Source organism: Miniopterus schreibersii, assembly GCF_964146895.1.
Source record: "Miniopterus schreibersii genome assembly, chromosome: 13".
Lineage (NCBI taxonomy): Eukaryota > Metazoa > Chordata > Mammalia > Chiroptera > Miniopteridae > Miniopterus > Miniopterus schreibersii.
Window position 1 is genome coordinate 7,940,839 of NC_138113.1, and position 72,089 is coordinate 8,012,927.

Sequence of the window (72,089 nt, forward strand, 5' to 3'; positions counted from 1 at the left end):
GACAGTGGGCTGGTCACCCGAGAAGCCTGCCCAACCCATTAGTGCCTGCAGATGACCAGGCACCTGGACATAACCCAGCCCTGCTCCCTGCTCCCACTTTGTAGCCCTTTGGAGAGCCAGCCCTTCTCAGTGTCTTGGTGGACACATTTTCCTCCCAGTTCCTTCTCATTTGGGTGGGTTTTGGGTTCACATGGGCACCCCTAATCTTGGTCTGTACCTGTAGCTGGGGTTATCTGCTCTGGATTCAGCACATGCGGAGGGAGCAGAGAATAGGGGCAGGAGGGAGGTCTGGTGAGTGACTGAGCCAAGTCACCCTGAGGGACAGTGAAGTCACAGGCACAGCAGGAGCCGGTTGTCCCTGCTGGCAGAGCGGGTGCCGAGGGGGCAGTGAAGGGGGACTGTAGACTAAGGAATACCTGAAGCGTCTGCTGTTACGATTTATTTATGTGCTATATCCAGATGTCACCAATAACTATGCAGTCCTTTAAGTCTTCTGGTGGCAAAACTGATGGTTCCAGGAGGCTCATGTTCTGAAGGAGGTATAGTGAACAAAGACCATGCTGTGTGCCCCCTCCCCAGCCTTTGGGCTCCACACTTCTTATTCACGTACAATATTGTTGTTTTTAACACAAAGCCCCTGTGAGCAGCTAAACTCCCCTCAGGGGGCGGTTGCTTTGCACCCACAGTGTATGAATATCCTAAAAGGGGGATATCACAGAGGCCTCAGCCCAAGGCTGGCCGAGCCTACACCACTGAACTCTGGAGGTGCTGGAAAAATGAATTGCTCCAAAATGCCATTTCTCTGAGAATTAAAAAAAAATTTATTTTTAATTTTACTTTTCACTTACAGTTTCCATTCAGTATTATTTAGTCTTAGTTTCACTTTAGGGAGAAAGGGTGAGGACACTCCGTCCCAAAGAAACCAGACAGAGGTGGCTAATTCCAATTTACCAGCGGGAGTCCGGGCTCCCTTGGCCAGGTGACAGATAAAGTCCCTGTCCTAGAGTCAGCGGCGAGAGAAAACATGATTTTTACCATCTGGGAATCAAAAATGAGTCTGATAACTTGGATGCAGGGAAAACCCGTGGGGTGTTTGGATGGCCCCGAGCTGACTGTCGTCATCGTGAAAGGAGAAAGCCTGAGACTGGGGTCAGCTTCTCTTTCCCTGGTTTCCTCTGAAAGCCTGTGGGTGCTGGGCCTCCACACCCCTTCTCTGCCAGGGTCAAGCGCACCATCCCCACAGAGCAACAGGTTGAACTATTGAGTTGACTTGAGCAGACTCACAAAAGTACTCAAAGGATTAATGCATAGATTTTTTTTCTTAAATTACAAAATCCACTCAGACCCTTTTTCAAAAGCCGTGTGAAAATATAGTTTTATTTGTGACCACAGAAATCACCCTTCATCCCTTCCCTTTAAGTGGAACATCTCTCAGTTCTCTGTCCTCAAAATGTTTTATGTTTCAGAAGAATACAGACCAGTTTTCATAGAGACATCAAGTAGAAGGAAGAGTCAGGAAACCCTCCCATATAAGTTACTCATTGAACAGAGAACATACCAGTCCGGAGAGGTCAGCTTTACGTAAAGGAAACCAGTGTGAGTATCAGACTCAAGAAGAGTCTAATTGAGTCCTAGCTGGGTTTCCTGTGAGATTTGGAACCTTGGGCTAGTGACTTCACCAGCCTAGGCCTCTGTTTTGTCATCTCTAAAACAGGATTAAAAATATCTACCTTCCTCATAGGCATTTTTGAGAGAATTAAATGAAATAATTATGTAAATAATTGCATTGATAGCATGATGTCCTGCTAATAAAAGATCCTCAATAAATGGTAACTGTTACCACTTATTACGTGTGTGTTGGCGTGAAAGGGCATTTGTAGGGTACCTGTTTGAGCTGGCTGACCATAGGGTGTATGGAAACAGGTTAATAGGACAGAGAGAGGAAATCAGGGCTGAGGAAGGGATGGGGCATTTGGGAGGGCTGTGAATGGCTGTGCCGGGCGTCCGTTTCTCTAGTGATTCCTGACGTTTCTGGGTATTTGAAATCACTGTTCTCTTGGGGAGAAAGGAGGCCTTGCCACAGCAGGCAGATGAATGACTAGCAGACACATTCTGGTGTCACAAAGATTAATCTCAGCCAGTGGCCGTGACTTATCAGCTCATGAATGCAAAGTCCCATGGGGTGAACCGTCACTCTGAGTAATCACAGAGCTCTGGGTACCCATTAGAAAGCAGCCTGACTGGGGAATTTCAAGGAATTAGATAATGTGGAATATACCAGTGATGGCCCCCAGAAGTGAAACTGTGTTCTGTTTATCTGCAGGTGACCAGAAGGGTCCTGGCCAGCCTAGGGAACTGTGGAATCTATTAAAGGCCCCTCAGAAGCCCAATGTTCTGAGTTTAGTGTAATTTACACATTGAAATAAGTGTTCAGTACATAATTTGGTGAATACAAATGAATGAATCTGTGTCATTCATGTACCCCATCGCTACCAGGATATTTATGCACAGTGACCATGACGCTAAATACAAGAATATACAATTTGATACAAATCACTTCCAGCTATGCTGTTCAACAAAACTCATTTGGCAAATAGGGGCCAATATTGACAATGGTTAATTAGTCTATCTCTTTTCTGCCTACGAAAGCATTATAATTGCAAATGATGCCCCGAAGGTGGAAATCTCGTAAACTTCAAGAATTGTAGATGGAACTATGCCCAGTGTGGTCTGTACATGCCAATGACACACACACACACACACACACACAGACACACACACAAGAAATGTTAAGGAAAAAATAGGGCATTTAGGTGAATGGCACAGGTGGGAGATGGTGGAATGGGCCAGTGTCAACCAAATGGAGAGATTGCCGATGGGCGATGAACTGCCTGTGGGGAGGCAAAGAGAAACTTCCCTCTGCCGTCGTTCTGCTAGCCGAGAGGTAAGGTCAGAATGTTGAGCAGCAGTTCCCTCGGGGGAAAGAGGTCGGCAGTCGGCCCTGTTCTATGGGTATGAAGCACCACTTCCTTGGCGAGGCAGAGCTCATCCATCTACCTTTCCAGGGCTGGCAGGCTCCAGCCCCACCTACTTTCAGGAGCCTTTCCCTGGGTCCTGCCAGTTAGACCGCTTGGCTTCTGACCCCCATCTCCTATCAGTTTCTATACAGGCCAATGGATCCCAAAGGGCCTTCGTGCAAACTGTCTATTGTTGCCCTGAACTTATATTTCTCTTTGGTAATATGATTCAATTTTTCACCTGTTTACATATTACCTTGCCAACTAGAGAGAGAAGCTCGGAGGGCAGGACCTGTGTGCAGTTTTCACCGTCGAATCCCTCTCCCCTCTCTCTCACCAACTATTGGTCCAGGTGAGGCCGATAGTAGCTAAGGGGTAAATACTGTGATTTTATACACTTTGTTTTTATTCTTTGATGCTGCTGCATATGTTTATAGCTTAATGTAGATTGTATGGTGAACGTGAATCAGCATGACAGGAGGCAAGGTCTATAAACTAGGACCATGGGACAGTCTCTAAGACTCTGAGTGTGAGGAGTGGACAGCACCAGATGACCTCGTAGGCCATTGTAGCTCTGGCTACTTTGATTCTATGAGGACTTGGCAATTTTTAAAAAATGCATAAATTAAATGGGGCTCAAGCCTCATGGCAATTAGGGCCTGAGGATTCAGAATCATTAAGCGGGATGGGTTTCCTGGGCGGTGACCTACCTCTGCAAAGACTCACGCTCACACTGCCTGAGAAATAGAGCGCTTCGCTCGTTTAAAACAGATTTCCAAGTAAGAAGAGGGAAGCCCTCCTGGGGGTGCGAGGAACTCTCAGGAAGTTCTTTCTCGTGTCTGGCTTCAGCCTTCATCCTTGCCTTGACCTGAGATGGGTCCCTCTTAGCTTTTCCTTTGACAGGCTTTTTGCTTGTTGACTTTTGTCAGTTACTCTTGACCCATTTTGGTTTTTAGTTTTCTTTTTGTTCTTGTAAGACTAAGAACCAGACAGCACTACCCTCAAAAGGCTGAGACCAGTGATCAAGATAAAGAGAGAGCTGGCCAGATCAGCAGGGCCCGCCATTCCCACAACCGCTGATTCTCTTTAAGGATTTAGGGAGCCCCTGAGCCCTCTGCCCTCTGAGAGCTTACTGATAAGGAGAATGGCATGAATACATATCACAGCTAGCAATGAGTGTACAGGAAGTGCCCGGGGTGGTGTCTACACAGCTAGACTGCAGTGGTCTCACGTGATCTCTGGGGTCCCGGAGGAGGTGAGACATGAGCAGGATCTTGGTTGATGGGCAGGATTTGGGGAACTGGGTTGGTGGCACCACTGAAGAGCAATGGCAGGAAGCTGAGACTGTGTTTGACATGTCTGACAGCCTGTAACCCAGCCAGCCAGCCAAGTCTGTGGACATGGAAAAGGTGAAGAAATGTGGAATAAGAGAACTGGGAGGGAGCATGGTTTGCTGTGCCTGGGCTGGTGACCCAGCTTTCTGGGTCACTCAGTCTTTGATTTAACTATGGGCTACTATATAAACTGCACATTGTATATTCAGCATTAAATTTAGTACACTTGGCATTAAAACTCTAGGTTGTATAGAAGGCCATGCATATTGGGCTGAGCTCTGTTGGTCCAGAGCTGTGAAGGGAAATGAAGGAGGAACAGAGTGTCAGATGTAGAGAGGAACTGAGAGACTGACTGTAGATATTATTCTCATTTTATAGAGAAACTGAGGTCCTGTCGGCCTGAGGGTTTTTTATCCCATGAAAATAAGTGGAGATAGGGCAAGAACTTGAGTCTCCTAGTTTATAATCTAGACTATTCATTCTACTCTAATTGCATTAAATCTGTGTTGACGACATAAAATTGCTTGGAGATTGCTCTCTGAAGATGAATCTTTGATAGTGGCTATCCTTACAAGTTGCTAGTCATTAAAAGTGAAAAACTTAATTTATTTTTTGTGGGTTTGTGTTCAGAATAAATATTGCTATGTAACTGATTATATAGAATCACAGATACTCAAGGTCTCAAAGTTGCCATTAGGGTCATTAAATCCCACTCGTCTTCCAATATGAGGGTCCCATCCACCTGTGAGGACCTGGCCACCCATTAGCAGGCTGCCTAACCGGTAGAATTTTGTGAAATTAGATAATGCTCTAGTCAGCATAGCGATTAAGAGTCCCTAAAAGGAAAACTTCTCTAGTCTGTCAATCTACAGATGGCCAGATGGGTCATATCTCAGGTTTTTTCTACTTCTGTCCCCCATCCAGGTCACAGACCATCCATTAGAGGAAGAGCTGGGAAGGAATTTGGGGATGGAAATTTCTCTGACACTGTCTTCACCTCTATTCTGAAGTAAAAAACAAATAGTTGCCATTCTGTGTGTTGTCTTTTCACTTTCTTGATGGTGTTCTTTGAAGTACAAAAGTTTATAATGATGAAGTCCACTTTATCTATTTTTTCTTTTGTTCCTCATTTTTTTGTGTCCTATCTAAGAAACATTGCTTAAAATAAAAGTCAAGAGCATTTATTCTTATATTTTCTTCCAGGAGGTTTATAGTTTTAGGCCTTGTTTATGTCTGTGCTCCATTAATTTTCGTGCATGGAAGACTCCTTTTGAGCCCTGCTTTTAGACATGTCTAGGTTCCATGATCCTGTACATAGTCCCGAGTAACCTCTTTGGCCTCCCAGCTAATAGGGCGTGACCTCTTCCCGGTGAGCATGACATCAGTCCTCTTGCTCAATGAGCAGGTGAGTCCCTTATCAGGTGCTTTCCAACCAGTGACCAGTCACCTGGGGCTGAGAGCCACAGTCATGGACGGGGCAGGCCCTGAGCCCTGGTCTCTTCAGAAGGAAAAGATGTTCTTGGTCTTTGAAGCTGCTTTTGGATTCCATCACCCTCTAATAACCATTCTTCTTCTTTCCTTTGGAAAAGTATCCAGTAGTTGAGAAACTAAGCCTTCCTGTACCCAAAACAGCTCAATACGTTTTCCAAGAAAACATACCAAGCCAGTAATCAATAAATCAAGTAAGTGAGGTGACATCAAACGCCTTAGAATGATTGCTTTGGGGTGAGGTGAAGGACAGGAGTTGGGAGTAGTGATGTGGGCTCGAGGTGGGGAGTAAACGAACAATTAAAACGATAGTGAGACGGGGCCTTCACTCTTCACATGGGAACTGTGTGCTGGGTGCTGGGGAGGGGAGCAGTCATCCCCTCGAGTGGCAGGGGAACAACAGTCACGCCATTATAAATATTTATTAAAATCCCAGTATTAATTAAGCACCAAAAATGCACCAATCATCGTGATAGCTAACTTTCATAAATTATCTCATTTACTATTCAAAGGACAAAACCTGCAAAATAGATATTTTAATCCCAGTCCCCACAAATAAGGAAGGCAGTGCTAAATTCTGGATAACTCGCCCGATTCCACCGTCTTCACTATGCAAGTGTAGGTGCCTGGAAGGCTGAGTGAGAGGATCAGCTAACCCCATGGGCTTGCGTCTCTGACTCTGGGTGTCCGCGCACAAGCCGCCCTCTCCCTGGGGAAAGGAGTTCGTGCTTTATTAACGGGAGCTGCAACTGCACACTGCTTCAGGTTTGTTAGGGCTCTGGCACTCGTTGACTTCTCTCGGTCCTTCCAGTAACCGGTGAGTGTCATGTTCTGTAGCACAGGGGAGACGCCTGAGGCCCCCTGGAGTTGAGTGACTCTCAGGATCCCTGGCGCAGTAGCTAACAGAGCTCGAGCTCGGGCTCGGGCGGTCCGGCTTCATGTTCCAGGTGGTTTGTGTTCTGCTCTCCTGACTCTCAGTGAGAGCGAGAGGAAATCCAGATCTCTGAATTTGGCACTTTCCAGAGAAAGAAGGCATGGGAGCTCTGAGCCTCAGCTGGCCCCCAGAGAGGACACTCAGAGAGACAGCGTGAAAATACCACCGAAGCGCCACCGCCAGGGGAGGAGGTGGGTGGCTAAGTGGCATTCGCTAGCGTGTGCCTTTGATGACACCCAGACTTCTGGGCAGATGCGATCAGGGGCAAGGCGCAGGTGTGCTGAGACCACGTGGTTGCTGCTCTTGAGATGAAGCCTTAATGGGACCGCTGGCTCCTGCTCTTCTCTCCTTCCAAAGGCCTGCGTGCGCCCCGGCAGGCGGGCGGGAGGCTGGCTCAGGCACCGCAGCTCTTCTCCGTCAGTATCCTGCTCGTGGTGGGCTTTGCACGGGTGACCCGACTGCACCGACCCACTGATCGCACCCACAGAGCCCCTCCAGGCATGAGCCAGCCTGAGATGCGCTGTCCCCTCCTGCCAGGGCGGGTCTGGGACTGGGGTCCCTGGGCGGAGCACCGGCCGCCAGCCTTCTCCCTCGCTCCTGACGCACGGCCCAGCTCACGGCCATTTATGTGACTTAATTGGGACAAGGCCAATATAAACTGGTAAATCGAGGCAATTAATTCGAATCAATCTGTCCTTCCTGACTCTGAGACCTTTCCTACCTGACTGTTTTAGCTGATCATGGTGATGGATGTCTGAATTATCCAGAGAATTGCTCCATTCTCACCTCGTTAGGTGCTGGAGGGCGCTGAGCCATTGCTGCCTTACTGCCGGAGAAGCCGGAGGCTCCCCGGGAGGAGGGCGGCAGAGAGGTGGGGGGCTCGGCTAACTCCAGCGCCTTCGCCCAGCCCACCCATGACGGGACCCCCATCTGTAGGGCAGAGCGGCCACGCTCCCCTTCCGCCCCTCTGGAAAGTTCTTCCCTCCCTAAAATTCTTCCAGGGAGAAAGGATTTTGCGTGTGGCTTCTGCACCCCCCCAGCTCTCCCTCCCCCCGGTGCTCTCCCTCTCTGGCCGTCACCAAAGCTCAGCCCGAGTCCCCGCGTTCTCCCTTAAGGCTGCCTGCCCTGTTCTTTCCCCCGCTTCACGTTTTTCTTTATCATCTTCACCATTTTGGTACCAAAGTGCTGCTGAAATGGTTTAATTTTGAGTTACGTTACGGGCCACGATACAGGCCCCGTGGAATGCGCACGATGATCCCCAGCACAGCCTGTGTCTTAGTGTCCTCGGCTGTCGTACAGAGTCCCACCGGCTGTGTGGCGGAAACAACGGACATTTATTTTCTCACAATTCTAGAGGGCGGGGGGTGGCTCCCTTCCGAGGCCCTCTCCTTGGCTCACAGATGTCTGTCTTCTCCTTTGTGTCGTGGCCTGGTCTCTCCTCTGTGCCTGTCTGTGTGTCCTAATCTCTTCTTAGAAGGACTGCTTTTCTTCCAAACCGTCTCCACCATTCCATGGGAAGACCATCCTTTGCATGAGAGCACAGAGTTAACAGGAATGCCGCCTGGATTCACAGTCGGATTTGAAAGGGACATTGGAATTCTAAGAGAGTAGCTTTCTTTTTATCCGAAATGCATTTTGAAAGATTAACAAAGATAACTTCTATTGCATATTCTTTGCAGTTCATTTTAAAAAAAATCCTGTTTGCACGCACACACGCACACGCACGCACACACAACCACATTCACAAACCTCAAACATTTAGTGAACAAAGAAGGAAAAAATTCACATGATCTCGGTGCCATCGATGGTTTTTAGCGATTTCTATGCTCTATCTGGTCAGACAACATGGAGAATGTTCTTTGTTTGTGTCATAAGAAATTCGTGCTGGCTCTCCATACAACTGTTCTGCTCCGAGCAACAGCACAGAGTCCACTTTTAACACTTTTTAAATTCCTTTTTACGATTCAGCAGTAAGATATAATTGTCCCTCTGGTAAAATTCTTTGGGATTCAGAAAAATGAAGTAGTTTAGAATTGGAAATATAAATGTTCAGGTACGTGGACCACCAGCTCCCTTCTTTAGCAAAGAGCCCATCAACTCACGCCGATGAAACAAAGGTGTGGAGGGAACAATATATTTCTTATACCTCAGCTACCTGAAAAGTGTCTCTGGTCCAATTCTAATCCTCTTTCCATCATCATCTACATATATATTGGAAATGCAGCAACATAAGCTAAACGGATATTTTTAAATTGTCGTGTTAAATTTTTACTGGTCGTAACGCTGCCCGATATTATTTTCTATTATTTGAGCAGCCAACCAGAGCTTATTCTATTCAACTGTATACATCTTTCCAAAACAACGTTACATAACTAAAGTTACACGGTAGAGTTAACTATGAACTTGCCCTACCCTTTAACATTTCAGCGAACAGTTATGATAGAGGCAGCTGCTGACTTAGAATATTGGAACAAATGAGCAGAGGACAACTTACATTTCTGCATCCTCAAGTTTCCACTTGTCAGACCACTGCTTGTAAAAGTGAATGAATTAATTTTGCTAGTATTAAGTACCCGTAAGAAACTCATTACACTAAATAATTAGTTATTTCATACAAAGAGAAAGAAGTAATCTCAATTTAGGTATGGAATCAGTCTTTCCCCCCTAGCTTTATTGAGTTATAACTGACAAATAAAATTGTAAGATATTGAAAGTGTGCAATGTGAAAATTTGCTGTATGTGCGCATTGTAAAAGGACCCCCATCTAGTTGACACAGCCTTCACCTCATGTATTTACCTTTATCTGTCAGAACACTTACACTCTCCTTTCTTAGCAAATTTCAATACAGTGTCATCCACTATAGTCACCACATTATACATTAGCTCCTCAGAAATAACTATAAAAGGGTAGTAACAGAGAGTTTATACCCTTTTACTAATCTCTTCCTAAATCACCCTCCCCCTGCCTCTGGAAATTACTGTTCTATTCTCTGTTTCTATGCGTTCAATTTTTTAAAAGGAAGATTTCACATATAAGTGACACTATGAAGAATTTGCCTGGCTTATTTCACTTAGCATATGATGCCCTCTGGGTTCAGCCACGTTGTCACAAGGGACAGGGCTTCTTTCCATTTAAGGCTGACTAATATTCTATTCTATTTGTACGTCACATCGGTGTCTATTTATCCGTCTGTGGACACTGGGGTTGTTTCCGTCCCTTGTTTACCGTGAATAAAGCTGCGGCGACCACGGCAGTGCAGGAATCTCTCCGAGATACTGATTTCATTTCCTTTGGGCACCTACCTGGAAGTGGGGTTGCTGGGTCACGGGCCTGGAAATGGGGTGCTGGGTCACGGGGCGGCTCTGCTTGCAGCTTCTGGAGGAGAGACCTTCCCGTGCAATTTCCCAGGGCGGCTGCACCGACTCACACTCCCGCCACCGGCATACGGGGGCCTCCTTTCTTCATGTCTTTGTCGGCACTTACCTCTTGTCTTTTTGATTATGAGGTGACAGCTCATTGCGGTTTTAGTTTCTACTTTTTTTCATTTACGGCTTGCACCCTGCAGTATTTTGTATTAGTTTCAGGTGCTCGGCATGGGGAGTCAATGTTCTTTAAAGAAGGAAAGCTGCAAGCTGTGACAGTAGGTCACAGTGGAAGCTTTTGATAAAAACACCTGGATTTAGATCACACAATTGTGTAAAAGTTATTTAGTAATTTAGAGGACAATCTTCGCAGGTGAAGTTTCCCCCAGATCCTCAGCAGTAAAGAAAAACATAAAGAAAAAAATGCCTCTCCCGCAACAAAAGCCAAGAGAAATTACTCAATTTCAAAGAACACGTTTTAGCTTTGCTTAGACGCATTCGATTTTTAAAAATTAGAATGTATATACACGATGCAATCAAATAACAATTAGCCAAATGGGACTCTGAATTTCATCAAGCCAACTCAAAAAGAAACTGGATATATTACCTCTGACGTAGTCCTTTCTCCCTAAATTGTCAGCAGCAGCAATCATAGGGATGGAGTCCAGGGGGCCCAATCCACACTCTTCACACTGGCGACAGACATGGGACTGGCTGCATTTCACAGCAAGCTGATGACCAGCGATTTACTTGGTTTTGAATGTGCTACTAACTGGGGCAGAAGCGGGATCCTTGCGTGAGCGTGATATCGTGCAGTGACTGTATTTTCAGGGAATGAGGGTCAGCCCTTAGATTTGGTGGAAGTGTTTCTAATTGACCTTCTCCAGCATATATATGCCCAGTGAGACAATGGTACTCTGGTCACTAGAATCTGCTGACCACTTATTAAGAAGATAATTAAGCTGGGCAGTAAACCAGATAGAAGCCAGCTTCTGTTACTTAAAACTCTTTTCCCTCATTTTAAATCCAGGGTTATAGGGCTACTCCTCTTAATATGAGAATATATAAAAATTACAGTTGAGAAAAATGAATCATTCTTAAAATTTGGGGACCCCAGAGTCCGTCCCTTTGATGATCTGAGATGAGCTAGTGCCCTCTTACTATAAAACTCTACAAATGTCCAGCAAGTTTTGCAGAGAACTTCAAGGAGGTTGTCAAGCCCCTGAAACCCACCTATGACCCCACAATTCCTTCGTTAAGGTGCTTCCTGTGACAACTGGAGGGTCAGGCTCGTACCTATTCATCTCTGTGTCTCTACATTTCCTAGGTTAATGGGTGGCCTGTAGTAAGTTTTTCGGTCCTGTGGGAATAACTAATTTACCAGGGCTTGGTGCTGGTGCTCTCATGCACAGGAGCCCCGGGGCACCTGTACGAAACCGTGCAGAAACTCGGCGCTCCAGTGTCTGCCATCTCCAGGAGACGAGCGTCCTCCGCCACTGTCCCCAGCCTGTGCACCCAGAAGGACTCCACGAGGTGGGCGAGGCGGGGCCACGCTGCACGGGCTGGGTGTGGGCGGCAGTCCAGGGCCCGCCACAGCAGCGCCCACTGACCACACCGGGCAGGTCGCGAGTCAGGCCGCTGCTGTCAGGAGGCCCCATTTGGCCGTCTTTTGCCCATGGTATTAGAATATTAGAATATCATTGCCCTTCGTGAAATAATACAGCTAACTGCTCCTGTGTCACCAGGAAGTCCCTGGAGGAGCCAGAGGAGCAGCGCACTGAGCCACAGGCCCAGAACCAATTGTCTTGACAGCAAAAGTGTGCGGGAAAGAATGGAAAGAGTATACAGGAAATGGCTTCCACTGAGGTTCCTGCTCCAGCCTTGGAATCAGGTCTTCCTCGGGGTGAGGCGATTATTGGGCTGTGTGTGTGTGTGTGTGAGAGACAGGAGGCAGGGACAGAGAAGGAGGGCCCATCCCTGCTTCTAGGGACGTTACCAGGCCAGGCTTCCTGAAGTACGTGTGACCTGTGATGTGACATTAGCTCCGATGCGGAGCCTTCAGCATTGTCCCGCAGGACCCCTCCCCACCCTGTCGCCTCAGCGACGCCTTAATAGTGGAGTCACAGCAAGTCACGCAGGCGGGATGTGTCACTGAAGGCTCCTGAGTGCAGGGGTCCAGTTTCCGTGAGGGCCCCGGCAGCAAAGGTCCGCGTCGAGCACAGCACATCAGGAACAAGTGTGGCACGTCTCAGGTTGCAGACCGACTGGCCTGCTCCCCGTGTCCTGCCCTTTGCTGCCTTTTATTTACCATATGTAGTAACTGGCCGGGGTCAAGGCTGAGAGCAGATAAGCCAAGGGAGAGAAAATCCAGGCTCTCCGAACTTCTGGAAAGTGGCCCCTACTAAGAAATTCTTTCCCCATCACAGTACAGGACACACACACATATGTATAATAGAGACAAAGTTCCCTGAAACAAAAGTACCCGTATCGCATGTGATATACTCTGACATCTATTCTGTTCCATTTCATTACCAAAAAAATTATGGCCACTCCCCCATTAAATTAACTTCGTGAGCTGCCAGTGGGTGATTGTTTGCAAAGCACTGGCTTTTCTTATTGGGTGATATTGAACCTGACGAGGAATTCTACTGTTTTCAATTCTTCTTTAAAAACCGTAAAAATATTTTTTATCCATACATAATTTACATAGCACCTAAAACAAAGCCTCACAACAGTTCTGAACTGAGTGTTTCAGCTAGTAAGCAGTGACACTGGGAGCTATGACCAGTCTTCAGATTCCAAATCAAGGGCTTTTCCCACTGTGTCAGGCTGCGCCCATCACATTTGAGCCTGTCTAGCCTCCCCAGCTTGGCTGTCAGTGCCGCAAGGACCAGCAATGCAATACCTGAGGCCATGCTCGGTGCCCAGGAGGTGCTCAGTGACCCCCTGAGAAGCAGGATGGTATCATAATCTTGGTCAAAAGCCATGTCCTGGTTTTGACATTTTTCCTTATGACATCTTTGTGCTAAGACCTTATGTAATACTTAGTAATCATGCCTTTTATGAGGTATAATTACACTTCATGTGTGATATCAGATCTGTGATGTTCTATGAGCCATCATTGGATGGGTTGTCACTGGAAACATTTCCTAAGCTTGTAGGGCTTCTTCAGGGGACAGTTAGGCGGGCCTGAAAGAGGGACACTGGCACCTACCTGAGTGTGGGCTTTCCCCAGGGCTCAGAGAGAGAGAGAGAGGGAGTGAGTTCCAGAAAGGTCAATGAAAGCTCCAGACAGGAAGGATTTCGTTTCTGCTTATTTTTTTCCAAATAGCTGGTTTTCCTAAGGCTATAACTTGTAGATCTGGACTTTTCCAGGCTCTGACTCAGTGATCACTAGTAAGCTATCAAGAATATGTCCCAATCTCTGCTATCTTGGTCCTCTCTAGCTAAATCCAATGTCCTTGAGGAAACACAAACATCCATCTGTCCAAAGGTAGATACATGTGTGCCTGGGGAGGTGGGGTAAGGACAGTTAAGACTAAACAGGCACTGACTAATCTATTGAATGAATAGATGAGCGTATGGGTGAAAAAGTCTGTGTGAATATACACTATATATACGTATTTTTACCTGTGTTCATAGGAGGCTCTTTTCCTAGATGACCTAGGAGGGGAAAGGTGACAGTAACATGGTCCTGTGGGTACTTGGAATGGAAAGGACAGGGGGAGAGGGGAGCTGAGGGGAGAAGTGGGAAGGTCAGGCTGGGAAAGGAGAGCAAGAGGGGAACGTGGCTGGAAGGGCAGAAAGAAGGCCCAGCAACTCTGAATGTCGGTCACGATCTTTGTTAGTTCTACAAATATCTTTATTGTACCTGCTTCCATGTGATATACTGTAGGACTCAACGTACATGTTTCAGATGATGCGAAGTCCCCTGTTTACTAATTCTTCCGGAACCGGTTGTAAAGTGTGTTCAGCCCTCTCAGTATGTTCCTAGGTAAGGAATGGGAGGAAGCAGAGTCCCGTGGCTGCCTGAATCCAGTGCCTGGGCACGAATTAACACAGGAGGCCTTCCCTAATATGAAATCAAACAGAACCCCGTCCGTAGGAGGAACACAGGCGATGTTGCAACGTGACAGGATGTGACAGGACTCACCTTTCAATCTCGTGTTTGATAAGATTTTGGGAAGAGAGCAGCATTCTGTCCAAAAGTCAGGTCAGAAGCCTCTCTACGCATTGATTGCCCAATCCAGGACTTGCCCTATCGAGTGAAGCCATTAGCAAATACCTCTTTGCTCTCCGGGGATTTGTGTTCTCTCACAACGTCTTTCTGCATTGTCACTTTGTATTGAGACAAGAGTTTAATTTTTCAGACTATTTGGAGACAGAAGAGGTCTGAGGGCAGAGCAGAAGGCGGGTGCTACCTTCGTGTGTGGGAGACGCATCCAGAGGACGAGCACGGCTGCTGGATCTGCCACTGGTTCTGCCACCAGCTACGTAAGATACATAACCGTTCTGTGCCACGTATGTGAAAAGGGGATAACATAGTTTCATCTCGTAGGAATAAATGAGTTAATACAGGTGATGCATTTCAGACAGTGCGGGAACATAGCAGGCATTCAGTAAGTCCTAGGTATTAATTAATAGGATGTAAGGAAATAATTATTTTTAAAAAGATTTTTAATTGCTTTTTAGAGAGAGAGGAAGGGAGAGAGAGAAACATCAATGTGAAATTGGCTTCTTCCTGCACATGCCCCCTACTGGGTGCGGATCAAGCCCACAACCTGGGCATGTGCCCTGACCAGGACTCGAACAGTCAGCCTTTGGGTGCACGGGACAATGCCCAACCCACTGAGCCACACCGGCCGGGGCAAGAAAAGAAACATTTATCTGCTAAATTCATGCACCCAGCACCGAGTTAAGCTCTCTATGAAGGTACAAGAAAGGAGAACACAGTCCTTGTCCTTCAAGGATTTCAGTTGCAAGAAGAGCAGTAAGATAGACAGAAATCAGATGACACAATAGTACAATCATTTACACAATGAGGAAAGCATTAGAGAGCTTAGGCGTCTTTCGCTATATAGCCAATCGAAAGTCCAGCAAAAGAGTGTGATAAGCTTAGTAAGTTTATGAATGATTAAAATAGACGAAGCCATGCAGGTCTGCTGCGAATTGTGCCTTGGGTGATGTTTGCTGTCACTGTAGGTGACAGAGGCTTCACATTTCCGTAGTGTCTTTTATGTCTCCGTTGTTGTCTTCAGGATTTTGTAAGAACTCCTCCTTCGAGTCGGTCTTTTTTTAAAAAATATATCTTTATTGATTTCAGAGGGAGGAAGGGAGAGGGAGAGAGAGAGAAACATCAATGATGAGAGTCACTGATTGGCTGCAGCCGGCAACCCGGGCATGTGCCCTGACCGGGAATCGAACCCCGATCTCCTGGATCCTAGGTCGATGCTCAACCGCTGAGCCATATCGGCCAGGCTAGAGTCAGCCTTGAAGTTCAGCTGTAACCCACTGTTGTGTTAGAGCCCTGTTGGTGTGGTGGGGAGGTGGCAGGGAGGGGATGTGTTCTACAATTTTACGGTAAAACCTCAGTGTTTTAGTGAGCCTGGGTCCCTGGGATGTGACCTTCACAAGTGGCTCTTAGTGCCCTTCCCCCTTAGGTAAGACCAGCAAGGCAGAGGGGCCTAGGGGCAGGGCCAGGTGCATGTCCCAGGTGGGGCAAGCCTCCGGGAAATCTGTCCCCCCGAGAGCAGGGCTTGGCTACGCGGGATGCTGTGGACTTCCTCCTGCTTTATGCCGCAGACTATATTCAGACTTGAATCTAGATTTCCAACAGAACTTTGGAAGAAAACACACGTCTTTTTCATAATTATTTTTAATTTGATATAAATGCATATATTCATTTTTTAATAACCAAAGTGTTATTTACAGTGAAATGAGTGGATCTTAGATGCACAGTTTGGTGAGTTCTGACAAATGCATAATTAATTACCCTTATTAAGCTATAGAATATTTCCATCACTCCAGAAAGTTCCCTGGTGGCTCCATATGAGTCAAGTGGTAGGATATAGTCTCAGAAGAATGAATGGTTATAAGGAATATTACTTGTATCTCTTTCTTTGTTTTCCCTGCTAAAAAATTCTATGTTTTCTTCTACTGCCTATATGATTTCATTGTTTAAAACATTTACTTATTGGGTCTGTCTGTAATGTATTTTCACATAAAGAGTAGGGAAAGGTCCAGCTTTAATATTTTTTGCTAACACCATTTATGGAAAAATCCATCGATTTGAAATGCTGCTCTTATTATTTACAAAATCCTCATGTGTATTGGTCTCTTACCAGACTATTCATTCTCTTTCATTGATCTATTTCTCTATTCACACACTAATTTAAACTGTTTAGTTTCCCTACAGCAGAGAGAGTGCTAAAATCAATGGCTCTGGAACCAGGCTACCTTGATTCGTGTCCACTAGGTGTGTGACTTTGGGCTGGTCACTAAAGCATCTTTATTCATCAGTCTCCTCATCTCCAAAATGAGAAGATGACAAACCAGAATTGGTTTTCCTCCCAAATCTAAACCTGGAGACAGACAGCAGGAGGAAAGGGGTTGAAGGGTCTTAGAGCCACACCCGGAAAGCAGCACGAAATCCACGAGGATTCTTGGGGGAAGGAGGAGGTGCTAGGTTCTGGCACAGGCAGGTCACATTGATCTGAAAGGGGGGGTGTCAAGGGCGGCATTTAGGAGCGAGCTGGAGGGGTGGTAGTCTGGTCTGACCCAGTTTCATGGCTGACGTCCTGGGGTGGTGCGTCTGGGATGAGTAGCCTCCAACAGGACGGGGCAATATCGAGGTTGCACGGATGGGCAGGGACCGCGCCAGTGTTGACATTTGAACCCACCGGCCATTTGTATGTCTTCTTCGGAAAAAATGTCTGTTTAGTTCCCTATCCATCTTAAAATCAGATTGTTTGTTCTTTTGTTATGTACTTGCTCTTTATGTGTTTTGGACACTAGCCCTTAACAAATACATGGTTTGCAAGTATTTTCTCCCATTCCGTAGGTTGTCCTTTGATTTTGTCAGTCGGTTCCTTTGCTCTGCAAAAGCTCTTTAGTTTTAAGTAGTCCCACACGCTTAGTTCTGCTTCTGTTCCCTTTGCTTTTGGTGTCAATCCTAAAGACTGTTACCAAGGTTGATGTCAAGGAGCTTACCCTCATGTTTTCTTCTAGGATTTTTACCGTTTCAGGTCTTAAACTTAAATCTTTAATCCATTTTGAGTTGATTTTTATGTAGGATGTAAGATAGGAATACAGTTTTATTCTTTTGCATGTGGCTGTTCAATTTCCCCAACACCATTTATTGAAGATACTTTTTCCCCTATTGTATATTGTTGGCTCCTTTGTTGTAAATTAATTGACCTTATATGTATGTGTTTTTTTTCTGCGCTCTCGATTCTGTTCCACTGATCTATGTGCCTGATTTTCATGCCACAGTTGTTGATAACCGTAGCTTTGTAATATAGTTTGAAATAGGGAAGTATGATGCTGAACCTGGTCTCTTTGATTACAAAATCTGTGTTCTTCCTACTATGTAATTTTTATCCATTCAGGAGATTTCTTCAACAATGATGACAATGACACTTTTCTTCTTATCCTTCAATTTAGAAACATTTTAGACTTTAATTTTTTGAGTAATAATGATTATAACAATAATCATAATCTAAAAAATCTAAAAATAGTTCCTCAAAAATATTGAATGTTGAGAGAGGGACACATTTCGTTGCTTAGCATTTTCACTATTCTGGATAAATGTGCTTTGCTCACAAGTCAGTCAAAATTTTGGTAACTTAATTACAACTTTCTGGGGTATGTGTGTGTGTGTGTGTGTGTGTGTGTGTGTGTGTGGTGGGCAGTGGGCGACATTTCTCTGATGGAACACATTCCTCAAAGACAGCAGAAAATTTTGTACTGTCTAGTCTTTTAAGCATTGCTTAGTTGAAGTATTTTCGTTTTAAAGCATGAGCAATAAGTTAGGCTAGTTTAACTTTAAAAGGAGAACTTTATGGAAGAATATAGGGTATTGTATGGGTTCCAGGGAAAGTTAAACAAGTAGCCCTTGGGAACTCTGGGGTCTCATTGGCAAGATTTAACAGCCTTTGGGTTTACCATTCTACCATCAATGGAATTCAACTACAAATTTCCAATCTCTCTATTTCTCAGGTTCTCAAGAGGGAGAAAAAGATAAGACTAGTGTGGATCAGGCATTTACAGCTGAACTCTACTTACGGAGAGAAAGAGGGATGTGGTCTGCACTGTATCTACTCCTGACCTACCTCCAGATGGTCATTTTAGTCACAGACGCCAGAGCTGTTAGAGATCATCTGATGCAACTTTATTTTTCAGATGAAACATGAGAAAAGTCATGTCACAGTGTCAGTAGCAGTCACGTCAATCAAGATTCCAAGCCATAGTCCCACTTCTGTCCCTTTTCCTCCCATTTCCTTGGATATCACTTTTGTCTTGGCTGTTATTACCTCAGATCCAACACAAAGAGACTCCTAACTGGCCTTAAGGATCTCCTCAGCCTGACTGATCCTCAATCACCACAAGAGATCTCCTCCAAACAGTTATGATTGTGCCATTCTTGTAATTCAACCCAGAATCTGCAATGGTTACCCACTGGCTATAAGCCAGGTTCCCCCTTATGAATTCTAGTTTGTGCACCTGGGAAGGGTTTACAAGACATTGGAGGGATTTGTGCCACCTTATTTTTCTGAAAATAAGATTAAAGTTTTAATTAAACAACAAATCATCTGAGGCCCCACCCAAGCTAAAGTTTTCAAGACCCTATACCCATTTGGCTTCAAGTTATCTTCCAAGCCTCATACTCTCCAATCCATTGATATAAACCTATTTTAATTCCTTCATATATGTATATGTTTTTGACATTAGAAATACATTTTTATATCACTTTGGAAAAGATAAACTTCAATATTTAAGATCTCAGGAGCAATGACACTTTTTCCTCTCTTCCAACAAATTTATTAATGCAGCTCTTCATGTCTCATAAATTGTCAATGGTTTCATGATTTGTTGAAAACATTTATATGCAAATATTCCACTAAAATATAAAATCTACAGACACAAAGAAGTTTATTCAGCCACATATATAATCTTAGGATAAAATCCTCTGCACACAAACAAATGAATAAGACAATAATATAATAAAAAAAGCACTTATATTTGGGGAGTTTGATTATATCTGCCCCTAGAAATAAAATTTCATTAGAACCACCTTTTCTCCATTTTCTTTTATTTTAAAGACCTTTCATACAGTACATTGCTTTGCTGTTGGGGAGTTTTATCACTAAACCTTTTTTTTTTTTTTTTTTTACAATCTTAATTACTTTATTATTTCTTTTTCAGAAAGATCTGAAATCCTGGAATAAAACCAATCATTGCCAAGCTGTACAAAAATGTAAATTAAATTATAACCTCTCCTGGATTCCCCTGAATGGTAGCACCCTAGATAGCTGCTTTCCTTGCAGCCACTTTCGTTCGCTTTGTCATTCCAGAGGAAATCTATCTATGAAGACACGCTCTCAGAGACTAATGAACATAACTCAACATTTTCCTTATGATTAAAGGTTATCCCTAACCTTTCCCTTCTTTCAAAACCATTTATGAAGTAGACATTGAGCAAATTGCTGCAAATGCGACTATACTGGGTAGGGCCTAAGTACAAGGACACACGCTCCGGGCACATTTGGATGGTGGTAAACAGGGGGTTGAGCTCATCTGGCCTGGAGACAAAGGGTGTTGCAAGTACATTGCAACTGATGTGTCTTCATTTAAAAAAAATTTTTTTTGCTCAACGCACACCCTTCAAACTAATGCTGGAATCTCCCACTTATGTACTTCTTTATTCATTGCCAGATGTTCATTCTCTTTAAATCCTTAAAGACAAACCAAAGCAAGCCTGGAAAATAACAGGCGGGTAGTGTCCTCCTGTCTCGTAGGTGAAGAGCTCCAGGCCCCGTGAGGCTAAGTCATTGCCGGGGCCCCGAAATATGTGGCTGGTTGAAGGGCGGCTACATTTGTCTTCTGGCTCCTAGTGCAGGCTCCTTTCAATATCTTACCTAATTTTTTCATCACACAGGGGAGAACTTAGTATTTCTGAGTAGGAAAGGAAAGATAGTGAAAAGACATGCATCTGCAATGAACCCTCTCAGCTGCCTTCAAAAAATAAGGCGATGGGATTGAGAAGTGCTAATTGGTAGCTATAAAACAGGCATGGGGTGGAAAGTAAAGCATAGGGGAAATAGTCAACAATATTGTAATAACTATGTACGGTGCCAGGTGGGCGCTTGAGTTATCAGTGAGTTAGTATAAAGTTGTATAATATTCCCTTATAATTTTCTTTTGCCCTTCACATATATCTATCTATGACCATTCACTCATTATTAATGTTTTTGTGTGTATGTGTGACTTCTCTTTTTAAATTAACCTTGCCAAACGCTTAATTTTATTCAGTTAACCACAGCAGCACAAAAGGTGGGGGAGGGTTTGAGGGGTTGATAAATGTAATCTATTCAGTAAATATTTACTGTGCACTCTATGTCCTGCAATGACCTAGGATTAAATGCTATTGATAGGTAGGGTGGTCATATGACCCAATTTATGCCTATTTTTAGGTGTTATAATTAACAGCACTTCTGTTTACTCTCAAAGGTGCCCTAAATTATAAATGACATGATCAACCCCCTGATAGGTCAAATAAAATTAAAGTTGAATTGTACAAGTGGTGGCCTTAACAAAATAAATTTTGATGGAGTGTTGAAGATGGAAGCATGGTTGGAAGGGTTTAAAAAATATGGGGAGCAACTGGGGACAGTGAGAATAATGATTGCTTTGAAGAGTTTTGCTATAAAAAAGAGAAGAAATGAGGTAGGAGGCAGAGGAAATGGAGTTATTTGTTGGCTGTTTTACCCATGTCTGCTTCTTGTCTTTTTATTTCTTCTTTCTACTTTCTATGGGCTTAAGTTCTTTCTTAGTCTCTTAGGCCCATGTGTGATGCGTCTGAAGCCGTATCTCTCTCTCCATGAACAAAGCAGAGCTTCTGCTATTGCCTTCATTTTCATTAATTTCTGTTTGCTCTGGATCGTAGCAAAGGCAAGCTTACACATTAAGGAAAGATCCCGGGAAAGGAGAGCTGCTTTTCTCCCATCTTTCTTAAGGTTTCAAAGAAAATAAACGACTTAATACGTAGCAGGAAGGATTTAGGTTAGACATTAACCGCGTGGCTGATGTTAGTGAGACACTGGAAAAGATTTCCAAAGGACACTTTGAGATAATTCAAGTCCTGAAAGATGCTCTGGGCGGAATTTCTTCCCAGTACAGGCCTGTGGGTGCAGGAAATAATTCAGTGAATCCTTGTTCATTATTTGAAAGCAGGAAATAAACTGAATGACTTCACAGAGTTTCTTTGAGTTCCCGAATTCGAGATCCACTATTCTACCCAAAGGGCTGGTACTACGCAAGAGAGCTGTTCCTTGGTGTTTGGGGAGGCATCTCGTTTCAGGACCCCTTCGTCCTCAGGACAGAGGACAGAGATGACCCAGCTCACCTGAGGTCCTGAGCCACTCTCTTTCTGCACCGCTGTTGATTTGGTGTCCCTCTGCTCGCCAGAGAGACCTGAAGGCTTTGTCATTCTGGCCTGAGATGAAAGAGGGCAATTTTAACGTCTAACCTTCATGGGTTGTCAGTGCCGGAGCATAAAGAAGGGACAAGGTAGCTGGTTTCAGATGGTAAGCCTGAAAGAAAGACAGTGAGTGGGAAAATAAAATTACTATCTGGCTGTTTATCCAGATGCGGCCACCAGTCAGCGCTTTGCCTTTGAGCCCAGTCTGGGGTTGGGTGGGGGGGGTGGTACTTAGACGGCCTGTGATTTCACTCGTGCTGGGCAGTCCCTCCCCTCCGCTGCAGATCTGTAATCGTACACCTTCCTGTGACCCTGCCAGTGACATGAATTCAGCTCCCTTCCCGTGGCTCATATCCGTGTGCTGTGGTCTCCTCACTGTTCAAAAGAAAGATTTGTAATTTCCCACCTCACAGCTGTTAGAGAGCTGACTACTTAAGCTTTCGGAAAAGGAGCCTGCATTCCGAGCAGTTTAAAGGCCTTCTCAGGAGCCCGGTGAAATTAAGGGCAAATTATCCTAGTAATCGACACAATGCTTGCTGAGAAATTGACGTAACGTGCTCTGCAAACAAAAGTGGTAGTAAGTTCGTGTCATGGGCATCTGAAACTAAAAAAGTAAAAATAAAGAGCAAATCAATAAAAAATAAAAAAAAAAAGCAAAAGTACAGCCTCTCACTGACCTTTTTCTTTCCTTTCCCATCCTGCAAAGGCCCCGGGCCGGTCGTCCTTCCCTCCCACTCCGTGAATGACGCAGGGAACTGGGGTGAGAGGGACGATGGCTCAGCTTTTCCAAGGGCCAGCACCGTGGGGCTGGAGTAGCGACCGCTCCAACCCTGATGCAGGACATTGAGTCTTTAGAGCCACTGAGCAGAGAATGCAGAGCTGGGAGAGCGCTGTGCCCATCCCTTCAGCCAACCCTGTGGCTGTGCGATGGCGAAACTGCAGCCGGGAGGGGTCCCAGTCATTGCTCGTGCCCATTCCCGCTGGAGACTGAATGCAATGGAAAGCAAGACAAATAGGCAGGAGCGTACCCATTAGCCCCAGGGCCGGGGAGCCATTATTTGTGAGCAGACCTGCTGTCAGATGTCCCACATGGTCTGCAGAGTTTACAGAACCACCTAGGATCACGCCCAACCAGGTGTTGTTTCAGTAAGTGCTTGGAGTTAGGGCCGGTAGAACCTGGCTTAGCGTTCAGCCCATCTTCCTTCTCACCAGGACCCCTTTCTAGGCCCGGATAACTTCACGTAATGTTGGAAGCCACCTTCCAAGGATCTGTCTCTTCACCTCTGCAGGGCAGCCCTAATCTCAGGGCAAGGTTGACCCAAATCTGCAAACCACAATCACTTGGTTTTACCCACTAGGGTTGCTTTCTCTCAAATTTAATTGCCTGAATTGTAGCGCCTGTAATAAGAACTCAGGGGTCATATCACACACCCCTGGAATCCCTCCACTGATTATGGGCTGTGCCCTGCAAGCGAGAGTAGCAGGATTTGGCCAATTAGGAGTGCAGGGCTTTCTGGGCACGGCCAGGACCTTCACAGAGAGCGTCCTGCTGTTCACTCCCGTGGAGCTGGCTGACTTCACGGTGTTTCACACACTGTTGGAACACATGGCCTGTCTCAAACAAGGTCCCTGTCCAAGTGTGCTTTGATGTTTTATGTAATAAGTGGCAAAAATTTACGATTTAAACATCAAAAGATGAAATCCACATTTCCCCCTTGTATTCTGTAAGATTTAACGTTAGTTTTATTTTTAGTCCCCAAAAAAGCATATTGAACAAAGTGTATTGTGCTGGGATTATGAAAGTGTTTTCCTTTTTAAATAGTTTACATAATTTGAAATTTTTTCATCAATGAAAATGTATTGTATTTATGAGTCAGATCAATGTTTTAAAGAACCCGGCAGGTGTAGTGGGGATGGGTGGGCCTCTGAGGGGCTTCGTGTCATTGGGTTGTAGGTCACTCCCTCGCCTCTACCATGAAGTGAAACTCAGACTTTCAGGCTGCTGGCCACCTTGAGGTTTATGACTCTGTGGAGGAGCTAAAGTCATCAGCATTAAAAATGGATCGCTAGGGCCTCAGGGATGATCTTGGTATTAGTTTTATTATAAAAAACACCTAGATTTGGAGCCGAAATGCTCCAAGAAATCTCTACTGGAGGAGTCCAAGGGAAGACAGGTGGTCCTCCGGGAGGGGAGGGGACGGGGGAGGTTATTAGCACCCCGGTGGATTCTGCATCTTTGGTGTTTTCCTCTGTGTGACTGACTAATGTGCTCTTTGTTCTCTGTTCCAGAGTCAGAGACATCTGCTGCGTGGCACACAGATTTATAACTCTGGGCAAAGGTTTCTACAAATATGATTTCTTCACTCCAAAGTTCCTGAAAAGAACAGTGCATTTCTGTCTGCTGGGCTCTAGTCCCAGGAGCCTTGGCAGCAGAGGCTGGAGGAGTTCCAGAGAGGTCTTCTCATGGCTCTGGGGCTAATGACCCGCTGTCACAGGTCAACGCTTTATGGGGACAGCCATGGACTTGATTGCTGTCTCTTCTCAAACTGACGGAATGTCTGCACTGACACAGACGTTTCTGAAAAAAGACACCGTGTCTGTTGTAACTTTCACCTGAGGGGTGTAAATGGACACATCAGAACCCAGAGGTTTGGTGAAAACACGTTTCTTACCCAGAGAATCCACTATAATGTTGCAATTGAAAAGTTCTACTCAGAAAAAGCAGTTAAAAAAGGGGGTGGGGTAAGATCTAGGATTAGGTCTGATGATCTGGAACCTGCAAGGAACATCATAAAATTTCTGATTTCTTCTCTGGGATCTGGGTACATGATCTGGGACATAAATCAGAATCTTCAATAGCTGTATTACCCTGCCATGTGCCCCGCCCTTCCAGGAAGGCAGGCGGCCGGGAAGGTGCTCGCATTCTTTCAGGCCCTAAAGGAGTCACCGGGCGATTTGTTTCTTTAGCATCTCCCACAAGCATGGCTGACACAGCAGAAGATAAAGCTCACCCAGGGCCCAACTGACAATGCCACCTGAAAAACATCTGAGTTGAAGCCCGTGTAACGACACCGAGCACACTCCAGCGCGGTTTTGTAGAGGGCGCTCGTTGCCGAGTCCAGCCCCGGTACCGGTGGAACCCAGTGCTGTTTTCCACTCCGACTGACCCCAGGTCTTGCGGCGGAGTTCGGCTATGGTGCTAACCTTTGAGTCACTAATCTGGAAAGGAGCCAACTGGCCTATGAACACCTGAAAAATGAAACACTATCCCCCAGAGATGGGAGAGTATGCCTGCCTTAGAACCTCTGATAAGAGTCCCTGGAAAACTGAAAACTACACAAATGCTAACGATGTCTGCATTCTGGATATGCTCACTGTCTAGTGGGAAAAGCAGATAAAAAAATAAGAATCTTAAAAAAAATAATTTAAGTGTTCCACCGAGCGGATGTCCAGGGTGCTGTCAGAACTCAGAAGAGGGGCACCTCTTGCAGCCCAACGGTGAGGCCAGGGAAGGCTGCTACTGATAAGAAATTCAGAATTCAGTTGATGTATCTTGTCTTGAAGATGACACTTGTCCTCCAAATAGATTAGATTCTTCTCAGAAGCATTCTAAAAGACTTAGCTTTTCTCACAAAAAAATCCAGCGGCTGTGTCAATTGTGAGATTACTCATGAATGCGGTCACTATATTGCAGTGCACTTTGTGGTGTGGAGATTTATAGTGTGGCAGGCTTTATTTTTGTGTATTTCTTCTATCCTCAGTGGATGGAAGAAAGGTCAGAAATGTGGCAATGCCCAGACACAGGCCTGCGTCACTTCTCACCTATGGTCCCCTGCCTTGGGTCGTAAATGAGTCACAGCATTAATATTCCTCCCTATGCATTTTTTTTTTTTTTTTTTAAAGCCAGTTCTTTTCTTGTCTTACAAACTGGGCCCTTAGTTGTCTTTACATAATCTAAACTGGTCTCTAATCACTTAGACAAGCTGTTTAACTTCCTGCAACATGGTTTCTTCTGGAAGATAAAAGCATAATTGCCTTAGATATTTTTTTCAGTTTACATTACATAACATTTTACCTCACTAGATATTTGCAATTTTCCCTTCCCCGTCTTCTGCATACTTCTCAGGGTTCTCCTGAACAGTACACACTGAAGCAGCATGATCTGACAGTGTTAAGTCTTTCAGTATCAAGTTTTGCTTTACAACTAAAAACCTACAAACATACAGGGTGCGGCAAAAGTAGGTTTCCAGTCGTTCCTATGGAAAATAATACAATGATAAATAAATAATAATACAAGAATAAATCTACATTTGCCCCACCCTGTATCTAAAAATCTTGAAAGTGTAACTTTAAATTAGACTAAAGTTTCAGAAGGGTATATAAAATGTTGCACATTTGCGTATTTGTATTACATAAACAATAGTCTATATTGTTTATGCATATATACATATATTAAAATTAAAAATTCTAACTTTTAGCTTTAGTTTTAGTTTTTCAATTTAAAATTTTATTTTAAATTCTCACTTAATAAGTAAGAATTAGAATGCCAATTTACCAACTTCAAGATTTTGGTTTCCGCTGGGAGGAAGGAAGCCTGAAGGAACTGGGGTGGGGGAGGTGGCAAAGGCGACTTCAGCTGTATCGTTACAAATAAAATGACAAAAACAGAGACAGATCTGAAGGCAAGAGAAGTAAAATGTTATCTTTTAGGGATTATGGGGAGGACATGTTACATTACTTTCTGAACTTTTGATATGTTTGAAAAGTTTTATAATTTTAAATTATCGGGGGTGGGGTGTGTGTGGGGTGGTGGTGGTGGTGGTCGTGAATAAAGCCTGCCACACTATAAATCCCCACACCACAAAGTGCACTGCAATATAGTGACCACATTCGTGAGTAATCTCACAATTGACACAGCCGCTGGATTTACAGACAAGAGTCAGTACATAGCTCTATCCCAAAGCTTCCTCAGAAGCAGTAACACACCGCGGATTGTGCCCGTCATTTTTATCACAATTCTTGACCGATTCCTTGCAGGATGCCAGAGTTAACACTAGTGATCCACTCGACGACTGCAACATCCTACTAAGTAGCTGCTGCTCAGCTCAGGGTCAGGGTTAAATGATTGGTAAGGCTGAGCGAGCGCCCTGCGATCCTGGCCTTGCCATCGAAGTCAGAGAACTATCTATGCTTAGAGGGTAGGAGTCAGCGAGATAAAAACCCCTGCCGGTAATTGATCGGATCGTGCCCTTTCCTATCTTAACACTGATCGCTCTGAATCATTACCACCTGCTTGTTTGCTTGGCTCACCGTATGCACCCAATAAATACTTGTGAACTGACGGCCTAGTCTCCAGGAAATAAAATTCATGAAGCTATTTTGCTTCAAGGTATAGCAAAAAAAAAGATGAGAAATATTCAGGTGCCCACTTATCTCCAGCTCCTCATCTGGCGGATCTCGCACGAGGGAGGCACAGCTGTAGATGCGGCTCCTTCCGCACACGTTCCCGTCTCTCCAGCCGCAGGATCTCCTCTGCGCAACGCGTCTGCTCTGCGGCTACATAGTATCTTCTCTCGCAGGTCCTCGTGTTTGTGTCTCACTTCCGTTGCTACATTATACTCCTTTTTCGCTTTCTTAAGGGCAAGGACGATTTCATTTTTGTGATTCATTTATTTTTTGTAATTTATTAAGAGTGATGGAAAGCGGAAAGAAAAAAAGCGATACAGCTGAAATTCATTCCTTTTTACTTTTCTAACTTCGGCGGCATCGTACGGACCTCGGAGCGTGGAACTTCAAACCATTTGAGATGCAGGGCTCCCCTCCCGCTTCCTCGCGCGGAGTCTCGGGCGGGGCTCAGGCTCCGAGGTGTCTTTAGGAAGCTGGACGGTGGCTCTTCTCGCTTCTTGATAAAAAGCGAGCCGGGTTTGGACGTCACTGCTTTGGAACAGGGCCCCCAGCCTGCTGCTGAGAAACGAGCCCGTGAGGTCGTCCGCCTGGAGCCTGGAGCTCTGACGGGGCCGAGGGAGGCCATCCTGGCCCCACGCGGCCCGGGTGGGGGTGGGGGTGGGGGCGGGAGTGCGGTGCGGGGGGGTGGGGGCGGGGGCGGGGGGAACCGACCCAGCCCCCGCCCCGCCCCCCCCCGGGGCCTCCAAGCTCTGCGCATGCGCCGGGGCCTCCCGGGCGCGAGCAGACGCCCAGTGCGGCGCCATCTTGGCCCGGCTTCTCCAGCTGCGCTGGGGGCGCTCCCTGCGTAAGTCCGCGCTCCGTTTCTTTATGGTCTAGGCGTTATTGTGTCCCATGGCGTCGTGTTCCTTGAGCCCTGGTGGCTCTGGCCTCAGAGGAGCGGCCGGGCGCTTGGCCGCGTGTGGCGGGGTTGGGGGGGTGGCCTTGGCTCCCGCCGCCTCCCAACGGCCCCGCTGCCCTCACCCCCGTGGGTGCGGGTTCAGGGAGGGTCGCCCCGCGGTGGGTTCAGCGGCGTTCAGAGCCTGGGTGGGTTCAGAGCGTGTCGTGGGCCTGTCCTTTGTCCCTCGTGGAGGGCCAGACAGAGTCCGGGTGAGGAAGCCTCTCCTGGAGAAACCCGTGCTTGCGGGGCCGCTTCCTGGGGGTCATGCTTTACTGCACATTCAAAGTAACTGGAGCTTTTGGAGTTTTAAAAAAGAAAGAATGGGGGGAAAAAGGGGACACCTGCAATACTTACAACAATAAAGGTAAGTTAAGGGAGAAAAAAGAAATAGAAGTGCTGTGCGGCGTGTGAGCTGGAAAGAAGGGAAAGCGAACCCCTCGTGTGTGTCCAGTACCGGCTGCGAACGCGCCCTCAGCTGTTGGCCGCCACGTGCATGTGCGTCGCCTCCTGTTCCAGACGCGCCCCTCCCCCTCCCGCCCCCTCCCGCCCCCTCCCCCTCCCGCCCCCTCCCCCTCCGCCCCCCCCGCCCCCTCCCGCCCCCCTCCCCTCCCGCCCCCCTCCCCTCTCGCCCCCCTCCCCTCCCCTCCCGCCCCCTCCCCTCCCGCCCCCTCCCCTCCCCTCCCCTCCCCTCCCCTCCCCTCCCCTCCCCTCCCCTCCCCTCCCCTCCCCTCCCCTCCCCCGCGGCATAACGGGGCCTAGCGCCTGGCCTTTAGCGCCGCTGGATTTGACCGATGGCTTTTTATTAGTAATAAGAGTAAGCTCTGATTTATTCTAATACTCCACCGTTAATAAACACTTAGGTTGTGTGTGTTAGACCGTAACTGAAAAGCAGTCTACATTAAGTGCAGGATTGGGTAACTTTGACACACACACCACCAAGCACTCTGATCAGGATACTCTTCCCCGTGTGGTCTGTCCCCCGCCCCACAGCACTGACCTGCTTCAGGATTCTGTATAAATGGTGCTAACCAAAGACGAGGTTCGAGCTGTAATAAATAACAAAGGCATTTATTTGGGCAAAACGAGTTGCAACCCAGGAGATAAGACTGAGTAGCAACTCCAGCCGCACTCCGGAGGAAGCAAAGGAAGGCTGGGGCTTCTAGAGGCACCCCCCAGACAGCGTAACCCGGCCGTGCAGGTGCCGGCTCGCCGCCTGGGTCAGGGATTGGCTGGCGCCAGTCTGCAAGGGAGGGAGGTGCCATCTGTGTGTCCGGGGAGCAGTTGCTCCGGGATGTTTATGCCTCCGCCCTAACGAGTTTAGCAACAGGTTAAGCAGTTTAATAGCAGCTCTGAGAACTGAGGCACCAGGTGTGTATAGGCCCCACTTCCTTAATAGCCTCCTGACACTTCAAATTTTTTAAGTCCTCGCCTGAGGGTATGTTTTTATTGACTTTTTAGAGAGAGAGGTAGGGAGAGAGAAACAGCGATGTGCGGGGGAGAAGCGTTCGTCGGTTGCCTCCCGTTTGGGCCAGAACCATGCGACCTAGGTACATGCCCTGACCTGGAATCCAACCTGCAACCCTTCGGTGTGTGAGATGATGCTCCAACCAACTGAGCCACCAGCCAGGGTCCCTCCTGACTCTTACTTTAAGTGACTCTCTTAGCAATACTTACTCCATTTTATTTTTTCCATTATCAGTGGAATTCAGTGTGCATTTTCTCTCAGCTTGCTTTCACCCAGAATAATTATTTTGTGATTCGTCTGTGTTGTGGTGTGTATATCAATACCCTGTTCCTTTTTATTGCTGAGTAATTTCCCTTGTATAGCCCGTTATTGAAGTAAAAATGGAACCACTGTATGGTTCCATTTTTACTTCAATAACAGGCTATGGTTATTCAGATTTGGGTATGTTGCAGGTATTTTTTCGAAAATGAGAAAAGCAAGTTTGACACCTTAAGGGAAACAGCTGACACTATCAATGGTAAAATTTAAGCTTTAAAGGCAGAATTAGAAAGTTGGGAAACTTGTGCCTGTAACTACAAGCTTGAAGGCTTCTCAGTATCTGAGCTCTCTGATAAGGTTGGTGGTGATACTGAGATGTTGGTTGCATAACTCTGAATCAATATTTTCAAACAAATCAATGTAATATCTTTAAAATCATTCATTTTACAAATTCCGTTCAAAATTCAAGGTAGACCAAGGGATTTTAAGGTAATAGAGTACCAAAAGTTCATTTATATGGTTTAATATTCTATTTTTAAATAAATTATAAGAAATTACCACTCATTGAATTTTTGTGAATATAAAAAAAGAATATCCTTGGTTATATGAAAAAGCTATTAAAACACTCCTTCCTTCTCTATGTATCTGTGTGTGGCCATATTTCATTCACGTACTTTACCTAAAACAACATTTTGCAACACATTGAAGGAGCTATGAGAATCCAGCTATTTTCTGCACAGACATTGAGATACGCAAAAATTGTAAAACCATATCATTCTTTTCGCTAAATATTTAGTTTTGAAAAATATAATTATGTTTCATGAAAAGATTTAACCTTTAATGGGCTTATTGTTATTTTAAAATTAATAAATATTTTAAAAGTTTGTTTTTATTTCAAATATGGTAAATGTTGACAGATTAGAAGCTGCATAAACACTTTTTTAAGTCTGCCTTAGCTCAGGCTGCTATGACAAAGTCCCTTGAACTGGATAGTTTATAAACAACCGAGATTGATTTCTCACAGTTCTGCTGTCTGGGAAGTCCAAGGTGATCACAGATCTAGTGTCTGGTGAGAACTTGCTTCCTAGCATATAGATGCCTGTGTGCTCCTTGTAGCCTCAGGTGGCAGTGAACAGACAGAAGCAAGCACTCTTGTGGCTCTTATAAGGGCACTAATCACACAGACGAAGGTTCCCCTCTCACGACCTCATTTACTCCTAATTACCTCCCAAAGGCCCCACTTTCTGATACTATCACCTTGGGAGGTAGGGTTTGAACATGAATTTTGGGGGCGGAGCACAAAAACTCAGTCTGTAATAGGATCCTCAATATTTAGGAGTGTAAGAGAGTCCCGAGACCAAATATTTGAGAAACAGTAGTTTAATAGAACTCTTTTTTGGTGCTAGAGAAAAAAGGTTAAGGAGGTGCCTAGAGTCTACTAAATTAGGGAAAGGTTGCAGTTTTAAATAGAGTGGTCAGAGAATGCTTCACCTAGAAGGAAACATGCTGAGGTAGGTGAGGGTAAAAGGGGGATAAGTATTGATGGGAGGAGACTTGGCTTGAGGCGATGAACACAGTGCAATACATAGATGATGTATATAGAATTGTACCCCTGAAACCTGTATAATTTTATTAACCAGCATCACCCCAATGAGTTAAAAAAAAGTATCTGGTCTTCATTCATGTAAGGAATTTTAGGTCTGTAAACTGGCTAGAGTCTGGAAATTGGGTAAACGCCTGTGACTTTAAATAATAGTGGCTTGAGAAGCCTTTCTTGTTCTGAAGTGTTTGGTTTATTCTAATGAAAATCTTTAATATGCTGCCCATTTTATTCTTAAGAGACCAGGATTAAGTAAGCATAGCCTGGAATCTCTCTATATCAGACCAGACTGATTGCCACACCAAATTAGTTATTTAGGATGAAATAAAAACCACAGCACCCAGATGTTCCTAAATCTTACCTCTTTCTGTAGCTTTCCAGCTGCCTACTCCAGTTTGTGGACTTGGGTCTTAGGGCTTAGAAAGGTCTCCTGTTCTGTTATTTTATCTGAGATAACATTATGCTTTGATAAGATTTTATATTCCTGTCCTCCATGCTCCTCTTTCATCATCTTATTCCTTTCCCCTGAATTTTGGGGTATTCTCTCAAAATTTTCTTCTACCCTATTTATTTTGTGTTAACTTTTCTGGTGCAGTTTTAAATTTCTTATGTGTACATAGTTCTTCCTAATCTTAGTTGTGGCATCTTAGTAACTGCTAAGTCATTTAAAAATGCATTATTCTGACCTTTCAGAAAGCAGGATTCGGACTTTTGAAAAACAGTTCTTTGCTGTTTCCTTCAGTACGTTTATTCCTGAGGGGAGCATTTATTTGGTTTCTTTTAAGTGGTTCTCTCATTTTTTTTTAGGTTCAGTGTTTTTCTCTTCCTCACCCTTAAAAAAAGAAATTGATAACTGTCAGCTGTTAACTCAGACTCAAATAGGAGTTCAGCTGTATCCTGTCATAACAGATGTTGGTCTTAAGGAATTTTTAAAATTCTAACAATCTAGAGAAAATTATCAGAGTCACAGGAAGCTTTGCCTCTGTACTAAAAAATTCTTCTGAACCCCTCTCCTTTATGCACACTTCTGCGCCAGCCATGCCAGCGACAAGGCCTGGGTGTACCTAACCTGGATCTTTCCAAGCCTGGGCTTCCTTAGTGCTATCCAGGACTCAGCCTGTCACCCTTGATCGAAGAAGAATCTTGGAGTTGCATAATGATGCCAGTAGGGTCCAAATATTAGTAATTGACACAGAGTGGGGAGTGCAAACAGTGTCCCCTGTTGGTTTTCCATCTGCCCTTGCTTCTAGCACTCCCTTCCTTGAGTTACGGGTCCTTGGAGAAGCCTGCGTGAGGGACAGCAGCTTTCTCCCAGGAGGAAGGGAGGTCTCCTATGGGCTTTATCTGGCTTCCTTCTACTTATACCACATCTGTCCAGTATGTCGTAGAGTTGTTAGTTTCTGGAAAATAAAGATTGTTCTTTGTTTCACAGTGATTTTATCTGTGTGTGTATATATATATATCTGTATCTACCTATTTATATATTCTTCCTATTTTTATATTCTCATTATTTCAATAGAATTTTTTTAAAATGTGGAAGACAGTGAACAGTCATCTCTCTGTCATTTTGCCCAGAGTATAGAATTTTTATTAACACATTCAATTTGATAAGTACAAGCATATAATTATTGTTAAGGTTTATGCTTATATACCAAATTTATATAAAGCTAATTTCATTTAAATTTTATAACTGTCCAGAAGTTAATTAGTACTTATTATTTGCTTTTTAGAAAATGGATACTACATCTCTATTACCAAGAGTTTTAGATATGGATCTGACGATATTACATATAGAAATTTGCCCCAAGGACATTCTGGTGAAATTTCAAGGCAGAAGTAATATTGAATGTGAGTTTGACTACCATATATTGCAGAGGGAAATACAGCATATTCCAAAAGTAAAAAATAATGTGGACATTGATGACTTTTGTTTGGTAGAAGAAAGAGTATCTGGAGAATGGCAGAGAGGAAGAGTTTTGGAAAGGAAAAATGAACTCTATACGGTGCTCCTCATAGACCGCGGGGAGGAGCTGAGCGTCAGCAGTGTGCAGGTTGCTTCAGCCTGCAGCAACGTCTTTGAACTACCACCCAGGGTGGTGGTTGGTATTTTTGCAAACATACTACCAGTTGGAGAAAAATGGCCTCCTAAGGCTTTGAATTATTTCAAGTCATTAGTAGGACTGCAAGTGAAAGGTTGTGTCATACAAGCTCTTTTGCCTCTTCAAATGATCCTTTTTGAGGTGCCAAAAATTATATCCCAGGTTCTTGAATTAAAATTAGGAAGACTTATTGATGGGGACTCATTTCGTCTTATTGTGGAAATGTTAAAAGAATTCCCACAACAAATTCCCGATTTATTACAACATTTGACACCTGAATTATCATTAAATAATAATGATACTTTACTTGATATCCGACACGTTCTGGATAGTTTGCAGCCATCTTTGTCAATAGGTAGTATTGAAAGTGTAAAGGTATCATCAGCACTGAGTCCAAGTAAATTTTATTGTCAATTAATTAAATGGATTCCAGAGTTAGAAGACTTGACAGTGTGCATGAATTTGCATTATGATATTATCAGTCAAGAAAGTAGTCCTACATGTGATAATTTTGGACTACTCTGTGTTGCGAAAAGGAGAAATGGACAGTGGCATAGAGGAATTCTTCAGCAGCTCTTGCCCAATAATCAAGTGAAAATTTGGTTTATGGATTATGGCAGTAGTGAGGCTATACCCTCAATTCATGTAAAGAAACTTAAACAGGATTTTATTTCAGTACCGTTGTTTTCATTTCCGTGTTCGCTAACATATTTACACAGCCCAAATATCGATGCAAGAAAATTTCAACTCAGTGTATTTAAACAAGCCTTGTTAGGACAGATAGTGTATGCACACATTGATTGGCTCAATAAGGAAGAGCATTTGTATTATGTAACATTACAAACTCAAGAGTCTACAACTAATTCTAAGTGTCTGCTGAAGACTGTAGGCACACAAGTACTTTGTCCAGTGTCTGATTTAAAAATCTCTAATATGTTGAGAGAGACTAGTGCTTTTGATGTAAACAGCTTTGCAGTTGAGAGTTTTATTGGAAATACTGAACAGTTGATAAACTCTCTAAATAATAAAGGTACTTTGAAAGTAGGTTTTCCTATTAAAACTGTAGAAATGGAGATAGAAGCTGCCTACATAGCTTTTGTAGCATATGTATTAAACCCATCAAATTTCTGGGTACGCACCAATAAACATCAGAATGAATTTCAAGATATAATGAAAAATATAAACAAATTTTATGATTTGTGTGAAAATGATGAACTAATTCTAAGAAACCCAGAACCTGGATTATTTTGTTGTGCGAGATATAGCAAGGACAGACGTTTTTACAGAGCTGTCATCAATGAAATTAATGGTTATAAGATTAATGTTTATTTTTTGGATTATGGAAATACTGATTCCATACCATTTTTTGATGTAAGAACTTTGCTTCCAGAGTTTTGTGAATTGCCTGCCTTAGCCATGTGCTGCTCACTTGCACATATATTTCCTGTGGAAGATATTTGGGTGAAGGCAGCAACTGATTATTTTAAAAAAATTGTCTTGAACAAAGCAATTTTGCTTCAAGTTATAGCAAAAAAAGATGACAAGTACACTGTAAATATTCAGAGTATTGAAGCTTCTGAAAATACTGATGTTGTGTCTCTTATGGTACAAGCTGGATATGCAGAATATTGGGAAGTAGAGCCAGAATGTTATCCAAAATCTTTAAGTCAATATTCAGTGCTAAATTTAAAATCAAAAAACAAAGTTAATATTAAGAAGATCTTATCTGCCCTTCCTGAAGGACGTAAACCTAAAAAGTATCATTCAAATAAGCTTAAAGAAAGTAATTTGTTAAAGTCCCCAGCTATTAATTTCTCTAATTTAAAAAATCCTTTCACCTTGTCTGTGGGACCTGAGTCACCATGGCCTTATAAAGAATACATGTTTAAACCAGGAACAGTCCTTGAAGTTAAGTGTTCTTATTGTTATGGCCCAGGTGACTTTTCATGCCAGCTCCAGTGTAAGCTAGAAGACCTAAAATTACTAATGGAACAAATTCAGAATTATTACAGCATTCACTCTGATCCTTATCAGGTTGGGCAGGTAGCTTGTGTTGCTAAGTATTCCAAAGATCGGAAGTGGTATAGAGCTACTATTTTGACTCCAGTGTCAAATAAAGAAGTTGATGTAGTTTTTGTTGATTATGGTTACCAGGAAAGAGTTTTAATTAAGGATCTTTGTGCGATTAACCCATATTTTCTTTTTTTAGAAGGCCAAGCCTTCAGATGTAGACTTAACCATTTAGTTGAACCCATTAGTTGTAAAGTATTAAGTTGGACAAGAGAAGCATGCAGAGACTTTGGGAATTTTATTTCATCGTCCAGAGGGTTATTGACTTGTGTCATCTGTGCCCTAGTTCTTATACATCCAAACCATTTATGTAACTTGGTGGATTTACAATATCCATTTACTAGTGCAAAAGAATTTCTTATTAATCATGGCTCTGCACAGTATAGTACATTATCAAAGCCATTCCCATCTTCAGCTAGTCTTTACAGCTACTATTATTCTTCCTTTAATATAAAAATTGGAAGTGAGGAAGAAATATATATATCTCATATATATAGTCCCAAAAAGTTTTATTGCCAACTTAGTAGAAATAATAAAGACCTGGAGATAATAGAAACAAAAATCACAGAGATTAATAACCTCAAAGATTGTCCAAAATATTCTAGCAAAAAGAGATTGTGCATATGTAAGTATATAGAGGATGGTTTCTCTTATAGAGCTTTAGCAATGCCAAAGTCAGATTCATTATCCGAATTTCTGGTCTATTTTGTGGACTTTGGAAATAAGCAATTAGTAGAAGAAAGTATGTTGAGGGCTATTTCAGATCAGTTTCCAGAGTTGCTGTTTATACCTATGCAAGCTATTAAGTGCTTTTTGTCAGATCTTAGAGATGTAGATATTCCAGCAGAAATCAATAGATGGTTTGAAGATAGTTTCTTGGGAAAACCACTAAGGGCAGTAATATTGTCCAGGGAGTCAGATGGCCAGCTTGGCGTAGAATTGTATGATGGATATCAACATATAAATCAGAAAATTAAAATGTTGCTTCATGCTTATGGAAAAAAAGATTGTGACCCAGCATACTGCGTGGAAAAGGGTCATAAAATAAATGAGAATAAGAGACTTGCTGTTTCTTTGAAAGGCAAAATAGAAAACTATCACCATGATATGATAAATAAAACTAGTCTAGTGACATATTCTGAAAGCAAAATACATCAATTAATGAATTCCAAAAGTATGTATGTGCAGCTTTTGAAACCATCAGTTTGTTATAATATTGAACCTGTGTCCAAAAACAAGGTAAATAAGTCTTCAAGTGATGGACTTAAAAATAAAGGTGTAAAAGTTGTCCCCGGATCTGCATGTACTCTTGATGAAAGTGATGTGGGCAAGAAATCAGTAAGGATTGTGTCACAGTCTTTTATCAGAGAATTACATCAGGTAGCCTCACAAAACCCATATAGTCTCACAAGACCACAGATCACAGACCTTCCTGAACCCAAAATTTACTTGAATGCCAGAGTTAAAGGATATGTTTCTAACATCAGCAACCCAGCAAGTTTCCATATCCATCTTGAGGAGAGTGAGAATGTAATCATCAGACTTGCAGCTGCTCTGAATGAAAGAAGAGCAGCTATCATGAGTGAGAGAAAGCCAGTCAAACCCATGGTGGGAGATCTCGTAATTGCAGAATACGCCACTGAAAATGCCATTTACAGAGCAGTTATTAAGAACATCTTGCCAGGAAATTTTTTTGAAGTGGAATTTATTGACTATGGTAACACTGAAGTAGTAAACTTATCTAAAATTTATGAACTTAAGAGAGAATTCTTAACTATTCCTCAGCTGGGACTCCACTCTTTTCTCAGTGGAGTCAAGTGGAATGAGCCTGGTGAAATATGGGACAGTAAAACTGTAGATTATTTTGCTTCACGAGTAAGTAACAAAACAGTTTCTTGTGAGTTTTTGAGAAAGCATGAGCAGAAATGGGAAGTGAACATAATCTGTGATGAAAAGTGTGTCATTAATGAACTACTGAAATGGACAGCATGTCCAAAACTACAGAAAACAGTATTGCAAAGGCCTCACGTTGTTTCTCAGAAGGTGAGCCCTGGTGACAACGGGGACGGGAGGAGAGGAGAAGTGACTGAGCGTGAAGGTTCTCCGGGCCTCCACTCATCCTGTGAACAGCTGGCTAACATTCCTTTTGAACAGCTAAAACCTGGACAGCTTGAAAAGGCTGAAATACTTTATGTTTCAAAAAGTGGGGCATTTTATGTGAAGTTATCTAAAAATAAAAAAAAGGTATCAGATTTATCAGTGTTAATTACTAAAGAAGTAAAACAAACTTTTTCATCAATGGAAAATATTGAAAAAGGCTTAGAATGCTTGGCAAAATCTAAAAATACTTTGAAGTGGTATCGATCAAAAGTAGAAAAAAAGTGTGTTGATGAAAAAGTGCTTGTTTTTTTAGTAGATTGTGGTAGGTATGACATAGTGCCTTTAAGTAATATCAGGGTGCTTAGTAATGAAATCAGAAATATTCCAAGACAAGCTGTGCCTTGTAAGTGGATTTGGTTTGAAAATTTTAGAAATGTGTCGTTTGAGTCCATTGTGCATTTATTTGCTCATTTGGAAATAGACATCCTTTTCCTGAAATATTTAGACTCTGCCTGGGAAGTAGACATTTTGATAGATGGTCTGTTACTTTTGGAATATTTAAATTTAAATACAGTTCATGTTGAAGAAAACAAACTTAGGTCTTCAGAAATTATTTTCAGTGTGGCATCTAAGGCTCCCGTACTGTCATGTACAGTCAGATCGTTTACTTGGGCGCGACTCCAGAACGGAGGGCGATATTCCGGGATTGCCACTGCTGTTTCCGACCCATCCGACTTCTTCATTCAGTTAGATGATTTCTTTGACACAATGAAGTCTGTCTTTATATTGCTTTCTGATCTACCAGACACCTTGCAAGCATTGTCTCAAGAGCACGTAATTCCTGGTTCTAGTTGTTTGTTCAGATGTGAATTGGAAGATCAATGGAATAGAGTAGAAATTTCCCAAGCCTCTGATCAGTCTTTACTTATTGTGTTGATTGACTATGGATTTTCCATACACATACCTTATTCAGATGTAAGAAACCTTAGAGTTGTTCCTGAGGAACTTCTGAATTTGCCAAGGCTGAGTTACCCTTGTGTCTTGTATGGTATCCTACCTGCTAACGGGAAACATTGGAATGAAGAAGCCAAAGGCTTTTTTCTAGATTTCCTCAGTAAACCAGGTTTAGTTTTTCAGCTTAGAGAATATAGTTTTGAAACAAAACTGAAAGTAGATGTCACTTGTGAGAAAAGCAACCTGGCAGATATCTTGGTTGCATGTGGCCTTGCAGTGCATTCTGATGATTCCGGTCATCTTGGTGCAGTTACTACCACTGGATCCGCCACGATCCAGTGTAAGTTACGGGGGAAGCCTGTTTGCCCAACGGTAGATCACAAGTGTTACAATAAAGAAAATGTAAATCGTACATGCACTGAGAAATGGAAGCTAAAAAAGCAGAAAACTATAAAGAGAAAAGATGTCTGTAAGAACCTCTTAAGCAAAAGCCATATTAGTAAAAGATTATATTCTAGAAGTTTAACACTGAGGAGTAAGGGTGATGGTGGAGAACATAACCCCAAAAGTACTGTCGCATCTGATAAGCGTGCAGCAGCTTCACTCTGGGGACTACCTGCTGCTCTGAAGAGTAACACCAGTTGCATTGAAAACGTGATAAAAATGCTACCAATGGAAGACAAGCAGGAAAATGAAAAAATGGACTTGAGAACAGCAGTATCAGTGCTGCATGTTAATGGAAAAACACCAGAACACTTAAAAGGTAAGTAGCCATTTTTGAAAAGTAGATTCTGTTTTTGATTCTTTAAAAGTTTGTTATGTATTAAAATTACCCAAATTAAAAATACAATGCAAGAGAATGTACTAGAAAACCTGAATAAATGAACAACCTGGGAGCTATCCCTTGAACGATAAGGTGATGCTTCACTGTCTACCTTTTCCGAATGGTAACCTTTGAGAATGGAGTCAAAGTAGAGGGGGTTTTAACCACATAGGCACGTACATGTTACATGCATGTACATTTTACAAATGATTTCAGGGGTTCACAAGACTCCTGGTGGTCCATAAGTCTCAAATTAGTAAATCTTGCTGCTGTGAGTGAGCTTCCTGAGCTCATTTTGAAGAATAAGTTTTCTGTTACATATTTTTTATCTGATGAAATACATCTTTAGTTTTTTTTTAGTGTGCTATTAGCATATTGATAATGTAGTTACATTTATAGAATAAACTGACTAGCATATTTTTTCTTAAAACTTTTAGACATCAAAGTGATTCTAAAATGTTAAAATTTACTATTTTATGTGCTATAGCATTGTCTGATTCTGCTGTGTACTTTATATTTTATTTTCTGTATGGAATAGTTCCTGAGGATTTTATGGGCTATAAAGAATGTTCCATGCTTAATGGTTCGTTAAATGCCATATTACAACTAATAACAGGTCACATTTTTTTCAGTGAGTGGAGGTTTCATGTTTTTATTGATGTATTTCAGAAAGAATATTACATTTGAATTCACATTTAGATATCTTATAAAGAACCAGTAAGTGCTTTAAAAATACCCTTTTTTCCTTTCTATTTTTGAGTCTTTTATTATTTTATTAGCAGTTACATAGAGTGCTTACTATGTTCCAGGTACTGTGCTAGGAGTTTTATATGTATTATCTCATTTAAAGCTTAACACAGCTCTATAAAGTGAGCTGGCACTAAGGTTTAAATGGAGTCTAATAACTGGTACCCCAGTTCTTTTCCTGAATTGTAAACCACTTTAAATTCTTTTTCTTTTTTTTTTAATATATCTTTATTGATTTCAGAGAGAGGAAAGGAGAGGGAGAGAGAGAGATAGAAACATCAATGATGAGAGAGTCATTGATCGAGCCCACAACCCGGGCATGTACCCTGACTGGGAATCGAACCCCGATCGCCTGGATCCTAGATCGACGCTCAACCGCTGAGCCATGCTGGCCGGGCTGTAAACCACTTCAGAAAGAGATGAGAGAAAGCCAGTTGACGAGCAAAATATCACATTTATTAAAAAATGCCAAAAGCAGTATTGATAAATGTGACATACAAACATGGGCAAATGGGTTCATCATTGCCGAATCTTTAATTTACACTTACCCACGTGGGCACATAGGAGAGCTTCTTCAAATGGGGGCCTACCCAAAACTTACAGCTTGCAGTAATGATCTCCAAAAACAAAGGGAGGTCAGAGAAAGGCTAATCTAACATAAACCACTTTTCTTCTAAATGGACCAGATTACCCTGGTCCTGGTGTGTAAGGGAGCAGAGAGAGGAGACCAGTGTTACGTTGGGACAGCTCCTCACTATTTTATGGATGAGTCTCAGGGAAATTAAATAAATCACCCGTAGACATAAAGCTTACTGAGTAACTCAGAAATCTCCAACTCCAGTCTGCTTTTACCCATTATTTATATTGCTGTCTGAAAAGTAGGTAAATTATCTGAGGAAGAGTTTTCTGTAAGCCCTTGGTCATTGGTCCATACATTTTAGCGCTTCTTTTCCCTGTGTGTATTTTTACCTTCTTTATGCTTTTCCCATAAACTTCTTTCAAGAGCCTACTTTTGGCTCCTTCCCCCCTCCTCATTCCTAACAGAGTGAATCAATACGTAAATTAAAGTGGAAGTAGCTGTCGCTAAAGCAGAGAATCAAATACTAAGTTATACTTCTGAAAAACTATTTTTGAAGTCCCATTTAAGGAAAAGTCATAACTTTGATGAGACAAATATAAGAAACAGGGTTTTGTGGACTAAGACTAGACTAAAACAAAACAAAGTCAGAAACAGCAACAAAAAACTGGTTCAGTTGCCGTGAATACTACTCGGCCTTCGACTGCTGCTGTTACTCATCCCAGGGCAGTGGAGACCACTGCTGCTCGCGGCTGTCCCTGCCTGTGGGGCTGCGAGTCTCGGGCAGCACGGTTTTCAGTAGTTCTTGGTTGCAGACATCAATACTTGAAACTCTCTTGCCTATTAAAATATTTTGAAAAGGGGCTGTAACAACAGTGCTTTTCAACCTAGCTTTGCATCGGAATTAAGAAAGGAAACTTTAAAAAATTCTGATGCCTGGGTTTCACTTTTAGATTCTATTTTAATTGGTCAGGCTATGGATTTTAAACTCCCCAGGTGATTCTGATACACAGCCAAGGTTGAGTTTTCTGGAAAACTTCCTGAATTATTTTGAGAGAGAAAATAATCCTGGACTATGTGTGAAAATGCTTAGATTCTGTCCCTCCTCTACATGGAGTTCATACTATACAGAGCCACAGTAATTCTGTGCTAAACTTAATTCAGAGTAAATATAAGAGTAAAAATGTCATTGTGCTGGAAATGGCCTAGAATTATAATGCATTTATTTTATCTCCCCCAGGTATTGCTTTAATTATAGAAGGTGCTGCCCTTACATTTAGAAAATTTTTTTAACTTTCCCATAGTTCCAGCCTATTATGAATTATCAGTATTTAATTTTTCAAGGTAATTGTTTTTATTTGTAGAGTGTTTTCTCCAGAAGTTACTAGTCTCTTTTCAGGATGTTTTGTAGGTTTTGTTGTTGTTGGTTGGTTGGTTACTTGTTTATGCTTGAATAGATCATTATGGGAACTAGAGAATGTAACAGCCTTTTAAAAAGAGCATAATGGGGGGAAAAGGGGACATCTGTAATACTTTCAACAACAAAGATAAAGTTTTTTAAAAAGCATGAAACTGTCTAGCTGTTCTTTGGTAATGGGGCAGTGCTTGATGTTGATAAGTGCTACCTTCCTGCAGTTGCTTATTTCACTGGAAGTCAACTTTGAAAGAAATCTGAAATAGCAGCCATGTTTAGGAAGGAGTGCTTAGCTGACATTTTAAATTTGAGGTAATATATGGACATCCAGAGGGTGCCTGACAGACAAGCAAACTGTCAGAATAAAGTCTGACAAGTAGTGAGGGACACAGATTGATGAATCAGTTGCATTGAATCTGACATGGTATAAAAGCTTTTTAACCTATTTGTGCCTCAGTTTCTTCATCTGTAAAATGTAGATCATCATAATAACTACTCCATTTATTGGTTTTGAGGATTTAAATAAGTAAAAACATGTAAAGCATTGTACCTAGTACCTGGTACATGGTAAATGCTCACTAACTGTTAGAAATGTCAATAATTATCATAAGAAAGCTACTACATTTGTTTTGGAAATATTTTGTGAAAAGTAACTTGAATTTCTGATACTGCTCTGCAAGAAACAAATATTTAGGACAGTGTTATTACACATGTACACACACACATTGTCATGGTTAGATTAATGGTTAAATCTGTTTTTTGAAGGTAGGATTTATGAATAAGAGACAATTACAGTTTTAAATAAAGACTGGAATAGGCTACATGTATTTTTCCAAAGTGAATATATATTACTAATTATTTAAGAAAAGATGTTTTCATTTGTTATACTGTATGTGTAATTATATATATGTCATAGTATATGTATAATTTGTTTATGCCATATTTTGTTCTATTGTGACTTTTTAGGAATTGTTAAGTAAAAAGAAATTCTGATTATAGTAGGAATTTTCAAAATAAAGTCTTGAGTAATTCTTAATAAAGTGTGTAGTACTTTGGAGATTATAGTAGAGCATACTCATTAATTTTTGCTTGTTTTTCAGTAGAGGGAGATGAAAGCTCAGATCATTTATGCATCAGTTTGGCGTCAAATGATACATAGGACACCCAGTAATTACTCTTTTGTTTTAGATGCTCCAGATACATAATAAAAGTGGTAAGCATAGGACTTCTTTTAATATTAAAGTATAGTCAAGGAATCTAGATTGTTCATATTATTTCCCCAGGAGACAATGATTAGAATGTTACAGAAATTATACGTGACCAAAAATTGTGATGTGATTTGAAAAATATTTCGTAGGATCTGTGGCTCACCCCTAAAGTACAGGTGACCCTTGAACAACAGTGGTTTGAACTGCATGGGTCCACGTATGTGTGGATTTCCCCCCAATAAATATACAGTTGGTCTTCTGGATCCCTGGGTTTCACATCCACAGATTCAACCAACTGGAGATAGAAAGCAGTATCTTCAGTCCAAGGTTGGGGATCTGCGGATGCAGAGGTCCGATATGTGTTTTGCTTTACACCATTTTATATAAGGCACTTGAGCATCCATGGATTTTGGTATTCACGGGGTTCCTGGAACCAATCCCCCTGGACACAGATGGGCTGTAGTTAAGTTTTTGGGGAGTCAAAAGTTATAGGGGATGGTCAATGGACCTAACCCCAAGTTGTTCAAGGGTAAACCTTGTATCTGATACAGTGTTCTTTGCATGTGGTTTCACAGTCATTAGATAATACCATTTTACCATTACCTTCCGATATTTTTCAGGTGTTTCTCGCCTTTGTTTCATCTGTTACTTTGTAGAGTCGTAATTGCAATCATGGGTAGTATATAGAGAGTTAATGCTACATAAATATATTCCCTAGAAAATGTAGGTCTTCTAGGACTAACACTTGTAAAAGGGTAGAGAAGTCAGACTTAATTTCATCCTTCCCTCTTTCATTCATTTTGTTTTATAGTTTCATGTATATTTTAATTTGGTTTTATACAAGGTATTTTTGGTGGTTGTGCATATTTGTGACATTCAAGAACACTACTATCTATTTGAAGGGTAGGTATTTGTCAGTGTATTTACCTGTGCATTGGAATTTATTTTGTAAGTAAACATTGAGCAAATTGTGAGTATTGTTTTAGTGTAAAGATAGAACCATAAAATTATATAAGTGTACTTAAGAGTCAGTGTAAACCAAATAGTTTGGAGGAACTGGAGAGTTGGTGATTTGAAGAGTTTTTGGAAAAACTTAGAAATTTCTTAGGCTAGCTAGCTAGGGATAATCAGTTTTATTGTTATTTGTTCATGTACATTGAATATGTTGGTATTATCATTTTTTGAAGTTAGGAAACAATTTCTAGAAATAGTGTTGTTTATGAATACTTGTGAGTTTAATTTTGGTATCCTGAAGGTAAAGTTTATTCAAGGCTAGGAAACGTTATGTATATTTTTTGCATTGCAAGTTAATCTCTGAATTCACCTATAAGGCGGTCTGGGCATGGGGTTTTGTTTGTGAGAAGACTGTTAATTACTACTTAATTTCTTGTTTTTACTTGTTATAGATGTGTTCAGTTTTTCTTTTTCTTCTGCGTCAATTCAGTTTGGGTTGTGTCATTCTAGGTATTTGTCCATCTCACCCAAATTGTCTAATTGTTGGCATAAAGTCATCATATGTCTTATAACACTTTTAATTTCTGTAGTGTCAGTAGTGATGCTCCCAGTTTCAGTTTTTACTTTGATTATTTGCCCTTTTTCAGTTTTGAAAAATTGTGGCAAAATGCACATGAAGTTTACCGTCGTAACCCTTGTTCAGTGTGGAGTTCAGTGTAGGAAGTACGTCCACATTGTGCCACCGTCACCACCATCCATCTTCAAACTCTCTTCATCTTGCAGAACTGAAACTGAGCCCGTTAAACACTAACTCCCCACTGGACCCTCCCCACGGCCCTGCAACTACCGTCCACCTTTTTATTTTTATGAAGGGTACCTCACATGAGTGGAATCACATAGTGTTTGTCCTTTTGTGACTGGCTTATTTCATGTGGCACCATGTCCTTCAGGTTCAGCATGTTGTAGGATGTGTTAGAAGTTTCTTCCTTTTGAAGGCTGGTATATTTTCAGTTTTCACAGCACCATTTACTAACAAAGACCATTCTTTGGTGAGTTGTTGTGGATTCTCTGTCGAAATCAATTGACCAAAAATGTAAGGATTAATTTGTGGACTCTTAATTTCGTTCCATTGTTCCAGTACACATTTTCTTGATTGCTATAGCTTTGGAGTATTTTCGAAAACAGAAAGTGTAAGCCCTCATATCTGTTTTTTTCCAAAACTGTTTGGCTCCCCTGGATCCCTTTTATATCCATATGAGTTTGAGGGTCATCTTGTAAATGTCCACAAAAAAACCAGCTTGAATTTTTATAGCAGTTGGTTGAATCAAGATTAATTTGGGTAGAGTTGCTGTCATAACAATATTGGCTCTTTCAAGCCATTGACGGGAATCTTTCTCTACTTGTTGACCTTTAATTTCCCTCAGCAATGCTTGTGATCTTTAGTGCATGAGTCTTGAACAGCTTTTATTATATTTATTTTAAATATTTTTTCTTTTGATGCTATTATGAAAGGTGTTTATTATTTCATTTTCTAATTGTTCATTTATAGGAATACAGTTGATTTGTGATCTTGTGTCCTCTGACCTTGCTGTGCTTGTTTGTTAACTTCTAATGTGTGTGTGTGTGTGTGTGTGTGAGCATGTGTGTTCTTCAGGATTTTCTGAATACAGGATGATATCACATGCCAATAAGTAAAATTTTACTCCTCCCTTTCCAATTTGGGTGCCTTTTCTTTGCACCAGGTGGCAGTACTTAGCACCTCCACTACAGTGTTGAAAAGAAGTAGTGAGAGCCGCCATCTAGGCCTTGCTATCTGTTTTAGGAGAAAGGCAGTCTGTCTTTCACCATTAAGTATGATTGGTTAGGTGTTTCAACCCTTAATCACATGGATGAAGTTCCTTTCTGTCTAAGTTTAGTGAGAGTTTTCATCATGAATAAACGTTTGCTTCAACTAATTATTTCCTTGGTTGTCTCTCACTTTTTCCTGCTTCTTTCCCTAATATATATTTTTTATTACATGGTAGACAATGTGGATATATATTGTAGTAGCTTTAGGGTATGTTATCTTTCTCTTAATATTTTTAATTTTCTTCTGGCAGGTAGTGAAATTGTTAATGGATCACTTGGATCCTACCTATAAGATTAAGTTGAAGGGCAGATCCATTTCAGCTAAGAGGAACACAGGAGGTCTTCCTCCTGTCACTATGTATGTCGACAGTAGCACTTTGGTCTTCTACATCAGTTTCCTTGATAAGCTGGTGTAGAGGATTTTATTTTCCAAAATAAAATTATAAACTGTGTGATGCTGTGTGGCTTCCAAGTCTGGTTCATATAAGGCTGTGCACCTCTAAGTTGTTCACTGGAATACTTGTGCTTGATGCTGAGTTGCCATGTAAGAATGCCAGTTACCCCGAGGTTGCCATGCTGCGAGGATACCCACGCCACATGGGGAGGCCATGTTCAGGTGCTTTTTAGAGAGTTTCAGCCTATGACTATTAGCGTATCCCTAGACAAGGCCTAGATGTGGAGCAGAGACAAGCCAACCCTGCTGCTTCCTGTCTGAATTTCTGCCTCACAGAATCAGTGAACATCATAATATCATTTTATTACCATGTTTTGGAATAAGTTATTATATAGCAACGATAACTAAAACAGATTTTGGTACCGGAAGGGAGAGGCTGCTATACTTTTGGACCCAGTAGCAGGCAGAAACTGCAAGAGAGGAAACCTGACAGGCCTGAAAGAGGCTATCAGTGAGGGCTTCGAGGAAGCTGGGGAAAGTGTTGGAAGCTGGAGGAAAGGAGAATGGAGACCTTTGTTAAATATAGTAAGGAACGTTAGCAAGATTGCTACTGTCATGATTTGGAAAATTGAAAATGTGTCTGTTGATCTGAGGAATCAGGCTAAATAGATTTCTAAGTGATTACTATATGCCTCCTGGTTCTTCTGTTTTTTGAATGAGCGTGCCTATAAAGTTTCTCTGTGCTCGTCCCCAAGCATACGCAGGATGTGTGTGGGCTAACATGCCGCTCTGTTCCATAGGCCTGCAGATCAAGAGGAACTCTACTTGAGAGCCCACTGCGCGGGAGCCTAATCTACACTGCACCTGATTTGGAGGATGAGGTCTGAAACCGTCCTGATCCATAATGGACTGAGACTTTGGAGATCTCGGGGAGGGTGCAGTATAGTTTTCACATGGGAATGATGTGAATTGCTGTGGCCAGAGGGCAGACTATGTTACCTTGTATTATCGGAAGATTGTCACAGTAACATTTCTCATCTCACATCCACTTACCCAGTGTGACGTTGCTGTTCCCCATAGAGAGGTCTGAGGGATCTGGTGGGCTTGTGGCTCTTTTAACCAAAGAATAGGGTAGGAGTGATGCCATGTGACTTCACACGGCTGGATCCCCAACAGTGATGTAGCTCACACCTCACTTCCTGACACACTCGCCCCTGGTGCCCTGGACCATCGTGCAGGAAATTGCCATCACACCCAGACTGTGAGAAACCGAAGCCACCTGGGAGCCATGCATAAGGACTCCTGGAAGCTGTTCTAGACTCGTCACTTGAGTTGTCCTTGCTGAGGCCCTGGGCATTGTGCAGAGATAAGCTGACTTCATTGCGCCATTTATGTCCAAATTCCTCAGCTATAAGATCCGTGGACCTAATAAAATAGTTGTATTTTATACACTAAGCTTTGAGGTAATAACTAGAACAACCGGGTAACTTAAAAACCACATTATAGGACTCATTAGACCTTTGGATGTTTAGTTAAAGTGGCTTTATAGTGAATAAAGTATGAGTTTCAGTGAAAAGTTTATGATATGCATCTTAGCTGCCTAGTGGCTTGCTTATTTATTCATTTATTTGGTTTTAGGACACTAAGGCTTTTGGCTGTATCTGATTCTAGGTAGCTGGTGTGCCCCTGCACATTAGTTTGTAGTGGTTTATTTGTAAACTTCCATTTAATTTGCATTTTGTTCTCCCACTTGGTTGAAAACTCAATAAATATAATAATTCTTTCAATACGCCTCTATTTTACACATAATTGATATGAAATACATGCATATTGATTGAACATGAAATTTTATCTTTTCAGAGGGCATAAGTCGTGAGCTTTAAAAATAATGTTATAGATGAGTGGGAAATAGGGATTATCAATATTAACTCTTCTATTAATAAAGGTAATAATCTGTCTTTTAAAGAATGTCATTGCTGTGAACTATACATCTAATTTGAATAGTTTTTATGAGGTAAAGATTGGAGGTAAAAGAGGAAATTTTTCTAGCAGTTAAGAAAAATGTTTTTATAATTTTTTGGAGGGTTTTACTGCCATCTAGTGGCATTCAGTCCTATATGGTTTAAATTCTTTTAGCTTTATTTCTGCTCATCTTTCCATGACTGTCTTCTCTTAATTTTTAATACTTTTTTTAATGAAAGAGATTTCAGGTGTCTCAAGTGAGAGTAGCAATTTTTTGAGGATGTATATTATACATATACTTCATATGTAGTTTAATATAGATAAATCGATTTGGTCATGTCATTCATTCTTGAGTGTAGGTTTTTTCCAGCACTTTTTCTTTTACTTCATTTGTTTGGATTCCCCTACCTTCCCCCTTTTTCCATTTATATGATTTCTTTCCCCTGCCCTAAAGTCGGTCATGGTAACAGCCTAGGTTTTCTCCCTGTGCATCCATGTCTGTGCATGAGTGAATACAATTATGTAAACATATAAATACAATGTACACATTTTTATATGTTTTACAAAAATAAGACCATATACAATCTTATGCAGTTTGCTTTTCTCACTTAGCATATCTTTTTGAAATCTAAGATAAGTAATAGTTCTATTTATTCATTTAAATGTATGCATAATTTTTAAAAGTATAGATGCATTTTAATTTTGTTTTCAGCATCTTCTCTATTGATAGCCATTATCTTTGCAGTTTTTGCTACCGTGGCTGTAGCAGCAGGATACATCTGTGCACCTGTATTCTAACATAGGGGTGACTCTGTTTCTCTGAGGTAGCTTTTTAGACTGAGATTGCTGGGTAAATGAATGCATTTTTAATTTTAATAGATGTTGCCATATTGCTTTCAAAAGCAGGTGAAATGTCCAATTAAAAAATGGGCAGAGGACCTAAATAGACACTTTTCCAAAGAGGACATACACATGGCCAAGAAACATATGAAAAAATGCTCAATGTCACTAATCATCGGAGAGATGCAAAATAAAACAACAATGAGGTATCACTTCACACCTGTCAGAATGGTTCCCATCAACAAATCAACAAATGACATGTGCTGGAGAGGGTGTGGAGAAAGGGGAACCCTTGCACACTGCTGGTGGGAATGCAGACTGGTGCATCCAGTGTGAAAAGCAGTGTGGAGTTTCCTCAAAAAATTAAAAATTGAACTGCCATTTGATTCAGTGATTCCACTTCTAGGAATATATCCTAAGAAGCCAGAAACATCAATCAGAAAGAATATATGCACCTCTATGTTCATAGCACAATTTACAATAGCTAAGATCTGGAGACAGCCCAAGTGCCCATCAGTAGACGAATGGACTAAAAAACTGGTTCATTTGCACAATGGAACACTATGCAGCTGTTAAAAAGAAGGATCTCTTACCTTTTGAGACAGCATGGATGGACCTGGAGAGTAATTACAAACCACAAAGAAAAATGTTCCAAGTACATCACAGAAAAAAAAAAAGATGAAAAAATCCTTAAAAACAACCAAAGGAGAAAACACACATTAGTTTGAAAGGAAAACAAATAATACTTGCAGATTACTTCTCAACATAATAGAAGTCTCAACATAATGGAAAGACATCTTTGAAAGTCTGAAAGAAAATAGCTATTCTAAAATTCTATTAAAATTAAATTCTATCCAATAATTAGAAAATACCTATCCTAAAATCCTTTATCCAATGAAAATTTCCTTGAGAATTGAAGGCAAAATATAGACAAAAATGAGAGAATTCCATCTTATAAGGCATGTGTTAAAGAAAATACTAAAGTTCTTCAGAGAGAAGCAAGGAGATTCTTGAAGTAAACACAAAAATACAGGATGAAATGAAGACCAAGTTAAATGGTAGAAATGTGGGTAAGTATAAATAACTGTTTAACACTATCAAAACAACAGAGCATGAGATTAAAATGTATGACAGCAACAACATAAAAGCAAGAAATGAGAAACGGAGTTAAGGTGGTCTACTACTCATTGTCTAAGGAGTAAAAAAAAAAAAAAAAATTATTATAGACTCTACTAAACCATGGACGCATGTGGTAGTTTTCTGGGTAGTCATTAATGGAATTATGAAATGTATCACTAAAGTTAGTAGAAAAATGCAATAAAAATAAAGTGATTGATTCAAAAGAAAGCAGAAAAAACAGGACAAATTGAAAACAAATGGTATGACAATATATAAACCAAATATATCCTAGTTACATAAATGTCAATGGAATAAACACTCCATTTAAAAGAAAAATATAGTCAGACTGGAAGAAAATAACTAAAACTAAGGTAGAAAGCTACATCAGTTTATACTCTCTAGATGTAAAAGGTTTTTTCCTCCCTCCGTATCCTTGCTGGCCCCTGATATTTGACTTCTAAATTTTTGCTTATAAACATGCTCTGAGTTCCCTCTCTTATACAGAGAATGTAGTGATGTATATTTGTAGGGATAGCTCAAAGCCATAAAAAATGCTTGCATTTTGTTCCTTATATCCCATTTTAGATTAATTTTTGCTGGGAAACAGATAACTTGGGCCTTGTGGGCAGGTACAAAAGAAACAAAAGTTTTATTTGGAGACTTTGGATCAGTAAGCTTTCATGTGATTATTTCTGGATTGCCCAAATCAGGAATGCAAGAAAAAAAATTGGACTGCCTGACTGCTTTACCTTTGTCCTCTAGACTACGCTCATCATGACGCTGTTCCCTAATCCTGTGTTCGATATTATCTGCCCACTTATAAAAAACCCTCCTCCCGTACACTCTGGATATCACCCTAGACTGAAGGAAGAGGCTCAGTCCTTATAAAGGACTGACTATATATATATTTTTAAATTAACTGTTAATTCAGCAAATATTTATTGAGATCCTATCCCCTCCCCACCCCCTCAGACTGCAACATGATTTAATATATCTGATTATATGTTTATTTCTAGAGGATAGAGACTCAATTTTTAATACTTAAGCTATCACCTCCATTTTTTAATATAGAGCTCACCATATAGTGAACATTTAACCAATATGTGCTCACTTAAACATATACTATGCAGCAGGAATAAAATTAGCTACACTATATCATTCTTCATCAACACACTTGACCTACCTTATCTCCAAAGAAGAAATCACACGGTGTGCTTCGATTTTCAGCGAGTAGCAATATGTAAGAATGAGCAGCAGGAGCAGAGGGAGAGAATCGGTGGCGATGATCAGGAAGTATGCAAATGACAAAGGCCAGAAGGACAGTGCTGCTGACGTGATCAGAAAGGTAAATTATAGAAGAACAAAACGTAATGTCAACTCCCCCCCCCCCCCGAAAAAAACAAGGGCTTGTTTCCTGTTAAATTATTTTTTATTAATTTATCTTGTCACTCTGCCCAGAACTGAAAGCTTCATGCAGTATCTGAAACTTTTCTTTGTGCATCAATCACATTGCCTGGGGTATATGGTCAGCACCTAGGAGGAGCTTCGGAGCTAATCAATTGAAAATTCACCCACACGTTCTGAATTATTCTGCCATCAGTCTGACGTGTTCAGTCGTGAGCGATTGTACTGAGTGAGCCACCGACTTTTCCCCTTGCTATCAGCAGCACAAGTCCTACAAACTGGTTTGGGGTTGATACCTCCATTTCTTTGATTTCCCTTGAATTGCCGACCTACATATCCTACTTCTTCCTTGAAATTTTCAACTGGATGCCTAGTAGCCAGTTCAAACTCAACATTTGAAAAATTAAATTCTTGTTTTTCCTTCCAAACCTGCTTCCCCCCAGTGCTCTTCATGTTAGCAATTGGCTTCCTGTTCACCTGGTTGTCGTGACAAAAACCTGATGCCATCCTTCATTGCTCTCTTTCCCTCAAAGCTCAAACACAGCCTTATTGGCACTGTCTTTAAAACAAGCCCCTCTTACGCCTCACCCCCTGCGCTGCTGCCATCGGAGTCTAAGCCGCCTCCGTTTCTTACCCGGGTTACGGCCGCGGACTTCCACCTGGTCCCCCAGCTTGTTCTTTATGTAGCTCTCTGGTTATGTTCAAAACCTCCAGTGGCTTCCTCTGGCTTTTAGAATAAAATTCAAAGTCCTTTAGTGGCCTCTAAGGCTTGGCATGAGCCGGACCCTTGCTGCCTCTCTCGTCTCGTCTTCCCCTTTTCCTGTTACTCACTGTTCCACTTACTGATCTTTAAACATGTTTTTACCTCCGGACCTTTGTATGTACTATTCCTTAGCCTAAGATGCTTTTCCTTAGAGATCTGCTTCATTCGAGTCTCTTGTTTAAGTATTGCCTTATTATAGAAGCCAGTCCTGACCATTGACTTGAACATATTCTTACCTCTCCAACTCTCGGCTCCCTTGTTCTGCCTTATTTAATAACATCGATGACAAACTGATGTTATGGCAGGTACTTACTTATTTTTACCTCCCCTCTCAAGAAGGTAAGCTCTTCGAAGGAAAGAGATGTGCTTTTCTTGCTCACTGCACTCCCTGCACTTTGGGCTGTTACTGACATGGTGTGTTATATGTGCCCAATAAATGGGTGTTGAATAATGCATAAATAAGCATGATTTCTGACTGTGACAGAATTTCTCTTGGTGTTCAATTCAGAACACATCTGCTTGCTTGTCTTTCTTGCATGAGATTTGGCTCTAAAGAAGGTTGAAGTTTATTTTATGAGTGTGCCGTTAATTTGTGTGTCTTCAAACTTACACTGTTCTGAATTTTTAAGTTTGTGCATTTTTTTAAGGATAATTTATTATGCCTTTTATGTTTTGTAATTCACTCTCAGGAAGATGGACTGAAAAATAGTGAGGTCTTTTAGAATTTAAAAGTAGAAATTTTGGCCACCAGATGGAGACCTAGTACTGATTTTTAATGATAGGCTGACTATCTGAGAAGTAATCATAAAAAGTAAAAAAAAAAAATAAAAATAAAAATGCTTAATCCAAATACTTTGATTTTTCCCGTCCTATTTTGTATATTTCTAACAAGTTTTAACCTTTAGATATGTTTTTACCTATATTCAGGAAGGTTTGGTATGGTTAGCAAGTTGTAGTAAAAAGGAATCATAATAGATTCATTCACAGATCATTCAGACATCAGGTACTTGGCCGATGCTGGAGATGTGTGGGGTGGGTCAGTGGTACGGTCTCGGGAGTTGGGGGGTTTGTGTTAGATATGATTCATCTTCAAGAAACTGGAATCCTAACTGAGGTTAATGTCAGGAGTTTATATGGGGATAGTTTCCATTCCCCTCTCTTTTGTAGCTATCAGGTGGAAAGAACTGAATTTATATTACTTCTCAGTTCATAGCATATTACTGTCGTCAACCCGTGCCTTACCTACTGCTGTTAGATTTCATGTTTATTTTCCTTCCTTCCTTCATCATTGCTACTTCCATTCCTTTCTCCTTACAGGTACCCATCCTAACATGTTTGAAATGTGTCCTCAAGTACATGTGCATCCTTGTGTATTTCTAGTCATGCTGTGTGTATTTTTAATTTGCGTAAATAATACTGTACTGTAGATATTTCATACTTTTCTCAGTCATGACAATGACTCTGGGATCTATCCATGTCGCTGTATGACATCTAGTTTGTCATAGTTAATTGTGGAACATCTAGTCTAACTACTGGAATAGTATTTTATTTTACGCACCTGCCACATTTTACTCTTCCGTTTCCCTGCGCGTGGACGCTCAGCCTTCGTTTTTCCGCTGCCTGAGTGTACCGCGGTGAACTACCCCGTCTTGGCCCCTTCCCGGAACTCCGTGAGCAAGGGTTCACCTGTGACGTGTAGTCAGACGTGGAATCCGTGGGGCTACTGGGCCAGTGGATACGGCCAGATTGTTTGTGGGTGACACCTACCAGCAGTGCCTGACGCTTGTACTTCTTAGAGCTTTGCTAACACTTAGTATTTGTTCCTTTGAAATTTTTGTAAATCTGATTGTATAAATTGGTATTTTATTACTGAAATTTGTATTTCTCTGGTTACTAGTGAGTTTAATTATCCCTTCATTTATTTGTTAGCCATTCCGGCCCTCATTTCAAATAATTGTTTATTCTTCTTTGCCCATCTGTAAGTTTTCATTTTTTACATCTTGGTATGTAAATAGTCCTAATATTACATATTAATATTACATATTAATCTATTACTGGCTTTAGATATTACAGTTATCTTCTCCCAGTGAGTTAATGCTGTTTACGGCATTTTTCTGTTGAATAGTCTAATCATTTTTTCTTAAATGTATGATTTGTGCTTTTTGGAACTAATTTAAGAAATTTTTATAATTAGTTCATGTAGATATTTATTAACATTTTCTTATAATTTCTGTCTTACATTTTTTATTTTTACACTTCACATTTAGATCTTTGATCCACCTGAATTTCAGTTTTGATTATGATATAATGTAAGGACCATTTTCTCCATATGTTTTCTTTAATTTCTTAACCCCTTTGTGGTTGTAACAACTTATACTCCCATTAACCTTTTATTCTGCACATGACCAACATTTGGTTTTATTTTTAACGTTTGTTGGTCAGTTTACTAGATGATAAAGGATGCTTTGTTGCAGTTGAGCATTTCCCTTGTGTTTAATGAGCATTTCTAATTCTTGTGTGACTTACCACTCACTCCTTTTTGCCCATCTTTGTTAAAATGTCATCTACTCCGTGACTCCTCCCTTGACTATCCTATTTTAAAATTGCAACTTCCCCACCATACATTCCTGATCCTCCTTAAATTACTCAGTTTTTTAGTTTTTTTCCACAGTGCTTATCATCTTCTAATATTTAATTTTTATGTTAACTGTTTATTATTCACCTCTCATGGAAATCTCTATAGAATGTCAACTGCATGAGGCAAGGATTGTTGTATGTTTTATGCACTGATGTACTTAGAATAATGCCTGGAGAGTGGTAGGTAGTTGTTATAGGCTGCCCTTCAGCCACCTCCAAAATCATATGCTTAATCCCTGTACATCAGAATGTGACTGTATTTGCAGAGAGGGTCTTTAAAGAAGTAATTATGTTCAACTGAGGTCATTAGGGTGGGTCTTAATCTGATATGACTGGTGTCCTTATAAGAAGAGGAACTTTGGACACAGACATCTACAGAGGGATGTCTATGTGAAGATTCGGGGGCAAGACAGCCATCTCCCTGTCAAGGAGAGAGACCTCAGAGAAATACCCTGCCGAAACCTTGATTTTGGACTTCTCACCTCTAGAGTGATGAGAAAATAAATTACTGTTTGAGCCACCCAGCCTCTGGTACTTTGATCTGGTAACCCTAGCCAGTGAATACAGGGCTCAAGATGGATTCGTTGGGGTGAATTATATTTTTATGTATTGGAATGTTTGCCTTCTGTTTTTTAAGAGCCCTTTTATGTTGTAAGAATATTTACCTTCTCATGTTGAAAATTTGTTTTCCTACTTTCTCTCTTGCCATTTAACTTTGTTTACACTTGATTACCTTTTAATTTGTTTACAGTGAGGTTTTAAAGTTGTTTTACAAAATTCTTAATATCAGTGTAGTGAAATCATTTCTTAATATATTTGGAACTCTGAAATTTTTATTGTGTTCATTTTAGTATCTATTTATTTTGGCGCTAGTATTAAGTTTTAAATGATAAATTCATAGTATCTTTTAACATCTGTCTCTATTATTTTCTTTGTTATAGATGCCATGTTTTCAAATTTGCATGAGAATATTAGGTTAAGATTTTATAGTGTCTTGATTTTTGCTTCATAAAATTGTATTTGTTTTAATGCCTTTAGGTTGGTCATTTACTGTTTTTCATCCTGCTACTGAAGGTTGTGTTTGGTGTGGGGGAAGTGTATGTTTTTCTGCTTTTTTCACTGAACATTATATCAGAACAGTTTCTTAACATTTGGTAAACAAATTCTTAATGGCTGCATAATACTCCATTAAAAGAATATATTGAGTGTAGCTCTGTAATTTGACCTCTGTTTTTTTTTCAGTGTAAAAGATCTTACAGACTTATTGATAATTCAGTTTGCTATAAATGTGTATCTACTTTAGGTAACACCATATGTTTTATTTATAGCCCTGGTGATGGTGGTGTGTACGTGGAATTTTGGATTAAAAATTATAATGAAATGTATAAAAATTGCTTTTAGAACACGGGGGGGGATAATTTATTTGCTCTTGGTATTTGGAGGCTATGGCTTCATTGATTAGTGGCATTTGAAATGGTCTTGAAGGCTTAGTAGAATTTTTGGAGTAAGGAAGGGAGATCGTTCAAGGTAGAACAGCATAAAAGCATGGAGTCTAAAAATATGGAATTCAATGCTGACATGTTCAGCTGTGCTCATAGCAATCCACTGGTAAGTCTAGACTCTATCCTAGCAAATACTCTAAGTATATCCCTTTTTAGATTCTTTTAGCTGCTGATAAAATCCAGTCAATTATGTTATTTATGTATTATGTCTACATATTTCCTCTTCTTTCTCTGGTGGCAGCTGTGAAAAATTAAATGGTTAGGCAACTGGTTCTATATGTGTCTTTTCTCTAGTATTCTGAGTTTAAATTTATCAGTCTTACAAGAAATGGTTCTGGGGAAAGGCAATAGCCATAGAAAGACAGGAAACAACCTGAGAATGGCTGCAAGGTCTTGTGAAGAAATGAACAGATAGGTCTTCAAGAAATAATTGTGGTGCTTTTAGCTTGTGTGAAAGTAGACTATAAATATTCTGCACCCTTACTTGTGCACAGTACCCTTAACACTGAGAATTACCCAAGAGCTGCCGAGAAGGAAGCATTCTGAGATCACAGGACTTGTATGTATTGTAAGCTTTAAGGGGCATTTTATCCGTGTTTTAATATTACCAGAATGTATATTAGGGTGGAAATCACCAATTCTGGAAACAAGGCGGCCTTTTATCAAATTAGTAAAAGGGCAGCAAGATTTGCTAAGGCTGGAGGTGTAGCTGTTAGATGATATGCCAAGTGCGGAGAGCACTAATTGCAGCAAGAGCTTCGAGTCTGTTGGAGTCGCAGAAGATTTGTGGGAGTAAATCGGAACAGTGCCCACGCCGGAGCCCGAGAAGGAAGATCAGGTGCCCTTGCCTTCTGCCTTGGGTGCGTCCACCGTTGTCCTCAGGGCGGGGTGGCTGCAGTTGTCATGCTGAGGACGACAGAGCTTTGCACCTCGAGTAGCAAGCCTACAGTTACCCAGTGGGGAGGACTGCAGCTCCGCTCTGCAAAAGGGACATGGCACCACCTTGATCTACCCAAGCCACCGGCCCGTTGAAGCTCTTCATAAAATAATGTCGAATGCTGCCCAGGGCAAAGCTTTATGGCAGCCACCTTTTAATTTGAAAATTAGTTAATTGGCTTGTCTAGGATGACCAAGGCTGTGATTCAAAGGTGAGTGTTTAGATGTATTTCCCCCCATTCTTGCCGAAAGTTACTTTAGAGGAGAGACGCTCTGTAAGTTAGATACACGTGCTGGCCCTTAGATGGATTCCACCCGCTTTCCCATAGACGCTAAGAATACTTTTCCTGTACTAAGGGACAGTGCGAGGCTGCTGCAAATGACACTCTGGAGTGAAGGCGCTGGTAATACAAATATTAGGTGTTCTTTGACTTTTAAGCTTTGTAGTTCATTGTGACAAGACTTAAGGATCAGAGGCGTAGAATGACAGTCAACTTGAGATACGGGGAGAAACGGCTGTATTTTTAAAGGAAATTTTGGATAAAATTTATATGAAGTTATTTTAAGGACTTATTTAGATTTAAATATTTTTGTAAATATAAATATGTATTTACATAGCTTAAATTTATTTTTTCTATGTATAGAGATGTAAAGTTCTATAGAAAAAAATACAGTATGAAAATATTAAATACTCTTTTCCAACAGGGAAATTTTACAAGTTTCTCTTAAAAAATATAAAACCTAGATTAAAAAAAAATCTAGTAGAGCTTTTTAAAGGTAGTGGCATCATTCTTAATGAAACAAGCCCTAGAACTATAAAAAACTTGGGAGAAAGTGTGGAGGTATGTTGGGCATTAGATGTATTGTGTCTAATTTTATTCCTTTTTTCCCTTTGGGATTCTCTCAGTTGGGTCCTGCCATCAGGCTGGTTAAAAAGGGTCTGTCCCCAGGGCCACACCAAGACTTTAGAGGCCCTGCACACTGAAAACATTATTGCCGGGGTGGTGGTACATGGAGGGCTTTATGTCATTATTAAAAATACTAAAGAGAGAGTAAGGGTGTCTCATTTTCACTCTCCTAATTGTTTTTCATTCACACACATACGTGTGTGTGTGTGTGTGTGTGTGTGAACATAACATTCATTTAAAAATATTTTTATGCCCTTGTTTGCATATACTTAATTCACCACCGGCTATGTCATTGGAACTCAGTCATAGGATATTTTTTTACATAACTCTTTCTGCCTAAAATATTCTTGGAGATGTGGCCAACATCATGTTGATAGCCTTTAAGTTGAAATCAGCCCACCGTACATATATGTGTTACACACACGCATGTACCTAGCAGTACAGCATCATTTTATGTGTTTGTTGGGTTTCCCAGTTTTAAAAACTATATAAGTAGTATACAAGCAATATAATAGAAATGGGTTGGAGGGAGAGAATTCCTCATTCTGTGACACCTCTACTTTGGAAACATGAGGATTTTACTTGAAATGTCCACCTTGTTTCCTTGCACTAAATTACTACCAGCAAGGGAAATTTGTTACCTGTATAAATAGACTACACTTGTCTCAAACATCATCATTCCGAAAAAGATCTTGTTCTCATAGCATTTCCCTAAGGGACTCAGGATTGATTCATTCTACAGATATTTTGGTGTGTCTACTGGATGCAAATCATTCCATAAATATTTATGCAAGATCTGTACTTGGGACACAGATGAATAATATCACTCCTGACCTGAAGAAGTTTATTTCTGATAGGGGAGATGAGAAAATTAGAGTTATCTGTAATAGAAGGTAGACTAGAGTAAATTCTGCATTAATGTCCATGTAATATTTAAGGACTAGAACAGAGTAGGATTTAGTGTCACAAATGTATTTTAATTTTAGCTTAGACCAGAAAGGCATTTATTTTTTTCATTTTTATACTCTGTGGGTATGGAGATGAGTTTATTTCCAGAAAGAACACTGTTGCTTTGCTATTAAGAGACAAAGCAATTAGATGAAGAGTTTGAAATTCTTCAGTGTACTTTGCCATATAGGAAGCTGTCTTGCGCTTCCCACTCAAATAACGAAAGCAAACAAACAAAGGAAAACACCTGCTTGTTTCACCTCTAATTGTGTTTTCTTTTATCCTGGCCCCCAAGGGCCAGATTTAGTCAACAGCTGTGCGCCGTGTGTGCCCAGAATCTGTAGAAATCTGTGCATGGATCTGCGGGACACTCTTTCTCCTTTTCGTGGAACAGTCATGATGGAATTTATTTTTTCCATTTTAGTGTTTAAGATTATGTGTGATGAGAAATAACATACACATACACATATAATTAAAATGATTTTTCAAAGCACAATGGAAATGCTGCTGCATGCATCTCTTAATACTTGGCAGGTACAAAGGTATGCGAAGAGTGGGCCTCCTAGGAGTAAATTTAACCAGGGATCTAAAAGACCTGCACTCGGAGAAGGCAAATGTAGCATCCACCTACTCTGCCATGGCCATCTTGGACCTAGGAGTGTCTTTTGATAAACAGATTTGTCTAGAATTTTTCCTTTGCCAGATTTAGCAATCAGCTTGTTTAGTGAGATGAACTTTCGTGGTTGTGGGGAAATGAACATGCTGAGCTCACTTCTCACATTCTCTTGGAAAAAACAAATAATTATAAAAAGCAAACCACATTGAACATTTCAACATTTATGATACATAGAGTTTTATGGCTAAAATAAAAATTCAAGTTCAGCCTCTACCTTTCAAACATTCGATTTCCTTTACCCCTGTTTATTTCTTCATATTGAGTGGGTGGGTGGGTTGGGGGATAGAAATGCACCCATCTAAGAAGAGATTCTGATTAAAGAATGCTGCCAGCACTGACTCTCATCCAGCTTGGAGGGTTCAACATTCACAGCTCATTTCAGTGCTACATTGTTGAGATAACGTGGTAGCTCTCCCTGCAAGTGAAGAAAGCATCTGTAGGGTCTGTGCTGTTTTGTGAGACTCTCTGTAGTAGATGTTTATATATCTAGAGAAGGAACAAAATTCCTATTATCCTTCCTTAATTGTAGATATATTTTGACAGTTTTCTGAAAGTTGCTACTTAAGGAATTTCAGGATTGAAAAAATTCAGATTTGTTGTTTAAATAATTGGGAAACATTGATTTTCCCTATGGTTTAACTAATAACAACGACAACAAAACCTTATGCCCCCAGCTTGAGAAACAAAGTATCAGCAATACTTTTGCAAGGTTTTGTGTGTCCAAGCCTACATCATCCTTTCTCCATATTAGTGAAACCAAATTCCTGATTTTAGTGGTTATTAATTCAATGCTTTTCTATATAGTTTGACCAACTTGTAGCTTATACAAAACTATGCTGTTCAATCTTGCATTTTTCATTAAATGACTTTCCTTCATTGACTAGTACATTATAGGTCATCCATTTTGATGAATGTAACTGTACTTTAATTCATTTATTGATATTGATAATTTGTGCTTCTGTTTTTTTCTTATTTTGTCTGGCTAAAGGGTTATCAATTTCATTGATCTTCTCAAGCAATCAGCTTTAAGTTTCTTTATTGATTTTTGGTTTTCAGCTTGATTTCTGCTCTTTAGGTTTTGCTTTGTTTTGCTTGCTTTTGCTTTTATTTTTTCCATTTTTTAGTATAAAGGTTCAGGTAGCTGGTTTGAAATCTTTTTTATTTTATTTTATACAAGCATATAATGCTATATATTATCCTCTAAGCCTGGCTTTATCTTTGTCCCACACATTCTGTTACATTGTGGTTTTATTTCAATGAACTAAACATATTTTCTAATCTTTCCTATGATTTTCTGTTTCATCCCTGGTTATATAGAAGTATATTTTTAAATTTTGACATATTTGGAATTTTTCCAGATACCTTTCTGGTTTTGATTTATAGCTTAATTCCTTCATTACCAGAGAACACACATTGATTATTTACCATACTTTTATTTTAAACTCTCTATAGCTTTATAACTAAGGTTGATTTCTGATAGACAAAATATAGTTTGATCTTACTCTTCAATCCAATATTCCAATCTATGTCTTTTAATTGTATAAGCCATCTATACTTAATGTATTTTTTTTTAAATGTGGTAAGTAATATTTAAAAGCTACCATTTGCTAGTTTTTCACATATGCTGTCTCTTCTTTTGTTCCTTTTCCCTCTTTTTTATCTTCTCTTGGATTAATTTAATATTCATTATGAATGCAATTTGCTTCCACTATTGAATTATTAGCTAAATCTCTGTTTACTTTTTTTAGTAGTTGAAATACGTATTTTTGAATTTATATTAAATAATTTTCTCATGTTCTTTTACATAGTATTTTTATTAGAAAAATTATTTGGATTTTATCAAATATATTTTGATATACTATATTGAAGTGATTGCATTGCGTGCTTCATTTTGGTTAAGAAAATAATTTGATATTAGATTTTGTCAAACTGAACTCCATCAAACCATATGTGTCCTTTTGCAACTTGTTTTTTACATTCCCATTTTGCTTCTGAGATTTAACCAATTTGATACTTGGATATACAATTTATTCATTTAAACTACTTCATAGTATCCACCTTATGAATATATAACAGTTTATATATCTGATTCTCTATATGTAGACCATTAGTTCTTACTAACCTCTGCTATAATTAGTGTTGCAATGATTATTTTTTGCATATGTTTCATTATAATAATTACTGTGTTTACTGAAAATGGAAATAGTGAGTGGCTTCACTCTATAAATGTCGATTAGGTCAAGTTGGCTGACCATGTTGTTTGAGTCTTCCAAATACTACTGGTTTTCTGTCTATCATCCTAAATGTTTATGTCCTTCATAAGAAAGCTTTATAATATATGAAGCAAAAAGCTGACAGAACTGCAAAGGAGAAACATATCCACAATTATAATAGGATATCTCAGTGCCCTGATATAAGTAAGGATATAGAAGACTTGAGAATACAATCACCAACTGGACTTAGTCGACACTTACAGAATACTTTACCCAATGACAGCAGAATATTTATTCTAAGTGAGTGCACATGGGATATTCACCAAGGCCTATATTCTGGGCCATAGAACAAACCTTATAAGAATTAAAATCCATGAAATTAAACTAGCAATCAATAACAGAAATATGTCTGGAAAAATACCCAAACTTCAAAAATGAAAAAAATACAATCCATAGGTGAAAAAGAAAATTACATGGAATATTTAAAAATATTTTCATTTAAATGAAAACAAAAGTACTATGTACCAAAATATGTGGGATGCAGCTAAAGCAGTTATTAGAGGGAAATCTATAGTAATCAGTATTTATTTTAGAAAAGAATAAGGGTCTCAAATCAATGATTTAAGATCTACCTTAAGAAAAAAAGTAAATATAATCTAAAGCAAGTAGAAGAAAATAATTATATAAGATCAGAAATAAGTGAAATTAAAATCAGAAAAACAATAGAAAAAAATAAAAATAAAAACTTGTGTTTGGAAAGATCAATAAGAGAAGATAGGTTGAGAAAAAAATAGGGAAGATACTTTAATGTATATCAGGAATTTTAAAAGTATTACCAGTATACATCATTAAATATTGAAAAGACAATACGGGCATATTATGAACAACTTTAGGCCTATAAATTGGACAAGTTAGATGAACTTGACAAATTTCTTGAAAGACACAAACTACAGAAACACCTTCAAGAAGAAATATATTACCTGAATATTTTAAAAAGTGAATTTATAGTTAAAAACATTTTAATAATGAAAATTCCACACCCAGACAATTTCACTGCTGAATTCTACCAAATACTCAAGGCAGAAAGAATACCAATTCTACCTAAATTCCTTCACAGAAAATGAAAGGGGAGGGAACCCTTCCCAACTCATTTTTCAGAGGCCAGCAATTACCCTAATACTGAAACTAGACAGAGACATTACAAGATAAACTACAGACCAATATGACTCATGGACATGTTTGAAATTATCATCAAAATGTGTACTGTCGTTTTAGCAAGTGTCTCCTGTCACTCTCCCAAAATATGTACTGTCACCCTGAAAAGGATTTGAGGGATGCAAATTTAAACAGGAGATTTTTTAGCATCACACATGTTAAATTTGTTTTGCTCCATTTAAAGCTTGTTTCAGATTTTGACATTTGGACTTTCAATTAAAATCAGACCTTTTGTTGAGCTTGAGTTGATTAACCTTTTGCAGTAGATAACTTTCTTTTAAATAGTATCAAGAGATTCTCTGAGGAAAGAATCTGGTGAATACTTATTTATAGTCACAATATGTATCAGAATTAATCAGTCTTCAGTTTTTATATTTTAAATGGGGTTAAAGTATTAACTGTCAACAAAAATTAAGCTTATTCCACAGTTGTTGTTGTGCTTTTTTGTTGTTTTTCAAAAACAAAACCAGCAATAGTTAAACTTGCTTGTATTGCATGTAAAGAATTTGGAATTCTGAGACATTTCTCTGAGATAGTGTAGTGTCAGTTCCTTATGTACATATAATTCAGTGTCTGACCCTATACTTAATTTATAATAATGTTCTATACCAGGTCATGCAAATATATTCTGATTTTAGACCTGACACTAAAGTTTGGAGTGTAAATGACTTTTCATTTTGGCCTATAGTTATCTTTGTCACAACTTCACCCAATAAAGTGCCTCCATGACCAACCACCCAGTTTGTCCATGACGATGGGGGTCCCACTATGTGAGACTTTCAGAAGTAAAACTGGGAAAGGCCTGGATAAACTGGGAGGAGTTGGCCTCCCATATAATTCTAAGTTTTTTTAAGTGTCCCTTGTAAATTATCAACACATTCTCTTCTATGTAGTAGATAAAAAACAAATACTCTCTGAATCATTGAACACGTAGCTTTATCCTCAAGAGTTTTCAAATGTAATAGAAAATCACTTTCATATTACTGTGACATGCCTTTCAATTGCTAAAAAATATCCAGGAACCATTGAACATGCTTTGTGGACACCACTGTGATCATGTAGTTGTCCTGATATGAATATACTGTATGTTATAGTTTCTCGGGTAGAAAAGCATAAAAAATTTTTTTCTTGAAATATCATTTTCACTTATTTCTCTTTTCTGGCAAGAAAATGATACCAACAGAATTTTCAGACATCAAAAAATAAATATAGGAGTCTGTGTTTATTATATAAGTGCTAGCTTCATTTTACCATGTTCTAGAACACTGTATTATATAGGGTGATTGCCTGTTCAATGTACTTTGCCTTTCATTTGATGATTGTTACTATAGTATATATATTTCCAGCCTTTTATTTTTAACCTATTTGTGTCTTTATATTTAAAATGCATTTGTTGTAGGCAGCATGCAGTTGGGTATTGCTTTTTTACCTAATCTGACCATCTTTGGTTTTAAATTAAGATTATCAGACCTTTCACATTACATTTAATGTGGTTGTTTATGTGGTTAGGTTTAAGTTTATCATCTTACCTGTCTTCTATTTGTTTTTCCCTTTTTTCTCTCAGCCTCCTCTTTGTATTGATTCCATGTTTTTTCTCCTTTGCTGGCTTATTAAGTATAACTTTTAGTTTTGTTAATTTAGTGGTTTCTTTGAGATCTGTAGTTACATATTTAAATGTATCAGTTTACTTTCAAGTGATACGATACCACTTCATATATAAAAATCTTGCAGTTGTATGCTTTCATTTCTTTAACATATTGTTTTCATACATTTTACTTACATATGGTATAAACCTCACATTGCATTATTATTTTTGTTTAAACAATTGTATTTTAAAGAGATGCAATTATAAGGAAAAATTGTGTATATTTACCATGTAGTTACCATGTTCAGTGTTCTTCATTCCTTTGTGTAACCCCCTATTTTCATTTGTTATTTTCCTTCTGCTTAAAAAAAAAATCCCTTCTTTCTTTTATATTTCTTGCAGTGTGAGTCTGCTCGTGATGAAATCTTTCAGCTTTTATATGATTGAAAAATTCTATGTTTCACCTTCATATTTGAAGGATAATTTTGCTGGATATAGAATTCTAGGTTGACAGGTTTTTTCTTTCAGTACTTAAACATGTTGCTCCACTGTTTTCTCACTTGCAGTATTTCCAATGAGAAATCTGCTGTCACCATGATATTTGTTCCTCTCTATTTAATGTGCATTCCCTCTGCACACCTGGCTGTATTTAAGATTCCTTCTTTATCACTGATTTTAGGTAATTTGAAAATGATGTACTGTGGTATTTTCTTCCTATTTTTTTGTGCTTGGAGTTAGTTGGAATTGTTGGACCTGTAGATTTATTTTAATTTTTGGGGTTTTTCTCCATAATTTTTCACTTGTATATATGTTGTCTGTTCCTATTATCCCCACCCCCTTCACCCCTGACAGTGAGTTTGAGGCAAGCAATGGCTTGGTTGAAAATCTATCATTAGTTTGTTTAGTCCTTTAGTTCTGACCTAGGACCCTACCGATACTTTCTAGAATTAAAATTATTTTTAAATGATATCATTGACAGATCATTTCCCAATATTACCAACTTACAGGGCTCTTATGACTTTCCTTCTCATTCTTGTGCATTTGGTAAGTGAAGGAAGAGTAGATGAACTGAGTACTGCTGTCAGAGTTACATTTTAACTTTTTGCCATTAACTAAGAAGTAAATTTTTATACTTTTTTCTTGTGCTCTGATGTTGTTTCTTTTAAACTTAGAGCTATCCAGTTGTTACTTTTGAATCTTAATGACCCATCTCATGTGGAGCTAAACTTAGAAGTCTAGAGTAGAGAAAGTTGGAGCAGATGTGTTATCTTTTGGATTCTAATATTATAAAATGTGGTTGCTTTTCTTGAATTTAAAATACCTGATTTAAATCCCATCTATATCTGTGCCTTTCAAGTTGTGTGATAAAATTAAACCAAGTTTCAATAAACACTGCACTACAATTTACAATATGACTGGAGTATCAGTTATTTAGGAGTGGGAGTCAGTAAAACAGATATGACAATTTCTCATTAACACTTAACAACTTAAGAGCTATTTTTACGTTAGATTAAAATAGCAATTTAGCTGCTTAGTAAATGATTGAATGTAGAGTGTTGTGTAATCTCTTCACTAAGAGTTGGTAAATGTTGCCAAACACTAATGATTAATTTCCTTAATAACATTAGGGAGTATGAGGCCTTAAGTTTCGGTTAAGGAGGCCCTGTCAGGCCTGGTCTCAGCACTGGTGCAGAAGCAGCACAGCAGGGATGGAAGAACATGGGCATGTCTGCAGGTCTAGATTTGGATCCCCATCGTTCCATAACCATGAGCAGCTTCGCCTTTCTGAAAGCTCAGCTTTCCTTCTGTAAAATGCTTCAACTTATATTGTAGGATTATAATAATTATTATAACAAGTAAATCCTAACATATATAGTGTCACCCAAAGGTAATTGCTGCCATTTCAATGCCAACAGGAGTCCCCAATTTGGGATTTGGCGAAGGTAGAGACTAAGTTCAGTGCAAATTATGAAAGAGTTCAGCTCAATTATGAAACAGCCCATCTGTGGAACAGCTCAGTTGTGCTCCTCCTGCTTTGCTGTGGAACAGCAGGGCTATAGGGCAACTCTGGGGAGAGGTGCCCTGGCCCCAGTGTTGCCGTTTGGCCCCCTCTTGTTGAACAGCTCTGCTCCCTTCTGCTTTGCTCTGCTCCGCTGGGGTCTGCTGAAATGGCTCTGCCGGACTCCACTCCAGCTGGCGAGACAGCTCTTCTGAGCTTTGGTGTTACAGCTCCAGCTGGGGAAACAGCCTTCAGGAGAAATGGAAAGTGTGCTCCCCACGCCAGAGGGAAGCTGACTCACACAGAGAGGTGCCCCTCCCCGGTCCCTAACTGGTCTGCCCTCATGTAAATGAGGACTCCAAATCCCACAGTTTGATTGGCCCAAATTGGAATGGAGCCAGTCTGATTGGTCAGTGAAGATGCAAATGAAGGTAGAGCTGGCAGCCCCTGTTGGACTTCTATTTAGTAAGTGAAGGCAGACAATAAACAAATCAAGAAGATGATTTATAATGTGGGAAGATAATTAATGAAATGGGTGGAAATAAAGCAGGAGGGGGGGTGGGGTATAAGCGTGTGAGGGGGCATCTCATTAAGAAGGTCATATTTGAGCAGACACGTGAAGCAGGCCCCTGGATCAGTCATGGTGAGTTGAGAAGAAACAGTCTTCCATATAAAGGGACCAGCAAGTATGAAGGATTTGTGTGGACTTTAGAGTAGTCTCTGCCAGCATCCTTGCAGCAGAATTAGTGAGGGAAGGGGAAGATTTAATAAAGACTTTATTGTTGCTTGGAGTGAAATGGGAGGCCAAGGCAGGGCTTGGAGAGGGGACCGATACGAGCTGGCATTTTTAAAGGCTTACTGCAGCTTCCGTAGTGAGAGTCAAATGCAAGGGGACTAGAGAGGAAACACGGGTACCAAAGTCTATTGAACAGAACTAAGTCAGTGGGTTGCTTCCTTGCATGTGTTGTGCCAGGGAGATTATTAGCGAATTACCCATTATGTCTCCGAGATCGGAAGGGCTGGCTTCCTTGAGGGAAAAGTGATTTCCTTTTGGCACATAAGGAAATATTCCTCCGTGATGCAGAGACGTCCTTTCTCCTATTAGTGGTGACTTGGTGACAGGCAAGTGAACTTGCTGGCTCTGGCCCACCTGGATGTCTCAGATCTATTTCTGGAATGCAGATTTTATGAGGTGTGCGTGGAGCTTCTTCCGTTTCCTCCAACTTAAAAGTTCCCTAATTGGGTTGAGTTCAGATTCTGTGTCATAGTTGTGTTGTGCTGGGTGACACTAATAAAGAAAGAAGCTATGTGTTCTTAGGTATCGGACAAATGGAGTGTAGTAATTAGGCGGGATTGTCCCTCCACTGGACAGAAGCCTTAAGCAGCTCAGGCAAACACCAAACAAAAACCTGGCACATGCATGCAGTGTCGCTACCAGGTGAAATCTTAGAAAACATGTTCCCATTTATTTTCCGGCCGGCAGTGCTATTCTTTCCACAAAGCATTCCACACCGCGGTAGCTGTATCATTAGCCCGATAATCTCAAGTTAGCTCTCTATTGATTTTTACATGTTTTGCTCTATAATATTGGTTGGAAGCAGAAGGCTGAACAGCTTAAGGAGATTGGTCTAAGAAAGTGTAGGCTAGGTGGGAAAGGAAAACAGGCTGCCTTTGGAAAAGACGTGTAGTTAAATCCAGAGGAAGCAAGCGCCTGGAGAAATGGGCGTCTGCATCTGTGAGCAGGTGGTACCTTCCACGTGTCCCGCGCCCGACCAGGCAGGCGAGGCCAGCACAGCGCTTGCCCCGGAAGGGATAATATCCATCTCCTATGCTGTGCTTTCTTTAATTATTATGCGCCATTGAGCATTCGCATAACATTAAATAAAGCACAACATTGCAGTGGCTTGATGAAATTAAATTTTATTTTTTGCTCATGTAAAGGTCTAACCCAAGTAACTTTCTTCTATGTGGTGATTCAGGGACCCAGGCTCTTTCCGTCTGAGGCTCTATCATACCCCAAGGTCACTTTTCTGAGAAGAGAAAGCACTGTTTTTGTTGTTGTTTTTGTTTTGTGTGTGACCAGATAGCTGATCTTGCTATATAGATGATTTCTAATTTTTCTCAGTTGCCAACAGCAGTACTTTTAAATATCTGAACAAATGGTTTTCTCTTCTACTTCAGATTAGTTTACTTGGGATATGTTTCTAGAAGTGAGTATACTGGATGTAAGTTTTAATTATAAACTAACTATGGATTATGCTTTGTTTAATAAATGCATTAAATCCTAATTCATATACTTGTAAAGTTATTGGATATGAACCAGCTCTAACGTGTTATTACTAAGGCCTGACTAAAGAATAGTTTTGCTGTTTCGTTGCAGGATGATGAACACCGTGAGAGTGACAAACATACTCATATTGTCATATTTAAAAAAACTTTTTTGCTTTTCCATTTTATTCAACACAAAACATGAGTTATCTGACTTAACAAAACAGATACATGTACTATTAGATTAAATTATTGTTATTATTATTTTAAATATATCTTTATTGATTTCAGAGAGAGGAAAGGAGAGGGAGAGAGAGAGAAACATCAATGATGAGAGTCATTGATCGGCTGCCTCCTGCACGCCCCCGACCGGGGATCGAGCCCGCAGCCCGGGCATGTGCCCTGAGCGGGAATCGAATCCCGATCGCCTGGATCCTAGGTCGACGCTCAACCGCTAGACTAAATTATTTTAACAATACATGTGACTTGAAAAGAAAATTGGAACATGCATTTAAAAGTTTTCGTATTCTTTTTGTTTATTTATAGATAGGAAAAGAAATATTGTTTCAAACTTCTTAATTAAAATGGACCTGCCCCAAAGCTTAGAAGGTAATCACGTTTATAACTTTAGATGAAACAATGTATGTGAGTAAAATCGAGTAGGTCATTACACATACATATACATGTAAATATATTTAAAGTATCTCCAGCACAATTGAAACAAGACTGATGCCGAGTTCTATTTTGTATGAACTAAAATAATAAAACAAAAAAATGACATTTCTCTATAGTGAAAACTAACAGGTTTACATAGAAGACAATGGGTGTCAAAACAATTGTTGCCATAATAATTTCTGGCGGGGAAACCCCTGAACACCCCGGATATTTAAAGAACTCTTTCTAACTGACAGTGTTCTTTTCCCACCTCCACCGGCTCTGTGGGCCGAGGACCCCGCTGCTTCTAAGGGTCTTGCCCTGGGCACCCTTCACTTCTCACTCCACATACCCACCCCGCCGCCCACTGCAGTCTCCTCCATGTCGCCTACCGCCCGTGGGGGACAATGTTCATAACTCTACCGCAGGCCTGATCTCTCTCCAGGGCCCCAGATCTGTGCATTCAGCAGCATACAAAGGGTCTTCATTGAGGTGCCCACAGGCATTCCCAGTATGACTTACCCTTTCCTACTTTTCTGCTTGTATCATTCTTAAATCCTTCTGTATCCAGCAAACCACCACACCCTGTTCATTGTGCTCCTAAATCGTTTTCAAAATCAGTGTCCATATGTCCCCTGCCCCTGCTAATCCCCAGGTAAGGCCACCATCCATCTCCGGGCTAATTTTTCATGTATCCAGACTGTTTCTTCTTTCAATTCACCTTCATACTATAGGCAGAATATTCTCTCAAAAAGCCGATTATGCCCAAGCCCTGCTTAAACATTCTGCAGTAAATTCACTGCTTTCAAGGCACCGTCCAAACTTCTTAATAAAACCTATAAGACCCTCAGTGTCTGGCCTCCCGTCTCACCCTGGAACCTTCTCTCTTCCTCCAAACCAGCCACCAATGGTTTCTGACTTCGTGACCGGGCTGGGTTAGGAGGCCTCCGCGATGTCCCCCCTTTCTCTTTAACGGTATTTATTGCAGAGGATTGTAATTGTTGACATGACTGCGCTTCCCCACTGACTGCAAGGTGCCTGAACGTGGCCACCTTATTGCCAACCGAGCCCAGTGAGTGGACCGTTTACATGCTCAACGGACAGGCACCGAAGCCCCTTTCGATGGCCCTGAGCCCACTGCCTTCCAAAATCGGGCATCTGGTCTCTTGCTTCCATTTGGAAGCTGTAACGGAGAGATCAGGAGGTTCACTTACGTAGAGAACAAGAAAAACTGTACCTAACAGCAGTAATCTCCTGTTTCTCGTATTCCCTTAGTCAAACACAGGTGCCGTGATAGGAATAATTATTTTATCATACAAAGTGCAGCATCTGCCTCACCTTTGCCATACTTCAACCTTGAAATTTCTCGCAGATTAGCCTGCGTTTTGCATTAAAGAGAAATCAAAAGATCGAGTACAAGTGACTTATTTAAACTGAAGAGACTGATTTCAAAGAAACGATGTTATAAATTTAGCAGGAAGTAAAGCATCAGACTACCTATCTCTGAACCTTAACTGATTAAAGTAGGCCCAGGGCGTGACTTCTCAATATAAGGGTCAAACATCAGAGCAAGAGTTTGCAGAGTGTTCACGAGAGTGTGACCAGGAATTAAAATCACCCTTTTCAAATAGGAAAAAGCACACCGCTGCTGAGAGGCCGGGCGAGAGCCGCCGTCCACGTGCAGACGGGCGAGGATCTGTTTGTGGAGAGTGGGAGGCCGCGGGCAAAGGTTAATGATGTTCTTTGTCCCCAGGTATATGCCTCATAAGTGA

At 40.6% G+C, this 72,089-nt stretch overlaps 1 protein-coding gene and 1 long non-coding RNA gene across 2 annotated transcripts; both read left to right on the top strand.

Annotated features, from left to right (window-relative positions):
• The first annotated feature begins 14,420 nt into the window (after positions 1–14,420).
• LOC308566208 lies at positions 14,421–24,203 on the top strand. The gene is made up of 3 exons (XR_014000140.1): positions 14,421–14,630; positions 22,541–22,980; positions 24,124–24,203. It is a non-coding gene; the product is annotated as an uncharacterized lncRNA (long non-coding RNA).
• Positions 24,204–33,233: 9,030 nt separating this feature from the next.
• On the top strand, positions 33,234–47,666 carry TDRD15 (tudor domain containing 15; the record flags this gene model as incomplete). Its single annotated transcript, XM_081155854.1, has 3 exons — positions 33,234–39,486; positions 43,385–43,439; positions 47,489–47,666. The coding sequence occupies 3 exons, from the start codon at positions 33,234–33,236 to the stop codon at positions 47,538–47,540; spliced, it is 6,360 nt and encodes a 2,119-aa protein (XP_081011980.1). The 3' UTR covers positions 47,541–47,666.
• Between the last annotated feature and the right edge of the window lie 24,423 nt (positions 47,667–72,089).